At 47.1% G+C, this 60,948-nt stretch overlaps 3 protein-coding genes across 5 annotated transcripts; 1 reads left to right on the top strand and 2 right to left on the bottom strand.

The window, feature by feature from the left end:
• The first annotated feature begins 2,629 nt into the window (after nucleotides 1-2,629).
• On the top strand, nucleotides 2,630-9,050 carry VAMP1 (vesicle associated membrane protein 1). The gene is made up of 5 exons (XM_060024159.1): nucleotides 2,630-2,806; nucleotides 5,504-5,630; nucleotides 5,815-5,973; nucleotides 6,648-6,699; nucleotides 7,083-9,050. Coding segments are annotated over exons 1-5 (357 nt in total). The 5' UTR covers nucleotides 2,630-2,804; the 3' UTR covers nucleotides 7,100-9,050.
• A 155-nt stretch (nucleotides 9,051-9,205) lies between these two features.
• On the bottom strand, nucleotides 9,206-17,378 carry TAPBPL (TAP binding protein like). Of its 2 annotated transcripts, none has more exons than XM_060024157.1 (7): nucleotides 16,903-17,378; nucleotides 15,916-16,134; nucleotides 15,494-15,766; nucleotides 12,691-13,035; nucleotides 11,762-12,064; nucleotides 10,515-10,598; nucleotides 9,206-10,323 (listed from the first exon to the last, which is right to left on the bottom strand). In XM_060024157.1, the coding sequence occupies exons 1-7, from the start codon at nucleotides 16,961-16,963 to the stop codon at nucleotides 10,280-10,282; spliced, it is 1,329 nt and encodes a 442-aa protein (XP_059880140.1). In that variant the 5' UTR covers nucleotides 16,964-17,378; the 3' UTR covers nucleotides 9,206-10,279. The 2 variants fall into 2 exon arrangements, with proteins under 2 accessions (XP_059880140.1, XP_059880141.1); XM_060024158.1 differs by having other exon boundaries at nucleotides 15,916-16,131.
• A 278-nt stretch (nucleotides 17,379-17,656) lies between these two features.
• CD27 (CD27 molecule) lies at nucleotides 17,657-22,026 on the bottom strand. Of its 2 annotated transcripts, none has more exons than XM_060024155.1 (6): nucleotides 21,891-22,026; nucleotides 21,571-21,702; nucleotides 18,947-19,099; nucleotides 18,653-18,742; nucleotides 18,264-18,383; nucleotides 17,657-18,041 (listed from the first exon to the last, which is right to left on the bottom strand). In XM_060024155.1, exons 1-6 carry the CDS (start codon nucleotides 22,024-22,026, stop codon nucleotides 17,917-17,919), a joined length of 756 nt encoding a protein of 251 aa, XP_059880138.1. In that variant the 3' UTR covers nucleotides 17,657-17,916. The 2 variants fall into 2 exon arrangements, with proteins under 2 accessions (XP_059880138.1, XP_059880139.1); XM_060024156.1 differs by having other exon boundaries at nucleotides 17,924-18,041; nucleotides 18,561-18,742.
• Between the last annotated feature and the right edge of the window lie 38,922 nt (nucleotides 22,027-60,948).

Raw genomic sequence — 60,948 nt, 5'->3', positions numbered from 1 at the left:
TCTTTCACCAAAGAGGATATATAGATGGCAAATAAACACATTAAAATATGTTCAACATCATTAGCCATCAGGGAAAAACAAAAATTAAATCCACGATGATATATCACTAAATAACTATCAGGATGATTAAAATTTTTTTTAAAAAAGTGACAACAACAAATGCTGGTGAGGATGTGGAAAAACTGGATTCCTCATGTGTTGCTGGTGGGAATCTAAAATGGTGCCGTCATTCTGGAAAAGAGTTCTGCAATTTCTTATAAAACTAAATATGCAAAATTACCTTATTACCCGGTAATTGAACTCTTGGGCATTTATTCTAGAGAAGTGAAAATTTATGTTCATGCAGAACTGTACATAAATGTTCATAGCAGCTTTAATTTGTAATAAGCCCAAACTGGAATCAGCCCAAATGTCTTTTAAGCAGGTAAATGGTTAAACAAATTGTGGTATATCTGTACCACGGAAATACTACTCAGCAATGAAAATTATTTATACACACAACTTGAGTGGATCTCGAGGATATTTTAAAAAAAAAGCCAATCTTAGAAGGTTATAGACTGTCTGAGTCCATTTATATAACAGTCTTGGAATAAAGGTATAGAGATGGAGAACAAATTAGCAGTTGCCCAGGGTGCGGGATCGGGGTGGGTGTGGCTATACAGGGATAGCACAAGGGAGCCTGGTAGTAATATAATAGTTCTGTAACCTGATTGTGGTGGTGGTTACAGGAATCTACACACACATTGCATAAAACTACACACACACACACACACACACACACATGCACACACACAAATGCATGTAAAAGAGGCAACATCTGAATAAGCTCTGTGGATTGTACCAATGTCAATTTCCTGGTTTTAATATTGTACTGTAGCTAAACAAGATGTTACCATTGGGGGAAACTGGGTGAAGGGGTACAGGGGAACCGCTCTGTACTTTTTTTTTTTTTGCCACCTCATGTGAATCTGGTGGCCACTTAGCCATTCATGCTGCCTGAAACAATTCCTTCCATTCTGTTTGTCTTTGAGGGTTTATAATTTGTTTTCAGTATTTACCAATTTTCATTTTGACGTAGTTTCAGAAGGGGCATGCGATAAACACATATGATCAATACATTGTGTTTCTAATTGTTTAAAGGTTTTAAGCAGGGTTGTAACATTTGGGTAGACCACCCTGGTGGTTTCTTAGAGGATGGTTATAAATGAGGGCAAGATGAAACAGAAAGATATTATATTTCATTAATTTTAAGAGGCACTTGGCACTTTTTTTTTTTCATTTTAACATCTAAATTGGGATGTTTGACTATAACTATTAGCCAGAACAGTCATACTGTATTTGTCATACTGGCTCATAAGAATCAAACTTTGCCAAATGGGTGTCTGAGGCTTGGAAGAAAATTCCAGAGACAGAAAAGGAGCATTCCTTTAAGAAATGCTGCATCACCAAAGCCCCTGATGGCATGCACAGAGGACTACATGTGTGGAAATAATGCACATGAGTAAAAAAAATGAATCATAAGAGTCAGTGTCTGAATGTGAAGTTTTATGAACACTGTTACCATGTTACTCTTTTCTGTTTTCCTTTTTATGTATTTTCACGAGAGTGAAGTATGATAAAAATCTACATTTATAGACACCTGCACTTTAAATAAATATAAAATAAAAATTCGAAGTGATAAGAAAGCATTATGTCACAGTTGATTTGCTACCTTTTAACTTATCGGGACATAAAATAATAGTTTTACAACCGAGGGCGTCCAGGTAAGGGATAATAATCTGAAGCAGGACAGTGAGACGAGGGGAGAATCCTTGAAATGCTAAGAAGGAAAAGTTGAACTATTAGAGGACAGGTAAAGATGAACGGGGAGGAAATCTACAATAGTTTCCAGGTTTCTGGTTTGGGCAACTGAATCGATGTAGTAAGCTACCTGGGAGGGTTAGGAGGAGCAGGTTTGGGGAGGGGGAGTTAAAATTAGGATACACTGCGTGAGGGGCTGGTTGGCTGTGTAGAACGGATGAACGGAGCTCTCGTATTTACTTTGGCCACGGGAGCCTGCGGCTCTGCCTTGATGGATTCAGCCTCCTCAGAGCTGTCAAAGGCGGGGAGGTGGGGGTGGAGGCCGGCCAGGTCCGAGCGCCAGCGCAGTGCCTAGACTACCGAACCTCCGCCGCTCCCCGGGCTCCAGAGTCCAGGCCATAGCGAGCCGGAGCCCGCCCCCGCCCCCGCCCCCGCCCACCGCTGTCAGCGGAAGCGGCGTGATTGGCTGGAGACGCCGGCGCCGGCGGCCGCGAGCGGGCCCGGACTTAAGGAACTGCTTAGCGATTGGCTGGGAGGCACCAAAAAGGCCTAATTCAAATTGTTGGAGCCGCCCTTCCAGGGAGCGGGCGCCTAGTTCCACCCCGCCCCGTCGCTTAGTTAGACAGGTACGCAAACCAGAGCTGTATTGATCAGATCCTTCCGGCACCGCTCCTTACCCGAGTCAGGATGAGAAGAGAGCTGTGACTGGCAGATTTTCAGGGGCGGGCACTCTAGGCCTTATCCGGGCTTCGCTTCGGGACTGGCACCTGTCCTGGGCGTGGATTGGGCCGCAGCGTTGTCAGCGTGATCTGGGGGCGCGGCCAGCGCTAATAAAGACGAGCCGGGGTTGCAGGTGCAGTCAGTTCCACCGCAGCTAGAGCTCCGAGTGGCGGTCTGGAAGCGGAGCTCGGCGGTGCGGTCGGCTTCACCGCAGTGTTCCCCGGCCGGGTGTCTCGCCGCAGCCTCGGGAGAGGAGACGGACCTCTCCTCCTTCTGTCAGAGACATGTGAGTTGACCCTGGTGTGGGGGGCGCGACACCTTGCCAACTCTCACCCCTTGCCAACTCTCACCCCAGCGCCGGACTCTGCGGGACCGAAAATGGCGCATTGCAGCAGCTGCGGCGACGCGGGGAACCACCGCCGCGCGCCGTCCGCAGGCCGAGCCACCCCCGGGGAGGGGAGGCAGCACCCCATTCCTGCACCAGCCGCAGCCGGCACCCCATGGGCGGGGCAGGGGCGCGGGGGTCCCACATTCATTGCCCCCTCTCCTCTCACCTGCGGGGCTCCTCAGTCGAGTCTCGGGTGAAGGTGGGGCGCGGAGACACCCGGGAGGGGGCTCCAGGCCCTTTCTTGTCGTTGATTGAAGCTGTGCTTGGGGCCTCTGGAAGAACAGTCATGGGTGCACCTGCCAGTTAGTAACTTGGGTTGCTCTGCAGTCTCTAGCTTTGTGTACGCCCCTCACCCCGACCGTGACGAGTAGCCCCCGCTCTAGGTAGTGAGCAAAGCTCCAGAAACTTATCTGCCAGTTCTTCGGCGCCAGGTGAGCAGCTCACAAAGACTCAAGGGGCAGTGGCGTGTGATTCCAAGCGTCCATTCATCCCAAGGCCACCCGTATAGGAGTTTTCCTGTCATTGAGTCTTAGCCAAGTACTTGGAAGAGAAATAGAGCTAAGGATCCCCCCCCTCCCCTCCCCGCCACCTTCCCTCAGTACATTCAATTTAGTCTCTAATCATCAATTTAGTCATCTGACCGTGGTCACCCCATCCCAAGATCCTGAGGGAGAACTATAGCTAGACAAATGAAGAACTTCCCTTTCTTTCTTGGAGTCCTGGCCTGGTCCTAGATGTATTTGTGTTGCTTCTCTTGGTGACTAAAAGGGAAAAGATTTACTTACGTTACATAAGGGTTATAACTATCCCCGGATATGTTACTCCTGCGTGTTCCCAACTCCCAAGAAGTAATAAGTGAAATGGTCCCTTCACATGCTTTATAACGATTTCCCTTTTTCTCTATTTGATTTCTACAGTTTTAACTGTATATGATATTCTATGCGTTTTGGCCAAGCCCTAGGATTCCTTGTGTTTTCATTTTGGGGAGGGGGAGCCTCTTCAGTTGACTGGTTCCCAGTAGCATCTATGTGGGATGAAAGGAAGGAGAAGGGGAAACCGTGGTGACTAGAAGGGCATCATGAGGTCTCTGACCTTAATCTTGTCATTGGTGCCACCAGCCTGGACTGCTTCCAAGACCAAACACTGGCTACTTCCTACTCCTTGAATTTTCCACTTTCACCAGAGAACTAGATTGTGTGGCACAGTAGTAGCATAGGAGTCTGGTGGCCGCCATAGTGTTGTATCTTTCCTTTGCCTCCTTTGTGCCTTAAAGGGCAATGGGAAAGCAGTTCTTTTAGCCAAGATGAGTCAGGTGTAATCTGCTAGTATAACCTCTCTGAAGGGTTATTCTCTTTTGAGACTGAAATTTACTTACTTAGAGAGGAGGAACTTCTGGGTATTAGTTCTATTGTGAGTAGTCAAGGCTTTTCCTTTTTGGTGACTTTGTGATGGTTTCATCCGTAGTGCATTTACTCTTGGACTGCTCCTATGAGGTAGGCTTTGTGAGATTCTGCTTCTGTTTGAGGAGTTCTTATTGTAATTTCTTTTCTCTATCAAATTGCAGAGATCTCTCTCCTACCTGTGACTTCTTCCTTGGCAGGGAAAATCTCATGCCTTAGGTTAGACTTCAGGGAATTCTTGAGAAGGTGAATTTAGCTTCCATGTGTTGGGACGTGGAGAGGAGTTTATTTTGAGAATCCCACACTGGATTATTCTCCCCTAAGGCTAAGGGAAAGGGAGTACGGTCTCTGTGCCTAGCAGTGTAAACCAAGATTTCTAGTTGGGACATCAGGAGCTAGGAGAGTCTCCTGAGACTGGATGCCAAATCTAAAAAAGGAAGGGACAGGCTGTCTCTGGTGCATGTACACTGAGGACCATTTCCAATATTTTTGCTCCCTGTCTATGCTCTTGGAACACTTTCACAATTGACACAATTGCTTTGGGCCCCAGTTCTATCTAAGTGAAACCCCAGTCTTCTCTGCCAGAAAACAAAGCAAGCAAACAGTCCTGACTCACTGCAACTACAGAGGCCTTTGGTGATTCTCCAAGTCGTCCTTACAGTGGCCACGATATACTAATCATTGCATGAAACAACCAATAACTGGCTCCCCTTCAGCGGAGTCTGTCAGCTTGGCCTTTCTTTTTATATTCAGACTTTGCAAAAAAAGAGTTGTTCAGTCTGTAAGCTTGTCCTGAGTGTTGAGTTTTTTTTGTAGGTAATTCTCCTGGATTGGAGTTTTCCAGTTTGACTTCATGTGAAAAAGGCTTCCGGGAGGCAGAGAAATGCCATTTAAGCCAAGACTGGCCCACTTGTCCCTGTGGCCATTGTGCCAGAGGATGTGTTTGAGTTTGGGTCAGAGGATAGCCCAAACGAGAGCTCTTGATGCCACCCTGGATGTCGCTGAGCCCCATCTGTTACAGGATCTTTCATCTTTTGCTTTGGACCTCTGTGCTGCATCTCCCCACTTGGTATTGCCAAGGAGCTGGAATCCCTTCTACTTGCATATAGCCGTATCACCCTTGCTTTGGTGATAGGGTTGAGAACGTATGTGATTCCTTTCTTGTCTTGGTCACTCTGTGCACTTCTCTCCGCAGGTCTGCGGCAGCTCAGCCACCCACCGAAGGGGCAGAAGGGGCTGCCCCAGGTGGGGGTCCCCCTGGCCCTCCTCCTAATTTGACCAGTAACAGACGACTACAGCAGACCCAGGCACAAGTGGAGGAGGTACGTGGATAGCTTTTTCTCTAAGGGTTTCCAAGTCATGGAAGTTGGGAAGCTTCTCTTTATCTAGAGGGGCAGCTAAAGGCTCCGGGAGACAGGGCACCCCTTAGAGTTAGGCAGGGCAGACTTGCTGTTCTCTCCCCGGCTCTGGGGGAGCTTAGCCGCTTTGCTCCTGCGCCCTGCTCAGGTGGTGGACATCATGCGTGTAAATGTGGACAAGGTCCTGGAGAGGGACCAGAAGCTGTCAGAGCTGGATGACAGAGCCGACGCTTTGCAGGCGGGCGCATCACAATTTGAGAGCAGCGCTGCCAAGCTAAAGAGGAAGTATTGGTGGAAGAACTGCAAGGTGAATGTTCTTGTCCTTTCCCCCTTATTTTCCTGGGTCTCAACACATAGGAGGCGGGAAAACCCTCAGGTTCCACAATCCTTCCCTCTCACGATCTGTGCCCTGCAGGACTCTTGGGAGGCAATCTGGGAAGCCTCCTTCTTGAGCTGCATTACCCGAATTGGCCACCAGGGCACGCTAAAGTGCTCAGAACCACTAACTGAGGGCCAGGGGAGACCCTGAGGAGTTTGGAGGGGTTAGTCAAGCTGCCTTTTCTCAAAGGACCCTGGGAAAAATTCTTACCTGACCCTTCCTGAGATACACCGACATCGACACAATGGCTGGGGTAGCTATATATTTAAATACCTGCAGCTTTTGGGAATGAGCTGAACACTTTTTGATGAAAAACGAACCCGTTGACTAAAGATCCGAAGTCTGTACCTGCTCTGGCGTTCCTTTAAAAGCCTCCGGGCAACAGGAACTAGGAGACAAGGAGCAAGCTGCAGACTCTCTCGTGTTTCTGAGAAGCTCCAGCTGTGGTGCAGGGGTTACTGTCTGATGGGGAGCACGAGGGCTTGGGAGGCCTTCAGCTGTCCTGGGGGGCGTGTGGCTTCTTCCGCCGTCCGAGTCCCCGGTCCTGGCTCCTGCCTCCTTCCCCAAATCCAAGGGCTTGTTTTTTGTCAATGTCTCCTCAGATGATGATCATGCTGGGAGCCATCTGTGCCATCATCGTGGTAGTTATTGTAAGTAAGTATCGCTGAGGTTGCTGGTTGGGGTGAAGAGGTGGGAAGGTCCCGGCGTCGCCTGCCTGCCTGGGGAGTGGGGCTGCTCTGACTGAGGTATGGAGGTCGTGGCCAGGGAAGCACCATCTGGGGCGGGAGGGCGGGAGGGCAGAGGTGAGGGACCTCCTCGGTGGACAAGCCTTCACTCTGCAGGACTGTGGGGGAAGGTCGTGGCTCCTGTTCTGAGCAAGTGGGCTGTGCTTCTTCTCACTGGCTTGGGTCAGAGGGAGACCGTGGGGATGGGACACCTACAACTACACCTGAATGTCCAGTAACCTGATGTAATTTGCCCTCTTGTTTTCTCCTCTTTCTCTTTTCCATCTGGGACTTCCTGACTCCTGTGTCCAGTCTACTTTTTTGCTTGAGAATGTGCCGCCCCTTCCCTGTTCTCCATTGCCATCCAAACTCATGTCCCTGTCCTGCTGTTTCTCCCCAGAACTTCCCCATCTGCCTTCCTCCATCCCAGCCCTGCTTCTCCATCGCCCACTCCTCCCCTTGTGTTGCTTTCATTTGCGCTCTGTCCTGCGACACTGGAAATGCTGCTTGTGGTGAAGTCTTGAATTAACTACCCGAAGAACAACAGCTGGGATCTCCTTCCTACCCTCTCATGTTCTCTCAGGTTCCCCCAAAGACAAAAGGAGTTGGAGGCCAAGGGATGGGGAAAGGGGTGTAGCTGAGGTGACATGCTCAAGAAGGGGCCAAGACTGGGACGAGGAGAAGAGTGTTGTGCCCATGGTGTTGCCAGAAAAGGCCAGGCTGCTGGCCGGAGGAGGCTGGGAGCAGCTGGGAGGATGCCCCCTCACCTCTCCTGTGCCAGGCCTGCAGAGGAGCCTGAGCCAGGCCCAAAGTCCAGCTTGGTCCTGGTGCAGGACTCTTTTAGAAAGTCAAACCTGTTTTTCACAGTTATTTCCCATCTGTTAGTCCAAGATCTATGTCTTCAGGGATCTTACAACCTTTTACTTTGTCCTCCAGAGACCTGGAGAACACGTATTAATAGCAAAAATATCAGGACTCTCGTTCCCATCCTAGAAACAGTCCCACAAGCTCATACCTGGAAGGGGCTCTTGTCCACGTTTTCTACAGCATTCTGTATTGCTCGTGAAGGCATCAAATAATTTCATTTAGCCAAAGTTTGAGCCTCTCAATTTTAGTTACTGGCATAGATAATGAGAGAATGCCCGTTAGTTACAGAGAAACAGCGAGTCAAGGGCCTAATCTGAAAATACCAAGCTTGGAGGAAGCCACTTCTCACCCTCTTGTTACAAGCGTCCTGTACCTCCCTTGCTGTTGGTGGAGGAGGATGAGATGTCGGAGGGTAGGAGCCCTGGACCCTCTGGGAGCCCTTCCCCCGACACCACCCCCGTGTACTTGCCAAGGGCAGGGCTGAGGAGAGAGGCCCTTCCTGAGGCCCGGCGGCTCCTGAGCGGTGGGAGTCCGGTGCCCCCGCCAGCCTTGGGGCGGAGGTGGAGCCGTCAGCAGACGGGCCTGCTTGTTGACTGCTGTGCCACCACGGCGCCTTCTCGTCTGGAGCGGCCCCTCTGTTCTTCCAGCAGTACGTTCCCCTTCCAAAGCACCCCTGAATTCCCTTTGCCTTCCTCCTCTTTGCATGGTTTGTGGCACAGACAGTGGGACCTGGGGATGGAGCTGCTCAGCCTGTCTCGGGGGCCAGTGCTGGGTTTCAGGAAAGGGCACTCAGTGGGACAGACCCCGGTGAGAGGGGAGGAGGGCCGGCTGGGAACAGAACGGAGACCGCCCCACGTTCCTTCGTTCCTTCCGTCCACCAGTCCACCAGCAGGAGGCGGCTGGGCCAGGCTCGCTTTCCACGCAGCAGCATTTCGTTCCGCAAAACCATCCTTCCTCTCCCTTCGCCCTGTTCCCACATTCCCTTCGTCCTGCCCCAGGGCGGGACGGAAGAGCCGGACGAAGGCAGTCTCTGTACCCTCCTAACGGCCAGAGGCCCCTCGAAGGCCTCCACCCTCCTCTGGGCTCCCCTTGCCTAATGCAGGGGGTCACCGCTGGAGAAGAACCACCACTGTCCTCGATGTGTCCCAAGCCTGGAGCAGATCCGCCCTCTTGGCCCGCCCCGTCACAGGAATCACTTCTGCGTTTCTGTGCCATCTGTCCCAGGTGTAGTTGGCTTTGCTCTTCTGGGGACGGTAGCCCTTCTACTCTCTTTCTCACCCTGCCCTGTACCCCCCTCTTCTGTGTCTTTGCCGCCCCCCTTCCCTCCCGCCACCCATGTGCATGAGCAAATATGCAACTATGCCTGGGGCTTGGCAGTCACGCGAGGCCGGGTCTCCTCGGCCCCTCTTGGGTTCGCCGTGGGACGATGTGGCGTCCCCACTGTGTCTGTCATCCCCTCTCTGTCTTTTCTTCTAACCCCAATCTCCTACTTGTACAGAAATAACAGCTGTACTTCCACCAAAGGCATGTGGCGTATTTACCAATTTCCTGTATTCTGAACAAAGGCAAAACAACAATACAACTTCCTACCACTAAACCGACTCGGCTGTTGTTTGGGTTGGGGTGAGTGCAGCAGGGCGGAGGCGTCTTGTTTCTCTCTGGTTCCTTTCTGATGGTGCCCTGCGCCGGAAGGGTGGCTTACGGGTGCTGTCGGTCTTCTCGAGATTCCACAGCTGGGTGCTGGCAGAGGAAGTGGTCTCCGCGCTCAGCCTCCATGCCCGAAGCAGCCCAGCTCTTCAGGTGTGGGTGACAGGAAGCCACGGCAGGAAGCTGAGCGGGCATCTCACGGACAGACACCCGCAGATCTTCTTAGACATCTGCCGCCTCCTCCCTCCAGGTCCTGGGCCAGGCCCTGAGGAGGCCCCCAGGGGACACGCTCTGCTCCCCACCGTCCCCATGCATAGCCATCTTCTGCCAAGTCCCACTGTGCTGACCAGGCCCGTTTGAAAATGACTGAAAGGGGAGCTCTGTCCCCTGCGGCCAAGGCAGGGGTGTGTGCAGGTGTCCTGAAATGCCCAGCAGCTGTCCAAAGGTACAGGAGCTTAACGGCAGCTCAAGGTTACCCTGAGCGACTGGGGGGGGGGGGGCCCAGGGCCGCCTCTGAGGGTCTTCGTTTCACACCTCAAGCACTTTGCCAGCCAAGCGGCGGGGCGGGCCCCAGTGTGAGGAAAGACAGGAAAGTGGAAAAGCTTTGCTTCTGAGGACATGAGGGCTTTTACTGGGACAGAGTTCAACGATTGTGCGTGGCCCTCCAACCCCCATCCTGTTCCACTGTCCCTCATCCGCTCCTTTCTTAATTTTTTTCTGCTATATTGTTCCTACCACCGCGCCTCAAACCTGGCTCATGTTTTAACCTCCACCCAGACCTCCTGCCTTCCTGCCACCCTCTCACCTCTTCACGCTTTCTCCCTTGGGTGTATCAGCCCAGGGCATGCAGTGAAGGAAGGCAGAGGCCTGCAGAAATCCAGCGCCACAGTCAGTGATCTGTGCCTTCTTCGTATCTTTCTCGGGGCCTCTTTGAGCTCTGGGACTCAGCTTCTGGGAGAATGTGACTCTCTCTTATATCTAAGGCAGGAGAGTGGCTACCCGGAGTGCCTTGGGGTCCTGGCAGGCCTTGGTGAGGTAGCTAGGAGATAACGGGAGGGAAGGAAGTTGGTGTCAGGGGGGGTAAGCCCAGGAGCTGGGGGCTGGGGGGCCAGCTGGAGCTCTGGATGCTTGCGTTTCATCCCTGGTCTGGGTGTGGCGGCACTTAGAGCAGCTGGTCTCCAAGTGAGTTCGGTCAGGGCCAGAGCCAAGGGTGCGCAGGCTCACTCTTACCTTGGCGTCTCTGCAGTCCCAGGAACAGCAGTGCCAGGAGGAAGAGGCTGCTGGCAAAAAGGACTCCAAAGGCCGTCCTCTGCTCTGTAGGGGACAGAGGTGTGGACGGGGATCAGTGGCGGGAACCATACCGAGCCCTCATGTGCAGCGTCTGCCCCGGCAGAAAGGACAGGGCGCGCGCGCCTGCGTTCACGCGTCCCTGGCCGAGGAGCTCCCATCAGCTGTTTTCCTGCTCTCACCCAGGAACCAGCACACGGTGGCGCTGGGGCCTGCTCGGTGGACGTCCGTGTGTCACTCCACACAGAATCCTCTACCTCTTCCCACCTCAGGACAACTTTTTTTCAAACGGCTTTGCACGGGAGATTTAGTTTAGATTAGCTGGTGATAGTTAAACTGGAATTGTGTAAACCACTGGGAATGATGTAAGCTGAGGCAAAACCCCAGTTTCGGGGAAGCTTACAGCCTCATGAGACACCAAGCAAGGCATTTCGAGGTGCCGACTCTTTATGGTGTAGGACCTTTCGAAGACATTCTGTGGCCTCGGGATGAAGTTCCCGCTTGAAGGCCTGCTGTTATCTGCCCATCAGTAGCAGGAGCGGGGTTGAGGCTGTAGGGGAATCGCCTATTTTCCACATTTTCTGTTTGACCATTTCCTAGGCAGGTGACCTTGGGCAAATTACTGAACCTCTGCAAGTAGCAGTTACTCATCTCTAAGATGGGAGGAGTGAGGACCTGTGGAGGCCCACATCTGAGGGCTCAGTGCCCTGCTGGCTTGACGCAGACGCTCAGCGAACACCATCACCTCTCAAGCTTCACGGCCACAGCCCCCTTTCCCCACGCACCCTTGCCTCTAGCCGTGCAGGCCCCCCAGTTCTTTCTAGCCTGTTTGATAATAAGGCCTTCACACATGACGTCCCTTCGGTCCTGGTGTTCCCTGCCCCTGACCCAGCTCAGCCGGCTTGCAGGCCTCCCCGGGTCATCTTCCCTGACTGCCTAGTCTGTCCCTCCCACTGGGCTAAGCTCCTCGAGGGCAGGATGAGGAATTGTTCAGCCTTGGTCTCCAGCTCTCAGCAGTGCCTGGTACCCCAGAACTCGGGGGGTAATAAAGTCTTGGAGGATGGGGTGGGACCTCTGGAGGCTGTCACCTTGGGAAAGAAGCAGCCGACACTGTGGGAAGCAGAACAAGGCCAGAGGGCAGGAGCCGTGAGCCCAGGTGTGGTGGTGGGGAAAGGAGGGCACTCCCATACCTGGTGGGGCAACCCAGGTGTTGGCCCCCAGGGGCTCCTGCAGGGAGACGTGGGTGACTTGGCAGGTGTAAGTGGCACCCACAGAGCCAGGCTCTGCCATCAGGGAGGAGGAGATGCTGTAGGTGCCTGCCATGCTCTGCCGGAGGTTGGAGAAGGAGGCACCAGAGACTGGGGCCGGGGCTCCACCCAGCTCCTCCCGGATCCACGTCACAGTCACATCCAGAGGGTAATAGCCAGTGACACTGCAGAGGAGGGTGGGCGGCAGAGCTTCGCTCGCCAAGCTCAGTCGTACTTTGGGGGCAGCTGGAAGAGAGGAGGAGAAGTAAAATCCCACAGGCATCACCGGGGCAGCAGAGGAGCCTAGAGCCTTCTCCTGCTGCACATAAGAGCAGGCTGTGGAGGTGGAAGTCCCCTCCTCAGTGAGGTGGCAGGCGGCGGGGGGACAGTGGTGGTGAGGGGCCTGCCTGGATGCACGACATAAGGGGGTAGGATTCCCACAGGTAACTGAAAAACAACAGCAAAACCAACTAAAGGTTGGCTTGCTTCTTAGCATCACCACAAGCCAGTGATGTTAGAGGCTGTCCTGTTGAGACAGGCCTCCCGGTCGGGCCGCTCCCACGCCTCTCCTCGCTTTGCTACTGCTCCTCCTTTGGACGTGGCCCAAAAGGACGGGGGTGACTGGAGGCAGCCGGCCAGTGCGGGGCAGCAGGATCCTGGGCTGGGAAACTTCTCAATGGAATTATCTAGAGCCCGACGGGAAACTCCACCTGATGCCATCTGCGCTTCTAGGATGCAGACGGCATTCAGGCTGTGGGAATGCAGTCTGCCTCTCAGGAAAGCGCCCTTGTGTTTGATCCCATTCTGGAAGACACTCTCAATAGGTACATCCCTTTCCCCCTCTTCCCGGCATAACTGAGTCCTGGCCTCACCTTGGACGTTGAGCTGGATGATCTGTTGAGCTCGGTACAGGGAGGTTGTGATCTCGCAGATGTAGGTCCCCTCATCCTTCAGAGTGAGGCTGGGTAGGGTGAGGGAGGCGTCCCCAGCCATGAGCAGCTGCTGAGGCTCCAGGGTGGCGCCCTCCCGCTTGGCCTGCCCCTGCCCCTGCCCCGTGGCCCAGCGGTACACCAGGTGGCCACTGCCCTTATGCTGCCGGTGCCACTCCACGCTGGTGATGCCCAAGCCTGGTGCCATGGAGAAGCCACAGTGCAGGGAGGTTGAGGACCCCAGCAGGAGATTCAGGGACGGGGTCTGTGTCGTCACCTGGAACTCCACTGTGGGAGAAAGAGGGTGATTGTGGGCCGCTCTCTCCTTGAGGCCACCTGATCTCTGAGCTGTGGCAGGCTCGGGGTGTGTTGAGAGGCAGCATGCATGCGTGGTACTCTTAACCATTTTGGAGTCACTTACCCCTTGCACAATCTGATGAAAGTTACAGACCAGGCAAATACATATGCAAAATTATGGCTTACTGGGACTTCCCTGGTGGTCCAGTGGTAAAGAATCCACCTTCCAATGCAGGGGACGCAGGTTCGATCCCTGGTCGGGGAACTAAGATCCCACATACTGTAGGGCAACTAAGCCCACGTGCCACAACTACAGAGCTCGCGTGCCTCAATGAGAGAGCCTGAGTGCTGCAAACTACAGAGCCCACGCGCCCTGGAGCCCACGTGCCACAACTAGAGACGGAAAACCTGCATGCCGCAACTTGAGAGAAGCCCACGCACCACAACGAAGATCCCGCATGCCTCAACGAAGACCCCGCATCCTGCAACTAAGACCCAATGCAGCCAAAAAAATAAAAGAAAAAATTTTATATAAATTTATAAAAAATTTTGGGTTACTGTTGACCCTCAGGTTAAGAACTACTGGAGTGGCTTCCCTGGTGGCTCAGTGGTTAAGAATCCGCCTGCCAATGCAGGGAACATGGGTTCGAGCCCTGGTCTGGGAAGATCCCTCATGATGCGGAGCAACTAAGCCCATGCGCCACAACTATTGAGCCTGCACCCTAGAGCCCGCGAGCCACAACTACTGAGCCTGCACGCCTAGAGCCCGTGCTCCGCAACAAAAGAAGCCACCGCAATGAGAAGCCCCCGCTTGCCGCAACTAAAAGAAAGCCCGCGCGTAGCAACGAAGACCCAACGCAGCCAAAAATAAATTAAAAAAAAAAAGAGCTACTGGAGTTGCAGTCAGCTTTCAGAAGCCCGGCTCTTCCTTTTAACTCCCTCTTTGGCCTGGGCAAGCCCCTCAGTGTTGCCGACCTCATCTGCTTAGAGCAAGGCTGCTGAGGAGACTAAAGGAGACAGAGCTTAAATACACAGTGGTGGTGTGTGAGCCAAACGGGCTGAACCCCAGACTAATGAGGAAACAATCGGACAGGTCCCAATGCTGGGACATCTACAGGGCAGTGGCCCGGCCTCAAAATAGTTCAGGCTCTGAAGACTGTTCTGGAGTAAAGGAGGCTGAAGGGACGGGACAACTAAATACAACGCGCAATCCTTGTCTGAATCCTGGACTTCAAAAACCAAACCAAACCCCCCAAGGCTATAAAGAACACTACGAGGGCGATTGGAGGAGTTTGAATTTGGACTTCATATTTGATAGTAGTATTGTATCAATTTTAAAATGCCTTAAGTATGACAATCAGGGGCGGACCCAGCCATGGTGGGGGAGGTGAGGATGGTCCGCCCTGGCAGGCAGGCAGGAGTGTTTGATCACTGACATGGTTCATAACTGCCAGTGTAGGCTGACGGTGAGGATACGTTCGTCCATTATCTGCACGCTGCACCCCCCTTACTGCCTGCACCCCGGGTAGACCACTCCCCACCTTGGGTTGCTGCCGAGGCGATGGTGTTATGATTATGGAGAACATTCATGTCTTTGGTTATAAACTAACACATGCTATGCATGGAAGCATTTGGGATGAAGTGTAGAGATGTCTGCAGTTTACTTTCAATTAGTTAAGCGGAGGGGAAGTGGAGAGAAGATGAGGGAGGGGGAAAGGATGTGCAACATGTTAACAACTGGTGAATCCAGGTGCACGGTATACAGGTGTTTATTATTCTTTCACCTTTTTCTGTAGGTTTGAAATATCCCAAAATAAATGGGGGCAATGCCTAGCTATGCTAGGACTACGGTTGACACTGGACAGACATGAGGACCCCTTTTTTGATGTAGCAGGATAAATTTAGGTTGGACCACAAAATAATCTGAGTGTTCTGAAGCTTTCTAAGGATACAAGCGTAGGCCCCTAATCTTCTCTGGATGTGGTTGTCTTTCTTGGAGGCAAAATATTGGATTCCATGAACTTTGGAGAAACCTATCATCATGTTCTCAATTTTCTGTGCCCTCTGAGATGTGCAAGGTTGGAGAGAGCAAGGACCAGGTTCTACTGATAGGAGATAATGAACAAATTCTGCGGGCCTGTGCTCTCCTCTCTCATCTTGACCAGGCTAGCTGTTCCCTGGGAAAAGCTGGCACTCTGCTCACTGAGACAGCTGTGGACAGCATATGCAGGTAGAGCATCACATGCCTTATTTCCTCAAGTCACCTGGCCAGGTGAAAATTATCCCCATTTGGGGTCTTTAGGAAGAAAGGACTGAGGCCTAGGGGACACCCTGAGATGACCAATGTGCACGGAGGTGGACTTGTCCCCTTCCTTCTCCTACTATTCCCCCATTTCTGACCCCTTTAAAAAAATTAAAACTTTCTTTCTGCTACTTTTCATTTTCTCACCTTCAGTCCGCACAGTCCCCTGGGGGCTCAGGGGCAGTTTCAGCATGGGATGCAAGACAGCCCCATTCTCAGCATCCCCAAGGGTCTTCATCACCATGGAGATACTAGGTCCCTCTCCAGGCACTAGCACGTTAGTGATGAACCAGGCTGCCGTCTCCACCGTGGCCTTGGGCCTGGCCTGGAGAAAATAGCGGGAGATCTCACAGGTCACCTCTTTGCCGCTGCAGTCAGCATGGAGCAAGGCCTCGGCCTGGGGAATCCGTATCAGGTTCACTGGGGGAGAAGAGGGCAGCACAGAGATGGAGCTGGATAGAGAACACCTGGGCTGATGGGAAGCAGGTGTGGGTGGGTGTCCTTGGGAACTGGGCTCAGGAACTGGAAGGAGCCCAGAAGGACTGGGACACAGGGTGGAGGGCTCTTACCTGAGGCCTCGAAGGTAATGAGTGGGTCGTCCTCAGCCAGTGTGCCCCCTTGGAAATCCGTGAGGCCTTCCAGCGAGCCGTCGTCCGGCACTGGCACCTGCTTCAGCACCAACAAGGCCTTCACCATGTTCTCACTGCTGGCGAAAGCTCCACGGTGCCCACCTTCCCCCATCAGGAAGCAGTCCAAGATCACGTCCACTGCCCGCCACTGCCTTTCTACTGCAGGGAACAGGCTGGGATGAGCACCCTCTTGCCCAGAAAGTTACTTCTATACTTGTCGAGTCATCAAGGGGTAATCTTCCCCGTTCCTAGCTGCCTCTGCGTCCAGCTCTGATCCTGTTTTACCCAGAACCAGCTTTCTGCGAAACACCTGCTTCTCCAGGTACATACTTCTTGGTGTGAATTATTTAAAGTCCTGATTTCCCTTGCTCAGAGGGATTTAAGAAGCTTATTTCCACCTATCAATGGAAAGCTATCTCTTCAAAGGAATTCTCAGCAAAAGCATATAAATGAACAAAACTGCATTGGGAGAGGAGACGGGCTTGGATGCTAGGGCGTTGGCAGCCGTCTCAACTTCCCAGTCAGCCCCCAGGGTCTGCTCGCTCCGTGCTTTTTACAGGTGGCCTTCCCCTCCCCCACCTCTGGGGAGCACCTACCCCCCTCCGTGATCTCCTAGCTAGGGGCCCCCCTTCCTCTCCTGAAGGTGTCCGCTCCCAGGCCAGCTCCCTCTCCTGTAGGCCAGGGGGCCCACCACATCCACCGAGGCGGCCCCTCATTCCTTCGTTTGGCCCTTTCCCCAGAGTTCTCAGTCTCTCTCCCCGGCACAACTGGTTCCTTCCGTTACCAGCCGCCCAGTCTTCCGCCTCCTGGGCTTAGAAGGCGATTGGAAGCCATTCCCGGCCCCTTTCCCCTTCTGCGACCTCGGGGAGGGTGGCTACCTGATGCTTCTTTAACCCGACACGCCCCACCAGCCAGCCCCCGACTCACCGGCGTCTGCTGCCCCGGAGAGAGCCAAGCAGACCAGCAAGCACCACCCCTCGGAGCCCATGGGGGCTGCTCTCAGGCCCTCCTCCCCCGCCGCCCCTCCTCGTGCCCCGCGCCCGCCAGGTCCGGGCTGGAGAAGGGGCTCCAAACACGCCTGCCTGGCCGACCGCCTGGCCCCGTCAGTCCTCTCCGCCTACTTGGCTTTCGCTTTCACTTTGAGGAAGTGTCACCGAGGCTGCCTTGGCCTCCGGCTGAAGCCATTGGTGCTGGAGCCAGAGTCTGCTCACTGTTCTTTCCTTCCACCTTCTCCTCCGCAAAAAAAAAATCCCCCGGTGATTTCAGGACCTGACTTCACCGCGTGCGCCCTTTTGCTCCCGACCAGCCCCAAGAAAGTCGAGATAAGGGACGGGAGGCAGGGTGGAGGAAGGGAGGGACTGACAACAGACTCAGCTCCCAGGTAGCCGTGACCTTTCCCCACTTTCAGTAGGCGCCTTACCTGCCCGCCCCCGCCCCTGCCCTCGCCCCTGCCCTCGCCCCCGCCCCAACCCGCGTGGGCCCCAGCGCGCCTGCGCGGGAGAAAGCTCCGCCCTCAGATCGCGGGTCAGCGAGGAGGGTGGGTGTGGCCTGCGTGGGGAGACTGAAATCTCAGAGCTGGAAAGCTGCAGGCGCCTCTTTATTTTGTCGAGTTTCTAGGTCAGCGGTACACCACGTGGGCCTACCGTAGGCGGAAGTATGTCTTCCACCTGGAGCCCTAGCCCTCTTGCAGCACAGGGGTGCAGCTGACACACTCGGGCTCCCGCTTCCCGCCCCCCACCTCGTTCCCCTGGGTCCTCGCCACTGCCAGTCTCGAAAAGGCACACAGGACAGTTTCCCAAGTCGGCACACACGAAAGGGTCCCGATGAGAGGGTAGTGCTGAAATTGGAGGTGCCGGCTCTCGATCCCCCTGGATGGCGGGTGGGTTGAGATGGAGGCTAGGACTTGACTGCAGTGACGGCCCCCCTCCGCCGAGCGCTGGCTCAGGGGTAGGAAGCGGGCTCTGGTTTTCGGTAATCCTCCTGAATGGGGATGGCACTGCCCTCCTCCTCCCTGGGGCAGCTGTAAGGACAAGGCTCTGCAGGCGCCACTGGACCTTCTCTCGTGTCTGAAGAGGGAAAATCAGATGAGTGTTGATCGGCGGTGGAGGATGGGTGAAGGGAGAAGAGGTGAGCAAAGGCGGGCTGTCAGGAGGGCCCCAGCTTACAGGAGGGGAAGAGAGGCCACAGGGTGCTAAAGATGGAGCTGGAGAGATTCAGTGAGGTTCCAGATAGGGAGGCAAAGCCGAGATGGTGGGGTGGGGTGCAGAAACCTGAATTTTGTCTCTTACTTAATCTATATTTTCTTTGTTGATGGAGGAACAGGGCTCCGACTATGGTGAAAGCAAGAAACATTCCAGAGAGGAGCACAAAGATGCGGATGCAATCCGTGCTGCACAGGGACCTTTGGGCTGTGATGGGATGGGCAGGGGTCACAAGGGGGTTTGGGGGAGGGCCTAGCCCTTGACTCCCCTCAGCCCAGCCCTCTGTCACCCCTGCCTCTCCCCTTTCCCCACCTTCCTCCCCTGCCCCCACCATTGGACCACGTCCTTTCCTAATCCCTGGACTCTGCTTCTCCCTCTTCTTACCCCTGTTCCTAGGAGCTTTCTGGCTGGCTTCCCTCCTGGACCCTCCTGTGTGCATTCTCTCTCTTGGGGTGGGGAGTGGGGAGAAAACTCACGTGACCAGTGGGTAGAGAGAGTTGGGGCAGGCAGCCACCTGGAATCAGCCAGAGTCCGCATATGCTGGCCTGTCCTGGCCTCTGGTACCGCTGGAAAAACAGAGACAAGATGGGCAGCCGCAGGGGGCCCCAGAGGGCACAAGGCTAGGCTGAAGGCCTAAGCGAGCCTGGGGGTGCGAAGGCCGAGACAGGCGGACGAGGCAACGTATGTGGGGCTGGGCATGGGAGAGGCGGTGCTGGTTGGGGTGTGACCCTTACCCCCAGTGACCAGACAGAGGGTTGCCTAGAACTTACCTTTAGCATAAGGTGAGTGGGAGGGTTGTGGGTGTGGGCCTGGGGCCTGGGCTGGACCAACACACTCTGTACACTCCTTGTCCCTGCACTGCCAGCCCTCAGGGCAGGCACACTCCGAGTTGGCGGTGAGGGAGCAGTTTCGAATGAGAAGACCTGGCGACAGAGGAGAGGGAGGGAACACACAGGGTCCACTGGCTTAATCCCCTCCCTCGCCTCCCAGGCCTGCCCCTCCCCCACTGTCATCCAGTGCCTTTGCCACTTGTGTTATTGTTATTCAAGAAAAACTCGGACCTTTTAGAAAATTCACGGTTCAGAAGTGGAAACAGCTTACATGATTTTTCCTCTCACTCACTGATGCATTTAGAACTGCTTATTGAAGTATACTTATAGAGAGGTATGCATGTCACAAGTGTAAAGCTTGAGAACTGGGACGAATTGGACTCACAGGTGTAACCAGCACCAGATTAAGAAACAAGATGACCAGTCGTGTTCCTTTTTAGTCACTAACACCGTCCCCACCAAGAATAGCTACTGACTTCCTAACACCACAAGTTGGTTTTGCCAGTTTTTGACCTATATGCATGAATCAAGCGCGTGTGCTCATTCGTGCCTGGTTGCTTTTACTCAGCTCTTTGTGAGATTAATCCAGTGTTGAGTGTGATTGCAAATCGTTCATTCTCACTGCCATCTAGTGTTCCCCTGTGTGAATACAACACCATTTATTCATCCGTTCTACTGTTGGTGTGTGTTTGGGTAGTTTCCAGTTTTTAGCAATTGGAAATGGTGCTGCTGTGGTCCCCAATAGGTTTTTAACTTTACTGATATCCTTTGCCTCTAAAATATAATTTGTATTCAAGTGTAGAGGTCAGGTGCTGGGTGGCTGCCAATCGGTGATACTGGGGGAGGTAGGTAGGAAGGGCGCCGCATGGGTTTGGGTTCATGGGTGTTTGGGGGTGAGAAGAGAAGTGTGACTCTGGGGAAGGTGGCACCCGGATGTGGGCCAGGCCTGAGTGGGAGCCTGGTGGGGCAGGGTGCACTCATGAGAACCCAGGGAGAGGAGCCCTGACAGGTGGGAGAGGGGTGCAGAAAGGGACGTCTGAGGATACCAAAGACTACCATCAACCCTCCCAATTTCTTTAATGTGCGCCTTTTGTCAGGAAAGGGTGTAAATTCCTTCTCATCTTTATGCCCCTGTGGCATCTCCTTTCTGAATTCTGACTCATGGTTGCTACTAGAACTTGGTTTCCTTGTGGCTCACCAGGAATTGTGAGCCAGCCTGGATAAGGATCTGCACAGGAAGAGCAGTGATGGAGGAGGGAACGGTGATGGTGGAGATGGAAATAGGTAGGGAAGGTGAAGAAGATCAGGGAGGGTATCTGCCCAAAGGGATGGGAAGGGTTAAAGAAGGGGCTGGGATTGGTTAAAAAATGAGTGAAGTACCATTGTTTTCAGTGGAGTCTACAGAAACCTGGGAGTTCTCTTCGCCATGTACAACCTGTGCACAGAATTCCATGCTGATTGCAGGCACTTGTCCATCTTACAGATGGGAATACTGAGGTCCAAGAGGACCAAGCCCATTCAGCCTCTTTCCAGTGCCCTGGAGTCCTGCAGCCAGGTGCTGCCTGAGTGCTTCAGGGATCTGTGGGCTGAATCTCACAGAGGAGGATCGTGGGCTGGGCTGGGCTGGAGCAGAGTGGAGGGAGCTCCGACTGGCTCAATATTAGGAAAAGGCCTTCTACTGGGGCCTGCAGAGTGAGTTGGGGAGGCTTTGACTAAAAAAAAAAAAATCCCCATCTTGCCCAGATTGTTGCCAAGAAGAGAGAAGCACCCATGAACAGTCATATCTGTAAGTTAAGTAGACTGAGGAATGCCTCTGGTGTATTTCTTATGTTGCCGTTTGACTGATTTGCAGCAACAAACCCTTGTATTTATTTTCAAGAATACAGTATTAAAAGGCCTAGTCAGTCATTTACAGGCCAGTAATGTGGTTCAGCTAAATCGTCCTCAAAAGTGTCCTGCTGGAGAATATTTGTTCAAAGGGGCCACTTTAGATCTGCTGATCTATGTACACTTGCACATACATAGTTTCTAAAATTCTAGCTAAAACAGAGAAATGATGAAAGTGTTCATAACCCAGCTGCTGATATTTCATTTCTTAGTTTTAAAAAAGATGAAATTACAAAATACATAAAGACACAAGCCACATACACATTCATTCTCCTGAACTGGCTTTTGGACAAAAAGAGGGTGTTATCCACTGACTGGGATCGTTATGTCCTTAGAAAGGTGTATTCCAATTTCCAGACCAATATGCACTCTGAGAATACGGCCCGTTCATCAGTGGGGAGAGGCTTGTCTAAGATCTCGGCTCCTACAGCAACTTCCTACTTTGTATTGTCTTGATCCTAGCCATAGACCCCTTCTCAGCAGACCCTCAAACTCTGCTTGCCCCTTCCCTGAATCACTTCACAGCTCTCCCTACCACATCAACACACACCGCCCAGGGCGCCCCGTTTCCCACCACGGGCTCCACTTGCCGTAGCCTTGAAGCAACTGAAGCTCCTACTTGCCCCCTCTTTGCTTCTCCATACCCACTTTGCTCCCCAAATGCTTGCCCATCTCACCAGAGTTACAGTGCCGGCAGCTCTCACAGTGGGGCCGGGTATGGTGGTCTGGTGAGAAGGAGACCCCCGGTGTACACGGATCGCATTGAGTAGCCTTTTCATGCTGGTCACATTCCTTCACCAGGAACGTTCCTGTGAGCAGAGGTCCAGGGTCAAAGCCCAAGGAAGGCCGCTCCCTCACCCTCTTCAAGGTGCTGCCTCCTGGCCTCTGCAGGATTCTGCTCCTTGCTTGAGCTCAGACTCCCTCCCTGCGTCCCTCCACCCCAAGCCTGGTCCTCTCTCTCCATACTCAGCTAGACCCTGGCAAGGCCTCCTCTTACCTGGCTCGCACATCTGGCAGCACCGTTCTCCCTGAGCCAGGTAATGCTTTTCCGGACACCTCTTGGAGGCTGGGGTCGCTGAGAGCACTGCCAGGGGCCCCAGAACCCACAGCCAGCAGGGAGGTGGCCGGGCCATGGCTACTGCCCGGGGAGCTCTTCCCGCCCTGGCTGCCGACTTCGGGCCTTGGGGGAGCTGGTACCTGCCCAGCCAGGCGCTGGTGCCTCTTCTTTGCACCTCCCGGGCCTGTTTTCTTGGAGTGGTCCCCGAGTTGGGTGGCAGGCTGACCTTTGATGCAGTTGAAGTTCTACTGTAGCTGTTTCTCGCTCAGGCAGCTACCGCCACCCCTCCCCCTTTCCCATGCGCTGGGTGCTGGGAGAGCATTAAAGGGGAAACTGTCAGAAGACCTGCTCTCTTCAAAGACGCCCCCAACACGCCAGCCGCTCCGTGGCCTCTGTCTCTCTTCCGCTCGTGAAGAATTTAACTCTGCCTGCAGCTTTTATAAAACGTTGGATGCACAGGGACACGCACGCTCCTATTCAAGCACCTGCACACGAAGATGCCCACGTTGCCCCCTGTTCACAGCTGCGTGTCCCCACGCCTCTTCCCACACCACTTCTTACACCAAGGTCAGCGGTTTAGGGAAGGAAGGGAAACCAGAACTGAGTGCGGGTCCGCACACTCTTATCTGAAACTCTTGGGGATGGGATACATTCAGAATTTTTCAGATTTGGGAAGAAACCAGCATCACACGACACCCTCACGGGGCTGGAGCAGCGCTCACCACCAAGCACAGCGTTTCTGCAGCAAAACTGTTGACTCTTTCAGTGGGGTGGATAACAGCTATAGCCAGCCTCGCATCAACTGACGTCTGGTTTCACGGCCAAAAGAGTTTGCTATGGGATTGATTGTTCAGAATTGCAAACAAGGGACTTAAACCTGTGTCTCCTCTCTGTCGGGCTGTCTGCTAGGAGCTCACACATGATCGTTTAACCTTCCTGCCAGCCTGTGGTACGGGTGCCACCCATTCCCAGCTGGCCTCCCTCACCCTACTATCATTTTTTTTTTTTTTTTTTTTGCGGTACGCGGGCCTCTCACTGCTGCGGCCTCCCCCGTTGCGGAGCACAGGCTCCGGACGCGCAGGCTCAGCGGCCATGGCTTACGGGCCCAGCCGCTCCGTGGCATGTGCGATCTTCCCGGACCGGAGCACGAACCCGCGTCCCCTGCATCGGCAGGCGGATTCTCAACCACTGCGCCACCAGGGAAGCCCACCTTACTATCATCTTTGTCCTCCCCTTCCCACCTCTGGCTGTGTTCGCCATTGGTCCTGGAGCACCTGGGCGTCTTCTCGCCCAGCCTTGGGCACTTGGGATTAAATGTTGATCCTGTGGGTCATTGTTTCCCTATTTCTGTGGTTCTCCTGGGAAGACTGACTTGGGGATATTGGAAATAGCTGGACTTTCCCCTCTTTGAGTCCCAGGTACACCTGGGTCATACAGCCCACCCACCGCCCCCCCCCCCCTTTCCCCAGAGACTGGCTTGTTTCTCCAGGCCATTTTTTCGTTCAGGGGCTTTGCCATTGTTTCCACACTGCTCATAAAATCTCACACCCCTGGGGCTCCTCTGTTAGATCTGTTCTCTGTCTCATTCTTCGGTTTCCTTTGTCTTCATTTTTTCCATCCTCCTGTCTTTCCCCAACTTCCTCTACTCTTCAGGACGGTCCTCTCAAGTGGGAAGCCACACAGGGGTGTGATTTGAAGAGTTACTTGTGCAAAACCATCCTTTTGGCGGTATCTGGCCGGGTGCCTGAATTCCCTCCTCAGAGGGCGTTACCCTTGGGACCTGAGGATTTTGCTGTCACCAACAGTCCTGCCCGCATTCCCAGATTATGGTCTATATCTTCACTGTTAGTCTTTTTTTTCGCCACACGGCTTGTGGGATCTTAGTTCCCCGATGAGGGACTGAACCCAGGTCCTTGGCAGTTAGAGCTCGGAGTCCCAACCACTGGACTGCCAGGGAATTCCCTTCACTGTTAGTCTTAAACTTCAAGGCGGGCATGGAGAGACATGTGGGGATGCAGGAGACCCTGGAAGGATGATAAGGTGTTGGGGACCTTTAGGGAGAAACTTGCCAAAGGGGGAATTGAGGATGCGGATAGCTAACAGCCTCTACTAGACCCTGGGCTCCCCCATGGGGGGTCTCCGTTCTCTGGGTCAAGGCCCATTCCCTCCTCTACTCATCACTTCTCTGGGCAGCTGGGGGGAGGGTAGGAGCAGGGTCTGCCTGGCTCTCCTGGAGAACCGCTGGCCAGGAGGAGGAAAGCCAGTTTTCTGGCCCTCTTTTCTGGATGAGTGGAACGACTTCATCTGCCTTCTGTGCTTTTTGCACCAACTTCTGGTGGGCCTTGGCCTGTCCTGGGCTGGCCCCCTGGACCGGACAGCCTTAACTCTTCTCTACAGACCCTGCAGGTGCAGCCTGCTAACCTCTCCCCACCAAGTCCTCCACCATCACTTTCTCTTTGGGGTTCAGCTTCTCCCACTCCCGGCTGGGCCGAGATACATGGCCTCTTCCCAGCAACTCCCTCCCTTTCTTGCATCTATGGAGACAGGCCCACAGAAGCCCTTCACCTCTGACAAGTTTCATTAGTTTTGAGAAGGTAATCTGGAGCAGGGGAGGTAGCCTGGATGTCAGCTGGGGTCCCCTTTCTCCTTATCCCTAGATAAGACACCCCGCGTCTTCCGGCCAGGGCAGGTCCCGGGCAGAGTGGGAAGAGGCAGTGCTGTGGACTTGCACGGATTCCAGTGGGTCCGGTGTGATGGTCGCTTCTGCTTCCTCTTTCAGCTGAAGCCTTGTGCCTGCCTCTTTGCTCCTGAGAATTCCCGTACCTCTGCCCCGCCACAGGCCCCAGGTTGGGGACACAGGGCTCTCTTGAATTTTCCTCGGAACCAACTATAAGCAGAAATCTGTTAGGTGTGGCAGAATTTTGCTGAAGCTTTAGATCTCATAAGGATACAAGTTAAATTGCATTTTGGATATTCTGGTTCTTAATGGTCCTTCCCACGAAGCAGTAGGTGCACCGAGCATCCTGGCTGTCCTCTCTCCTCCTTTTGCCACAGACCGCCTTTCAGAAACCTGTCAGGCAGCACCCCTCCACTCTCTTCAGTCCCTCATCCCCACATCAGTCTTGGCCCTTTATAAATCTGTAAGCAAGTCCTCAGCGGAACTAAACTCTCCCTTAGCAGGAAGTTCTGTTCTATTTCATAGGCATCAGAAATCGTATTCCCCAGTCTCATCAACCAAACCCTTAGTTTTTCTAGTCGTCTTTGTCTTCCACTCCATTCCTTCTTCTCCCGACCCCCCAGGCCCCCAACACCTTAGATACTCCTTCCCAGCAAGGCTTTGAGAAACAAACTAGGCAGGACAGTGGGGTGGGCTGCTTAAGGGTCTGGGTGCTCACATCCCAGCTCTGTAGTTTGCACCCCTGGGACTCCTCAGTCTGGGTGACACAGGGGACTGACCAACTCTGGGCAGTTCTTCCAACCTCTGACCACTTTTCAGTATCTCAATCCCAGCTCCTAGTGTCTCCCAGCATGTAAGGCACCTACTACACATGAGATGGTCCAGCCTCAGCTTTGTTCCCTGGCAGTTCTATCCACAATTATAACATCGAAGTTTTGGAGGGCCCAAGGCCACACTGACCTTGTAAATTCCACTCCTGGTCCATTTGACAGGTATTTGTTGCATGTCCATTGTGTGTCAGGTCCCATCTAAGTAATGGGACACAATGATGAAAAAAAATAAACAACTGGTTTCTGCCCTTGTGGAGCTGACACAACAGTAAGAGGCAGACATTGATCAGGTAATCTCTAAGACACATATGAAGTTCTTAGCGGTGGCCATTATGGCCACACCGTGAAGGGGAAGTCAGGGTGCAGGGATGGGAGGGCTGGTGGGTGTTTCAGCCAGGAAGTAAGGTTTAGCTGAGGTATGTGGGCTCTGAGCTCTCACCTACTTGAGAATTGTTTCTTCCTTTGGTTTGGGTTTCCAGACACCACCCTATTCTTCCTTTGACCACTTCTCTTCTTTTGATCAGTGGTAGTTTTTCTTTTCTTAAATACAGATTATATAAAATAGGGGTGATCTGTCCCTTGAAGGCTTGGTAGAATTGTGTGTGTGTGTGTGTGTGTGTGTGTGTGTGTGTGTGTGTGTGTGTGTTTATTTTGAGCATAGGTTTTTCACTACTGATTTCAGATTTTCAGTTTCTTCTGGAGTCAGTTTTGGTAGGCTATATTTTTCTGGGAGATTATGTATTTAATCTGTTTTAGATGTATGGCCATAAATGTTTAAAATCACCACTAGATCTGTAGTTATTTTCTCTCCCAATATTTGTTTATAATTTCTCATTTTTTCTTGATACACTTTGCCAGAAATAAGTCTAATTTATTTATTCCTTCAAAGAACCACCTTTTGATTTCATTATTTCCCTATTATTATTATTATTTTTTGCAGTACGCGGGCCTCTCACTGTTGTGGCCTCTCCCGTTGCGGAGCACAGGCTCCGGACGCGCAGGCTCAGCGGCCATGGCTCACGGACACAGCCGCTCCGCGGCATGTGGGATCTTCCCGGACCGGGGCACGAACCCGTGTCCCCTGCATCGGCAGGCGGACTCCCAACCACTGCGCCACCAGGGAAGCCCCTATGTCATCCTTTTTTTATGTAAAAAATTAGAAGTGAAAATGGAAAAAAATGTTGAACGATTATTGATAAGACTCAAATTCCCTCTGCTCGATCTCCTCCCCTCAGCCCTGGTCCTGGTCCTCTCCCTGCTCCCTCAGGGGTAATCACTGTTTCAGGTTAGTGGGCGTTCTTGCAGAACTTTTTCTAAACAAACAAATTATATGTGTGTGTTTTATTATTTAGGAACGTTCATGGCCCCAAATGAGGGAAGACCCCTTTCCCTTGTTAGGCTGTTGTTAATAAACAGGTTCTTTTTTTATAGCGGGGAATGAAAGTTCAGACCCCCCAGAGACAGAAATCTATCAGCAAAAAAAACAGATGGATTTTTCCAGTGAAGTCCATTTTATTTCCTACTTAAAATATTATTAAGCAAAAATGAAATATTTCTCACTTTCTTTTCACACCCTCTCCTACTGAGGACCCTCTGTTTGAATTTCTCAAAGCAGGGAAGACCTCTGGTCTCCGGGGAGGTGGGCGAAGAACCTCTTGCACAGCCCGTGGTCACTACTTCTCCCCGGTGAGGGGCTTACCCCCGCCTTTTATAACTGAGATGGTTGTTGGCAAGGACACCTAATTTTCGCTTTCTCTTTCTTATTTGGGAATGGGAAGGCACCTCTGTTCTCTAAAGGAAATACTATACAAGCCGGCAGTAATTCTCCTAACACAGAGCCAGAAAGAAAGCCTATGGAACGAGTCATGCGTTGGTTCTCTGTACTCGTTAAAAATGATCTCTTGGAAATGAAACAGCCCAAGCCTGGCAGTTCCATGTTCTTCCTGTGTTGCTTTTAAAAGTCCATCTTTTTCCAGATAAAGAAAGGATTGTTAATTGGCCTGGTACCCCAGCCTGCCGGGAAGAATTCTCCAAGGGCCCAGCACACTTGCGTTTTGGGTTGTGCTTTGTTTTTTCATAAATGTTACATAGTACACATCCTTCTAAAATTTGCTTTGTAAACCCAGTAATACGTCTTGGAGATCATTTCACCTTATACATGTAGAACTACTACTCATTTCGATAGAGAATGGATGTATGTAGGCTTTTTAGCCATTCTCCTGTTTATGAATACTTAGCTTTTCCCCCAGCATTTCACTATTACAAGTGCTGTCGCATAGCATCTGCTACTTCTCTGTGCTTGTGAGAGTGTCGCTTTAGAATAAATTCTGGGCACTGGAATCGCTGAGTCATAGGATATGCACATTTTTCACTTTAATAGGTGCTGGCGAGTTGCTCTCCAAAGTGGTTCTACCAATTCACACATCCAACAGCCTTGAGAAGAGAGCACGTCTGCTCACATCCTGCCAGCCTTTCATATTAGCAAACCATTTCAGACAGTCGACTGGGAGGAAAACGCTGCCTCACTGTTGTTCAGTGTACATCCTTCTGATTACCAGCGAGCCCCAGCATCTTTCCATGATCATTGGCCGTTTGTATTTCCTCTTTGTGACAGATGTCTTTTCTCCCTGGGTCACCACCAGTGTCCTCAAGTCCACTCTCGGCTCTTGCCTACAAAAATCCTGTTTCGGGGGCTTCCCTGGTGGCGCAGTGGTTGGGAGTCCGCCTGCCGATGCAGGGGACATGGGTTCGTGCCCCGGTCCGGGAAGATCCCACATGCCGCGGAGCGGCTGGGCCCGTGAGCCATGGCCGCTGAGCCTGCGCGTCCGGAGCCTGTGCTCCGCAACGGGAGAGGCCACAACAGTGAGAGGCCCGCGTACCGCAAAAAAAAAAAAAAAAAAAAAATCCTCTGTTTTGGGACCCAACCTGCAGGGCCTCTGCCAGTTCCGTGGATCCCTTTGGATGTTTGCCATCCGCTCTAGGGGCTGAGACAAGCCTCCCTGGGGTGGGCGAGATCACTCCTATCCTCGCTACAAACCTCCAGAGACTTCAGATCTGCGCGGAGTTGGTATCCCTTACCTCATTTGCAAGATGCCAGTGGGACTCAGGGAACCCCCAGACCCTTCTGCTTCAGCACCAGACGTCTTCCTAAGACTACACTTTCTTCTGGCCCAGACTGAAGGGCAACCTGGTGCATGTTGACTCTAAAAATTGAGATAAAATTCAACATTTTAAGCGTTTTATAATGTACAATTCAGTGGATTTTAGGATTTTTCCCAACGTCGTGCAAATAGCCCCACTATCTAATTCCAGAACATTCCCATCTCCCCTAAAAGAAACCTCAGACCCACTAGCAGTCAGTCCTACTCTTCCCGTCCCCCATCTCCAGGCAATCATTAATCTATTTTTTAAATACATTTATTGTATTATTTATTTGGCTGCGTTGGGTTTTTGTTGCTGCGCACGGGCTTTCTCTAGTTGTGGTGAGCAGGGGCTACTCTTCATCGCGGTGTGCGGGCTTCTCATTGCGGTGGCTTCTCTTGTTGCAGAGCACGGGCTCTAGGCACGCGGGCTTCAGTAGTTGTGGCATGCGGGCTCAGTAGCTGTGGCTCACGGGCTTAGTTGCTCCGTGGCATGTGAGATCTTCCCAGACCAGGGCTTGAACCCATGTCCCCTGCATTGGCAGGCGGATTCTTAACCACTGCGCCACCAGGGAAGTCCCTATTAATCTATTTTTGATCTGTATGGCTTTGCCTATTCTCACCATTTCATATAAATGGAGTCATACATGGTCATCTGACTGGCTTCTTTCACTTTAACATAATATCTTCAAGGTTTATCCGTGTTGTGGCATGATTCAGCTACTTCATGATTTTTATGGCTGAATAATATTCCATTGTACGGATATCCCACATTTTGTTTATCCATTTATCAGTTGATGAACGTTTGGGTTGTCTCCACTTTTTGGCTGTTATGAAGGATGCTGCTATCAACATTCATGTACAAGTTTTGTTTGAACATATGTTTTGAATTCTCATATTCCTATGATTGGAATGGCTGGGTCATATGTTGATTCTGTGTTTAGCTTCTTAAGGGACTGACAAACTTTTCCACAGTTTGAACCATTTGAACCATTTGACAATCCCACCAGGGGTACATGTAGTTTCTCTACTTGTTTACCAACACGTGTCAATTTCCGTTAAAAAAAATTATAGCCACCCTAGTTGGTATGAAGTAGTACCTCACGGTGGTTTTGATTCACATTTCCCTAAGACTAACGAGGCTGAGCCTCTTTTCATGTACTTATTGGACATTTGTGTATCTTCTTTGAGAAATGTCTATTCAAACGCTTTGGCCATGTTTAAATTGGATCATTTGTCTTTTTTGTTGAGTTATAAGAGTTCTTTATATATTCTCGATGCTAGACTCATCAAATAGGTGACTTGCAAATATTTCCTCCGTTCTATGGGTTGTTTTTCATTTTCTTGGTAGTGTCCTTTGTTACACTAACATGTTTAACTTTGATAAAGTCCAGTTTATCTATTTTTCTTTTGTTGCTTGTGATTTTGGCATCATATTTAAGAAGTCATTGCCTAATCCAAGGTCACACGGATTTACACCTGTGTCTGACAGTTTTATAGTTTTATTTCTTTGATCTATTTTGAGTTAAGTGTTGTATATAATTTGAGGTAAGGGTTCAACTTCATTCTTTTGCCTGTGGATATGCATTGTCCCAGCACCAGTTGTTAAAAAGACTATTCTTTTCACATTGAGTGGTCTTGGCACCCTTGTCAAAATCAACTGGCCAGAGATGTATGGCTTGATTTCTGGACTCTTGAGTTTATGATCTGTATGCCTGTCTTTATGCCAGTACCACACTGTTTCGATTACTGAAGCTTTGTAGTAAGTTTTGCAATTGGGAAGTGTGAATCCTCCAACTTTGTTCTTCTTTTTCAGGATAACTTTGGCTATTCTTTATCTCTTTCATTTCCATATGAATTTTAGTATTAGTTCATCTATTTCTGCAAAACAAGGCAGTTAGAATGACAGGGGTTGCATTGGATTTGTAGGTGAATTTGGGGAGTATTGTCATCTTAAAAATACGAAGTCCCGGGACTCCCTGGCGGTCCAGTGGTTAAGACTCCGCACTTCCACCGCAGAGGGCACAGTTTCTATCCCTGGTCGGAGAACTAAGATCCCGCATGCCATGTGGTGTGGCAAAAACAAACAAACAAGCAAACAACCCCCCCAAAACAAACCGAAGTCCTCCAATCTATAAGAACATAGGATATTTTCCCATTTATTTAGATCTTCCTTGATGTCTTTCATCATTGTTTTGTAGTTTTCAGTGTACAAGTCTTGCACTTTCTTCATTAAATTTATCCCTAAGTATTTTATTCTTTTTGATACTATTGTAAATGGAATTGTTTTCTTAGTTTCATTTCTAATTGTTCATTTTTCATGTAACACTTTGACTTTAGAAGGAGGCAACTGTTTTCTCCACAGAGTTGGAACATGATGCTTTGGGGGGTAGGTGTGTTACAGTTACATCCTGCGGGCCATTGCTTGGGGTTGCCTGTGACTTATCTGAGGTCACAGATGGAGAATTTGATTCTGTGATGCAAAGGGAAACTTATCTGACTCATCTTCCCCACACTTCCTTTTCTTCTAATGTCTCCCTCTACTGGGAGGGGAAGAGAGTGGTTTGGTGACAGGGGCCTCCCCATCTCTCACAGCTGCTTCCCCTGACCTTGGGTGCCTCTGATGGAGTTCCTGAAGGTCGAGGGCTGTGGCAGCCTTCCCCCTTACGTGTGAGTTAGTCCACAATCCTTCCTCCGTTGATGGGCATCTTGCCCATAGAGGAATGCTGAGGGTGACAGGCAAGGTCCTGGAGGCTGGTAGGGTCAGAGGAGTCTGGGGAGGGAGTATAGCGATCAACCAGATGGTGAAACTCTGAGATGTGGAGGGCCATTCAAGGTAAATCTGCTGCTTGGACCACGTCCAAGGCCATCTCTCTGCTTGGTCACTTGCTAGCAGGTCAGTTGCTCAAGCTGTGAGTCTGTTTCCACTGTAACATGGGATGCTGATGCTTACCTCACAGGGTGGATGTGATCTGTTCAGTGTGATAACATGGGGGCACACCCTACACAGGGCTTGATGCAGAAGGTCCCAGTAAATGTTCCTTGGAGTATGGTTTGATTATTAAGCTCTTTTCCTTCTTGGGGCTGGGGCAGTGTGAGAGCTTGGGATTCCTGAAGTGGTACAGAGCTCATAGTGGAAGGGAGAAATCCAGCAGGAGGAGGTATATGGGACAAATCTCACCTTTACTAGAGCTCAAAATTAGCAATGGGAGCTTTAGGTTGGGCAATGGGGAGGCTTCTGCGGTTGAGGAGACTCCATCACATTTTCACACTGATGGAATGGGATAGGCTGGCTGGGTACAGCTGCAAGAAGAAGGATATTGCAAACGTGTGTCTCTTGATACTTGAGGGCACAGAGTAAAAGTCTATGCATAGTTATTGGAATTAAAAAATAGTTTATTAAAGTAACCAAATTCAAAATCTAGTTTCCCTTATGCTCTTTAAGTTCAGAACACCTTTTCTGGCGTATTATTTTTTTTTAAACATCTTTATTGGAGTATAACTGCTTTACAGTGGTGTGTTAGTTTCTGCTTTATAACAAAGTGAATCAGTTATACATATACATATAACCCCATGTCTCCTCCCTCTTGCGTCTCCCCCCCACCTTCCCTATCCCACCCCTCTAGGTGGTCACAAAGCACCGAGCTGATCTCTCTCTGCTATGCAGCTGCTTCCCACTAGCTATCTATTTTACATTTGGTAGTATATATAAGTCCATGCCACTCTCTCACTTCGTCCCAACTTACCCTTGCCCCTCCCCGTGTCCTCAAGTCCATTCTCTACATCTGAGTCTTTATTCCTGTCCTGCCCCTAGGTTCTTCATAACCACTTTTTTTTTTTTTTAGATTCCATATATATGTGTTAGCATACGGTATTTGTTTTTCTCTTTCCAACTTTCTTCACTCTGTATAACAGAGTCTAGGTCCATCCACCTCACTACAAATAACTCAATTTCGTTTCTTTTTAGAGCTGAGTAATAGTCCATTGTATATACGTGCCACATCTTCTTTATCCATTCATCTGTTGATGGACACTTAGGTTGCTTCCATGACCTGGCTATTGTAAATAGTGCTGCAATGAACATTGTGGTACATGACTCTTTTTGAATTATGGGTTTCTCAGGGTATATGCCCAGTAGTGGGATTGCTGGGTCATATGGTAATTCTATTTTTAGTTTTTTAAGGAACCTCCATACTGTTCTCCATAGTGACTGTATCAATTTACATTCCCACCAACAGTGCAAGAGGGTTCCCTTTTCTCTACACCCTCTGCACCGTTTATTGTTTGTAGATTTTTTGGTGATGGCCATTCTGACTGGTGTGAGGTGATACCTTATTGTAGTTTCGTTTTGCATTTCTCAAATGAGTAATGATGTTGAGCATCTTTTCATGTGCTTATTGGCCATTTGTCTGTCTTCTTTGGAGAAATGTCTATTCAAGTTCTTTGCACATGTTTGAGGGTTTTTTTGTTGTAGTTGTTTTATTTTGTTATTGAGTTATCAGAGTTCTCTCTATAATCTGGATATTAATCCCTTATCAGATACAGGGTTTGCAAATATATTCTCCTATTCTGTGGGTTGCCCTTTTACTCTGTTGATAGTGTCCTTTGATACACAAATTTTGAAAATTTCCATGAAGTCCTATATATATATATATATATATATATATATATATATATATATATATATATACATTACAAGATACTGAATATAGTTCCCTGTGCTATACAGTAGGTCCTTGTTGTTTATCTATTTTATGTATAGTAGTTTGTATCTGTTAATCCCACACTCCTAATTTACCCCTCCCCTCCTTTTCTCCTTTGGTAACTATAAGTTTGTTTTCTATGTCTATGAGTCTGTTTCTGTTTTGTATATAGATTCATTTGTATTATTTTTTAGATTTCCACATATAAGTGATATCATATAATATTTGTCTTTGTCTGACTTACATCACTAAGTATAATATTCTCTAGGTCCATCCATTTTGCTGCAAATGGCAATATTTCATTATTCTATCGTATATATACACCACATCTTCTTAAGCCAATTGTCTGTTGATGGGCACTTAGGTTGTTTCCATGTCTTGGCTATTGTAAACAGTGCTACTTGCCGAGAGATTTTTGATTACTGATTTAATCTCCTTGCTAGTTACAGGTCTATTCAAATTTTCTATTTCTTTGTGATTTAGTCTTGGTAAGTTTTGTGTTTCTAGGAACTTATTCATTTCATCTAGGCTATCAAGTTTTTTGGTGTACAGTTGTTCATAGTACTCCCTTATAATCCTTTTCATTTCTGTAGAATAGGTAGTAATGTCCCCATTTCATTTCTGACTTTATTTTGTTATTATTTTAGTTGGCCGCCCCTCGCAGCTTGCAGGACCTTAGTTCCCCAAACAGGGATCAAACCCGTGCCCCCTGTAGTGGAAGCACAGAGCCCTAACCATTGGACCACCAGGGAATTCCCTCATTTCTGATTTTAGTAATTTGAGTCTTCTCTCTTTTTTTCTTCGTTCATCTAACTAAAGGTTTGCCAATTTTGTTGATCTTTTCAAAGAACCAACTTTGGGTTTCAATGATTTTCTCTATAGTTTTCCTGTTCTCTATTTTGTTTTTCTTTGCCCTAACTTTTTTACTTCCTTCTGCTAGCTTTGGGTTTAGTGGCTTCTTCTTTTTCTAGTTCCTTAAGTTGTAAAGTTAAGGAACTAGAAAAATTGATTGATTTGAAATCTTGTTTTTTTAATGTATAGACAATTCACTATAAATTTACCCCTTAGTACTACATTCACTGCACCCCCGAAGTTTTGGTATGTTGGGTTCTCATTTGCATTTGCCTCTAAGTATTTTATAATTTCCCTTGTGATTTCTTCTTTGATCCGTTGGTTGTTTAAAAATGTGTTGTTTGGGCTTCCCTGGTGGCGCAGTTGTTGAGAGTCCGCCTGCCGATGCAGGGGACACGGGTTCGTGCCCTGGTCCGGGAAGATCCCACATGCCGCGGAGCGGCTGGGCCCGTGAGCCATGGCCGCTGAGCCTGCGTGTCCGGAGCCTGTGCTCCGTAACGGGAGAGGCCACAACAGTGAGAGGCCCGCGTACAGCAAAAAAAAAAAAAAAACAAAAAAAACAAAAAAAACCCCTCATACGTAGAAAATGGACTTGAAGACATGGGGAGGGGGAAGGGTAAGCTGGGACGAAGTGAGAGAGTGGCATGGACTTATATATACTACCAAATGTAAAATAGATAGCTAGTGGGAAGCAGCCGCATAGCACAGGGAGATCAGCTCGGTGCTTTGTGACCACCTAGAGGGGTGGGATAGGGAAGGTGGGTGGGAGACGCAAGAGGGAGGAGATATGGGGATATATGTATATGTATAGCTGATTCACTTTGTTATAAAGCAGACGCTAACACACCATTGTAAAGCAATTATACTCCTATAAAGATGTTTAAAAAAAAAAAGAATTGGGAGTTGGGGTTAGCAAATGCAAACCATTATATAGAGAATGGATAAGCAACAAGGACGTACTGTATAGCACAGGGAACTATATTCAATATCCTATGACAAACCGTAATGGCAAAGAATATGAAAAAGAAGGTATGTATATGTATAACTGAATCACTTTGCTGTACAGCAGAAATTAACACAACATCGTAAATCAACTATACTTCAATTTAAAAAAAACCCTACTATTTCCTTACTCATCTTTTTTCTGCTTGTTCTATCATTATCATGAGTGGGGTATTGACATCTCCAGCTATTATTGTAGAACTGTTTATTTCTCCCTTCAATTCTGTCAGGTTTTGTTTTATAAATTTTAAAGGTCTGTCATTGGGTGAGTGTATGTTTATAATTATTATATCTTCTTGCTATATTGAACCTTTTATTTTATTTAATGAATGAATTGTATACTTTATTTATTTTTTAATTAATTAATTAATTAATTTTTGGCTACATTGGGTCTTCGTTGGTGTGCACGGGCTTTCTCTAGTTGAGGCGAGCGGGGGCTACTCTCCCTTGCAGTGCACCGGCTTCTCATTGTGGTGACTTCTCTTGTTGCAGAGCACGGGTTCTAGGGCTTCAGTAGTTGTGACACATGGACTCAGTAGTTGTGGCTCATGGGCTCTAGAGTGCAGGCTCAGTAGTTGTGATGCAAGGGCTTAGTTGCTGCGTACCATGTGGGATCTTCCTGGACCAGGGCTCGAACCCATGTACCCTGCATTGGCAGGCGGATTCTTAACCGCTGAGCCACCAGGGAAGCCCTGAACCTTTCATTAATATATAATGACCTTTGTCTCTTGTAACCTTTTCTGATTTAAAGTCTATTTTTTTCTGATATTAGTGCAGCCACTCCTGCTTCCTTTTGGTTACTCTTTGCATGGAATATCTTTTTCCATCCTTTCACTTTCAGCCTGTTTATGTCTTTGGATCTCAAGTAAGTCTCTTGCAGATAGCAAAAGTTGGGTCATGTGTTTTTTTGTTTTGGGGGGTTTTTTTTTGGTCATGTGCTTTTATCCATTCTGCCAGTCTTTGTCTTTTGACTGGAGAGCTTAATCCATTTACATTTAAAGTAATTACTGGTAAGGAGAGACTTCTGCCATTGTGCTACTTGTCTTCTATATGCCTTATAGCTTTCCCCCTCCCCATTTCCGCATTCCTGTCTTTTTTTGTGTTTAGTTGATTTTTTGGTAGTGAAATTTTTATATTCCTTTCTCATTTTGTTTTGTGTATATTCTATAGCTATTTTCTTTGTGGTTACCGCGGGGATTACATTTAACATTCTAAAGTCATAACACTACAGTTTGAATTTATACCAGCTTCATTTAAATAACACACAAAAACTGTGCTCCTTTACAGCTCCATTTCCACATCCTTTTAGTTGTTGATGTCACAGAATTACATTTTATATTGTGTACCCCAAAACATAAACTAATAATTCTTTTGAACACATTAGTCTCTTAAATTATGTAGAAAACAAGACTGGGAGTCACATATCAAAGTTTCAGTAACACTAACTTTTACAGTAATAATTTTTTTCTTTAAATGTATTAGTCTCTTAAATCTTATAGGAAACAAAAAGTGCAGTTACAAACCACTCTTACAATAATACCAGCTTTTATAATTGCCCATATATTTACCGTTATTGAGATCTTTATTTCTTCATATGGCTTTAAGTTACTGTCTAGTGTCCTTTCATTTCACCCTGCAGGACCTCCCTGAGCATTTCTTGCAGGGCAGGTCTAATGGTCATGATCTCCCATCGCTTTTGTTTGTATCAGAATGTCTTAATTTTACCCTCACTTTTGAAGGACAGTTTTGCTAGCTGTAGTGTTCTTGGTTAATATCTTTTCTTTTAGCACTTTGAATGTACTGGCCCACTGGCTTCTGGCCTCCGAAGCTTCTGATGATCTTATTGAGCATCCCCTGTGTGTGAGGATCTGCTTTTCTCCTGCTGCTTTCTTTCTTTTTCTTTTTTTTTTCTCTTTTGGCCACACCCCGCAGCTTGCTGGATCTTAGTTCCCTGACCAGGGATTGAACCCACGCCCTTGGCAGTGAAAGTGCTGAGCCCTAACCACTGGACCACCAGGGAATTCCCTGCTTTTCTCCTGCTGCTCTCAAGACTCTCTCTTTGTCTTTGCCTTTTGAAAATTTGATTATAATGTGTCTCAGGGTGGGTCTCTTTGAGTTCATCTTACTTGGAATTCACTGAGCTTTCAGCCATTATTTCTTCAGTTATTCTCTCTGCCTCTTTCTTCCTCTCTTGGCCTTCAGTTAACATTAGATTAACTGAAGTTGAAAAATCTAAATTCCATTATCTACTCCATTTACAACTATAGTCCACCAAATTCCTTTAAATAGTTTACATTGAGTATCTAAATTTCACATATATGATTTCTTTTTAAGTATTTAGATGTATGACTGGATGGGCTTATGACCCTAACAAGAAAATATTTCCTAAATACTTAAATACTTTTTGTAAGTCTAATGAATGTTTAGCTATAGAGAATCATAAGTTCCCTCAAACTTTATAATTGTGTCAACACTTTTTACTCCCTTCAACTTAGAATCATTCATTGAAAAAAATTATACAGGACTTCCCTGGTGGCACAGTGGTTAAGAACCTGCCTGTCAATGCAGGGGACATGGGTTGGAGCCCTGGTCCAGGAAGATCCCACATGCCACGGAGCAACTAAGCCCGTGCGCCACAACTACTGAGCCTGCGTTCTAGAGCCCACGAGCCACAACTACTGAGCGCACGTGCCATAGCTGTTGAAGCCCACGCACCTAGAGCCCGTGCTCTAAAAGAGAAGCCACCGCGATGAGAAGCCCGCGCACTGCAACGAAGAGTAGCCCCTGCTCGCCACAACTAGAGAAAGCCCGCGCACAGCAACAAAGACCCAATGCAGCCAAAAATAAAAAATAAATAAATAAAAATTAAAAAAAAATTTAATTAAAAAAAAGAAAATCAATTGTACATTTTAATAGAATAATGAGGCTAATTTTATAGCTCTCCCATGCTAAACTCTTTTAAGTATTACAAAAACTTTAAGCAGTAAATATACACAGATTGTCCTAATGATGAAAATGTGTATGAAGCTTAGCATGAGTTTGATTTGCTTCATCACTTTTGGTTGATATCAGTTAACGTTTGACCGGAGAAGCAAAACTGCTGTGAGTGACATGGAATAAGGAACTGGTGAATGGGGTCTGTGGATGTCTGTTTCCTCTGTTTCTGTCTGTGGTAGGCCTGAGATCACCACAGGTCATCTGGGAAGACGTTCTGGCTGTGAGTGGGGGAGAGCTTGGAGGGACCAAGTGGAACCTGCGTCTGTCCCTCACCACCTCCAGGTTGGATGATTTGGGTTGTCTGCAGAAGGACCTGGTACCCTCTGCCAGGGAGAGGCACACATGCCTGGCCGAGGAGTCGGTGCAGCTGAAGGAGGAGACCTGACGGGAGCTGGAGGCCCTGCAGGATTGGCTGCTACCTGGGCTGAAAAAAGTGAACCAGCAGAACAGCTGTGATGGGTAGGGGCTGGGGCGGCCTAGCGCCCACGCTGACCTTCAGAGCAGCGGCTGCTGCTTCACGTCTGCCTTTCCACCTTTCAAACCTCACACACATTTCTCTCCTGGCCAGCCTTAACCTGGAACCACACAGGGAGGGAATTCCAAGAAATGTGGTTTCATCTTAGCTAAGCTGACACAGTGCAATGCCACCACGTCAATTCCAAACCTTCCTGGAGTTAAAAGGACACCTGTCCACTAAGGGAGTAGTTTTACTATCTCAAGCGGACAATGTATGACCATGATGTGTGATTGCCATCTCAAGAAGGCTTAAGTTCTCTATTTGCCGGAGATTTGAGGCTGGGTTGCTAGACCTGGGGCCAACGTACATCTAGGTGAGTCTTCTCTATTGGGTACGCTAAGTTCCCGGAAATGTTTTAACCTCCATTTACAAATTTAATATTTTTGATTTTTTAAAGATATAGATATTGCATTAAAAAAATAAAATACAATAAATAAAATAAAATCACATAGAGGCATAGAGGCTGATAGAAAATCTAGAATTATTCCTTCATCTCTTCAATCTCATTCCGATTTTCCTTCAAAGCCTTAGTTATGATTTAACCTCCAGATACGCTTAGAGATTGCATAAATATAATACAATCTCTGAATACCTATCAACATACTATAAAAATTGATATAATCTATTATAGGATATGAAAATAAAATAAGTATATTCTTCAAAGAATTATTTGTCATTCTATAATGAGCAAATTTCTGAATATTTCTTTAGTGTTATTGTGCTCTACTTAAATTATTTTTAAAAAAGAAGTTCAAAAAACTATTTTTGATTTTGTCTAAGTCCACACCCTTCTGATGGGTTTAGATTTTCATCCCGCCTTCTGGGGCTGAAATTGCACCCTCACTAGAGTACACGGCAGCCTGGGATCCCGACACAAGCTTCCCTTAGGGCTCAGTGAATACTGGATGTTTTCCTTATCCTGTCTGAACAGGTCACAGTTATCTAGAGGTGTTTTAATGATGTCCATGGGCATCCGCACACCTCTGCAGGGCTCTGTTCACAACCCTGAAATCGCGCTAAAGACTGAGCCTTGGGTGAGGGCCCTGCAGGCCCAGGAGTAACCTGGGGAGTGGAAAGCAGAAGTGTGTGCTATGATCACCTCGGACCAGGATCTTCGCAATTCAAATGACATGTTCCAGGCCGACCCCAGGGAGGTCCGTGGGGTCCAGGGTCACCTCTAGGGAAAGGGCTGAGGCTAGCAAGAACATACGCAAAGTTTACATCAAAAGGAGCAATGAGGCTTCCTGGGGGACACTGGGTGTGGGTAGAAGGGCTTTGTAGGCCGGTTGTATAACCAGGAGCTCCAAGCTTTGGCTCAGGGCAGGAGAAGCTTCTCTGAGCAGAGGCAAGAGGCTCGTTGTCCCATCTGTCTGGGCATGGGGTGCCCCCTTGTGGCGGAATAATGATTCTGTCTTCAGAGGGTCCCATGATTCTCAGGAACCTCTGGCCCCAAGGCCATTGCTGTTAAAACATAAGGGCAGGGATGCCAGACATCTGCCATCCCCCCAAAACGTCCCTGTGTCTGCAGAGCAGGCTGGTTTCAGCAAGTCCCAGGGATTTGGGGAAGCCCCTGAGGGAGGGCCCCTGGAATGGCCAGATGGACTCAGTTCCAAGGACTCCAGTCTATGGCTGTTGAGGAAGCTGTCTTTGGTATGACCCCAAAGAGTATTATCTGATCTTAAAAGCCCTTGTACTCCCCAGCCTATTTTATCCCAGACTCTAGACCAGTGGTTCTTTCTCAGCTTTTCTGGGTCAAGGGGCTCCTTTGAGAGTCTGAAGAAAGATACCGATCTCTCTTTGGAAAACGCACACACACACAATATTGTGAATAGAGTTTCAGGGAATTAGTGGACGCTTTCGGGATCCAGGAGATAGTCTGTAAAAGCCCCTGCTCTAGACCTCTGCTTCTGTTAGCTTCTCAGACGCTTGATGCGCTCGAACAGATTTGCTGCCTTTCTGGGGAAACTGACAATGTCCGCTTAAGGAAAATATCTCTGATCAGGGAGGAAGAACTCAGGGTAAAATTTCCTCTCATGAGAGAAGTAACTTTAGCTTCAAAGAGGCTAAAGAGCTTCCTAGTGGAGAGAAACAGTTGTTCCTTTTGTGAAAATATCTGAGAAAGGTACATACAGAAATAGTTAATGTACATAATGAGATGGAAGACAATCTACTCTCTGGAAGGGTTTCCTACAGCAGTTCCTCTTAAACTCTGCTTCAGATGGTCTGAAATGTCTCTGAAAGGTCTCAGAGGCAAGACAAAATATTTAAGAGGTTCAAAAAACTCCCAGTAGCCTGCTTCTAGAATAGAACTTAAACAAATTGATCCATGTTCCTTTAAGGTGCGCCTTTAAAGGGATTTTCTTTTGGTTGGATTCTATTCATCTGCTCACCAGCCATTTACTTAATGCATATTGGAAAAGAGAATTCTAGAGTTGGTAAGAACTTCAGGCATCTCTTATTCTGATTCCTTTATTCTCAAAAAAGCATCATGAGGACCAGAGAGGTAAAATGTCACTCATTTATTCATTCATTCAAGTTTACAGATCACTTCCTATGTGTTAGGAACTGGAATTTGTATGAAGAATAAAAGAGGAAAAAGCACTGAGAATAATCTAATGGGGGTAGGGAGGTCTGTAGACAAACAACCATAATTCAATAAAGATAATCGCTTTAATGGAAGCTATTCCAAAAGCAGAGGGACGTAACCCCCTCCTACATCTGCTAGAGGAAGGTCACAGCGGAGGTAGGGGTTGAGCTGAGACTTGGTGGATGAGTAGGGGGTTGTCAGGTGGGCTAATTGTGTTTGTTCCAGGCTTTGGAAATGGTGTGCAGGTTGGTCCGTGTAATATGGTGCCAGACCAAGGGATGAGAGGGGCCTGAAACCCAGCCTGCACTCCGCTGGTAAGAGGAGGTCCCTTTTCCTAATTTTCACAAAGGCACGGTATAGACTACCGGTCCTGAGATGTGGGCAGAAGCACAGAAATGTACAAGAGCAAGGTATGCTCTGAGAACTATTAGTTCTCAGAACCATAGCTCAGAATTGCTGGTATAAAAGCAGACGGAGAGGTGATGAGTCTAGCCAGGTAAGTCTGGACAGGGGTCTGGGCAGGTGAGTGAGGCCACTCTTCCAATCAAGTTATGGAATAGTTCCATTATGCAATGATGTTCCCTGGTACCGGTTTCTACTCTACCTCCCTCAACCCCCTCATCTAAAATTAGGTGATACAACCATCATTCTAGTTTTAATCACCATAGATTAGTTTTGCCTGTTTCTTCTCAGGCTCTATCCACCACCCCACCCTGACCACGCACCTCATGAAAACCTGTTTTTAGAAGCCAGTTAAATGTGGATCTCACCCGTGTTTTCCCTTCTTTTAAGCATTAAATCTCTTCCACTTTTTGTCCTTTGGGGCACTCTCCAATGTATTCAAGCAGCTATTTTTAATATTTAAAAATATCTATCTATAGATAAAATAAATATCTATCTATCATCTATCTATTATCTATCCATCTACCTATAGATAAATATAAATATTTATCTATCATCTATCTATTATCTATCTACCTATAGATAAATATAAATATTTATCTATCATCTATTATCTATCTACCTATAGATAAATATAAATATCTATCATCTATTATCTATCTATCTATCTAACCAAAACAAGCTATTCTGCCATTATCAGAACACGGTTTGATCTTTTAACAATGTTGTCAAACTTCAGCTAATCTGTATACAAGAATATTGAAGAACTAGTTGGCTGTTTTCTGGACTAGAAAATTCAGACAGTCCTGGCAGAGTCTAAATCTTAAAGGGAAACCAGCTCGTGCGTCCATCCTTCTAACACACTTAGATTCACTAAGCACTTATTGGCATCAGGCAATTTTGCTGGAAGCAGGAATGTCTGAGGCACAATTCCCACCTTCAAGAACCTGACAGTCTAGTGAAAAACCAACCCACAAACCAACACTGGTATGGTGTCTAGCAGTTTACGAAGCACATGCGCCGTCACATTTAATTTTCATTGTTCACTTCTGTTGTTTCCCCCACTTTACAGATGTGGAAACTCTGACCATAACCCCCGATTTCTTGCTCAGCTGCTCCCTCTGTGCCTGTTCTTTACTCAGGGCTGCCAGTCTACGGCCTCATCTGCCTGGTTTCCAGCCATCAACTCCCTCCATTTTCACTTCCCTTTCTGTCCATCTTAGATCCTACACTATTTCTGTCTCTCTCTTGTCAACACTATAAAACCCTTACCTCTTTGTTTTTTTTTTTGGCCACATGGCATGTGGGATCTTAGTTCCCCGACCAGGGACTGAACTCGTGCCCCCTGCATTGGAATCGTGGAGTCTTAACCACTGGACTGCCAGGGAAGTCTCTCCCTTGCCTCTCTGACCTTTAATCAAACCTTTGTAGAAACACCCCAAACCTGGATGAATGGAACTATTTCCATCTCCATGTGTGCAACTGGGTTTCTGAGCACCACGGGGCAGTCCACAAGTCAGCATAGGTCAGTACTTCAGTTTATCACCAGCTGAGTCCCCAATTCTGCCTGGTGACCCTGCTACGTCCTTCTGGTCAACCTGCTCTTTCCCTCCCTGCAATGACCATTCACGCTTCCTCTATTCAAACTTCCTAGCACTATCTCATTTTTTCACTCTCAACAGATAACTTGGCATCCATCTTTGTCAAAAATCCAAACACTACCAAATTAACAAATACACGTGCATTTGCACACATCCTCACCCTCCTCTCCCCTTACAACAGACAAAGGTCCCTCCTCTGGTCTAAGGCCAGCTCCTCCACATGTACTCTGAACTCCATTTCTTGCGGTCTGCTTAGGAACCTTCTGCTATTGATTATTCCCTCCCTTCGGAGGCTCCAACCATTTCTTCTCTACTGGCTCCTTCCCCCAAACTTTAAAATATGCTCAAGCTTCTCCTCATCTTAAAAAAAAAATTTTGGGGGTTTCCCTGGTGGTGCAGTGGTTGAGAGTCCGCCTGCCATTGCAGGGGACACGGGTTCGTGCCCTGGTCCGGGAGGATCCCACATGCCGCGGAGCGGCTAGGCCTGTGAGCCACGGTCGCTGAGCCTGTGTGTCCGGAGCCTGTGCTCCGCAATGGGAGAGGCCACAACAGTGAGAGGCCCACGTACCGCAAAAACAAAAAAACAAAAAAAAACTTCCGCTCAATATTGTTAAGATTTCAGTTCTTCCCAACTTGATCTGTAGATTCAATGCAATCGCAATCAAAATCCCAGCAAATTATTTTGTGTATATTGACAAACTGACTTTAAAGTTTATATGAGAGGCAAAACGACCCAGAATAGCCAATGCAATATCAAAGAACAAAGTCACAGTACTGAAACTTCAAGACTTACTATAAAGCTATAGTAATCAAGATACCATGGGATGAGCAAAAGAAGTAACAAATAGATCAATGGAACAGAATAGAGAGGCCAGAAATAGACCCACACAAATACAGTCAACTGATCTTTGGCAAAGGAGCAAAGGCAATTCAATGGAGAAAGGAGAGTCTTTGCAACAAATGGCGCTGGAACAACTGGATATCCACGTGCAAAAAAATAAGTTTAGGACACACCTTACACTTTTCACAAAAATTAACTCAAAATGGATCATAGACCTAAGTGTAAAATTCAAAACTACAAAACTGCTAGAAGATAATATAGGAGAAAATCTAGGTGATCTTGGGTTTGGCAATGACTTTTTTTACTTTTGGCCACTCCGAGAAGCTTGTGGGATCTTAGTTCCATGACCAGGAATTGAACCCAGGCTCCTGGCAGTGAGAACCCCAAGTCCTAACCACTGGATGGCCAGGGAATTCCCTTGGCAATGACTTTTTAAATGCAACAGCAAAAGTACTGTCCATGAAAAAAATTTTGATAGATGAGACTCCATTCAAATGAAAAGCTGCTCTGTGAAAGACAGTGGTAAGAGAATGAAAAAACAAGCCACAGACTGTGAGAAAATATTGGCAAAACACAAATCTAGTAAAGGACTTGTATTAAAAATATACAAAGAATTCTTAAAACTCAACAATAAGTAAACAAACAAGCCAATTAAAAAATGAGCCAAAAAGGGAATTCCCTGGCCGTCCAGTGGTTAGAACTCCGTGCTCTCACTGCCGAGGGCCTGGGTTCAATCCCTGGCTGGGGAACTAAAATTCCACAAGCCATGTGGTGTGGCCAAAAAAAAAAAAAAAAAAAAAAGCAGAAAGATCTTAGCAGACACCTCACCAAAGAAGATATAGAGATAGCAAATAAGCATATGAAATGATGCTCCACATCATACGTCATGAGGGAAATGCAGATGAAAACAACAAGCTAGTATCGTACTACATACCTGTTAGAGTGGCTAAAATCCAAAACATCGACAATACCAGTCACTGGGGAATATGTGGAGCAGCAGGAACTCTCATTCATTGCTTGTGGGAGGGCAAAACGGTACAGCTACTTCGGAAGACAGTTCAGCAATTTCTTACAAAGCCAAACATAGCTTTACCGTATGATCCAGCAACTGCAATCCTTGGCATTTCCTCAAAGGAGGTGAAAACCTATGTCCACACAAAAACCTGCACATGTATGTTTTAGCAGCCTTATTCATAATTGCCAAAACTTGGAAGTAACCAAGATATCTTCTATAAGTGAATGGATAGATAAACTGTGGTACATCCACACAATGAAAAATTATTCTGCAATAGAAATGAGCTACTGAGCCACAAAAAAACATGGAGGAAACTTAAAGCCATGCTGCTAACTGAAAGAAGCCAGTTTGATAAGGCTACATACTGTATGATTCCAACTATATGATATTCTGTAAAAAGCAAAACTATAGTGACAGTAAAAAGATCAGGGGTTGCCAGGGGCTTGGAGAGAGGGAGGGATGAATAGGTGAATCACAGGGAATGTTAAGGGCAGGGAAGGTACTCTGTGTGATGGTGTAATGATGGATACGTGACATTATACATTTGTCAAAACCCATAGAACTGTACAACACAAAGAGTGAACTCTAATGTAAACTATGGACTTTAGTTAGTAATAATGTATCGATATTGCTTCATTAATTGTAACAAATGTACCACTAATGCAAGATGTTAATAGTAGGGGAAACTTTGTGTGTGGAGGGGGAGAAAGCATAACTGGAAATTCTCTGTACTTTCCATGCAATCTTTCTGTAAACCTAAACTTTAAGAAATAAAGTCTACTAATTCTAACAAAACAAAACAAAAACCACCTTTCTTTAATTCTATGCCCCCTTCCAGCTATTGTCATTTCTCTTCTCCCATCATAGCCAAACTTCTTGAAAGGATTTGTCTAAGTTAATACAGAAAATAATAATTCACATTTGTTAAATTCTTACCATGTGCTAAACACTTTATGTAGACCGTTGTCTTTACTCCTCACAACAGTCCTGTGGCATTGGTACTATTTCTATAGATTTAGATCTTGAAGTGCAAGAAGTTGGAGTTACTTGGCCAACTTCACATCGTTAGTAAGTGGTGGAACCAGTATTTGAGGACAGGCTGCTGGACCTTAGAGGTCGTGCTCTTCAATCACTCCGCTCAGGGGCTCCATTTCTCTCCAGGGTCTCGGCATAGCATGGCCCTATGGACACCATTAAACTGTAGTCTGTGTACATGGTGCCTCCTGGGGTATAATCTGAACGGTGCTTCTGCAGCTGGGCCATGTGGTGGCCCTGCTTACCTCCCACCCAGCCTTCATCTCACTCCATCCCCATATCTTCATTGGACCTACTCTTGCCGAGGTCAGTGACTACATAAATCCAATGCACACTTTCCAATCTTCATCTTATTTGACCTCCCAGGAGCATCTGACATAGTTGACCACTCCTTTCTGTTTAAAACACTTTTTTTTTTCCCCAGACAGCATATTTCCTTGGTTTCTTCCTTCTTTCACTATTCCTCTTCTACCTGACCATTAAATGTGGGGGCTCCACAGGGTCTTGCCCTAAGTCCCCTTTTCTTGTCACCTTCCTACATGCTGTAGGTGATCTTCTCTTATGCTTCAGTTATCATCTGTGTATGCAGGACTCCCACGTGTACATCTCCAATCTATTCAGCACCAACATTTGATTGTCTCACAGGCACCTTATACTAAAATGGTCAAAACTGAATCCTTTGCCATGCTTCACCCAAACCTGTTCCCTTTCATCGTACTGTGTGAAATACAGTAGAAAATGTAGAAAATGGCATAAGCATGTATGTATAGTTTATGAATAACTATAATGTGAGATGACTATGTAATTACCACCTAAATCCAGAGATGGAGCATTACCGGAAGCTCAGAAGTCATCCATCCTCTTCGATCATAATCAACTTCTTCCTTCCTAGAACAATGACTACAGTCTTTGGTGGTGATCATTTCTTGCTTCTTGTTATATTAACTTCACCGCTTATGTATGTATGCCTAAACAAGGTAGTTTCATTTTGTAAACTCTATGAACGGAATCACACTGTATGTTTTCTCTTTTGTCTTGCTTTTTTCTCAACAAAATGTTCATGAGATTTATGCCTACTGCCATGTTTCACGACAGTTCATGCATTTTCAGCACTATATAGCACTCCATTGTGTGTCTACACCATTATTTATGATGGTGAACATTGGGTTCACTTCCTGCTTCTATCGACCCCGGTGTATGTGTATACTGGTAACCGTATGCGTGGGTCTCTCTGGGTATATACCCAGGAGTGGACTTGCTGGGTCAGAAGGTGTTGTCAGCTTTACTAGACAATGCTAAACTGATTTCCAAAGGGACTGAAGCAATCAACATTTCCTGGACTTTACGTGGGAGTCGCAGTTGCTCCACACACTTGGCAACATTGAGCACCATGTATTGTCAGAGTTTTGAATTTTTGCCAGTCTGGTGCATGTAGTTTTATTTGTGCCTCTCTGATGTCTAACAAGGCTGAGCACATTTTTAAGTGTTTATTTGCCATTTAGACTTCTTTTTCGGTGAGGCAAGGATTTAAGCTTTTGCCATTTATATGTCCGCATTCTCACTGTCTCTTAGATTGTTTTTCTGGGTAATTCCCTATTACCTTGTCATTTCTCTGGTACTTTTTCCATGATTAAAAAAAATGTCCATTATTTTTAGTTTCTTCCAGCCAGAGGTTTGTACTGGAAGACTTAGTCTGTTATTACTAAAAACTGGACTTCTGTTTTCTTTTAAAAAGTACTTTTAGGGCTTCCCTGGTGGCGCAGTGGTTGAGAGTCCGCCTGCCGATGCAGGGGACACGGGTTCGTGCCCCGGTCCGGGAAGATCCCACATGCCGCGGAGCGGCTGGGCCCATGAGCCATGGCCGCTGAGCCTGCGCGTCCGGAGCCTGTGCTCCGCAACGGGAGAGACCACAACAGTGAGAGGTCCATGTACCGGAAAAAAAAAAAAAAGTACTTTTAAAGAAATATTTATGGCATATAAAAAAGTGTAGATAATAATATAACTAATCACACATGTAGCCATGACTCAGCTAAAAAATGAAACATTGCTTGTAAAATTGCGGCCCATTTGTATATCCCTTTCCCCTTTCTCCCCAAGATAATATCCTGAATTTGGTTTCATCATTTCCATGCATATTTTAATAATTTTCTACAAATATCTTATAATATATATATATTTTGCATGTTGCTTAACTTCATATAAATGGTATTAAACTATGTGTATCTTTTTAACAACTGGCCTTTTTTTTTTTTTGTCTCTGCTGCTTATCAACATGGTAAATTTCAAACACAGATGTATATATGTTATATATATGTATCTGTATATATATAAATACAACATAATAGTAAAAATGAAAGAACTAAAGTTACATGTATCAACATTTTTTTACTATTTACTATATTACTACATTTTACTACTGTATTTTGGCTGCCTTGGGTCATCGTTGCTGTGTGCAGGCTTTCTCTAGTTGTGGCAAGTGGTGGCTTCTCTTGTTGCAGAGCATGGGCTCTAGGCACACGGGCTTCAGTAGTTGTGGCACACGGGCTCAGTAGTTGTGGCTCATGGGCTCTAGAGCACAGGCTCAGTAGTTGTGGCTCACGGGCTTAGTTGCTCCGCAACATGTGGAATCTTCCTAAACCAGGGCTCAAACCCATGTCCCCTGCATTGGCAGGCGGATTCTTAACCACTGCGCCACCAGAGAAGCCCTGTCTTTTTCTTACTGATCTTTTTAAAGCATTCTGGTTACTAATGCTTTGTCAATTATATGAGTTGTAAATATCTTCTGCTAGTCTGTCCTTTATAGTGTCTTTCAAAGGACAGAAGTTTTACATTTCAATATAATCAAATGTATTAACCCTTCACAGTGTTCTAGTTCAGTAAATGACATCATCACCCATTCAGTGCTCAGGCCACAAATCTGGGAGTCATCCCTGGCTCCCTGCTTCTCCCTTACTTTCCACAGCCAATCAGTTAGCAAGTTCTATTTACTCTACTCCCCAAGTATCTCTAGAGTCCATCTTCTTCTTATCCCCACTGGTACAAGCCTTGTCCAGGTGACCATCACCTCCTTCACGTATGACAGCAATGGGCTCCTCCTGACATCTCCACACCCTTCCTCTCTTGCTACCAACAAATCCATTCTCCCCACTGTAGTCAGAGTAGTATTTGAAGTTGCAATCTGGTGGTGATCATTTTGAAATATATAGAAATATCGGATCACTATGTTGGGCACCAGGAACTAACATAGTGTTGTGGGTCAACCGTACTTCAGAAACAAACCAACTCATAGAAAAAGAGATCAGATTTGTGGTTACCAGAGGAGGGGGAATTGGATGAAGGTAGCCAAAAGGTACAAACTTCCAGTTATAAGGTAAACACTAAGGATGTAATGTACAACATGATAAATGTAATTAGCACTGCTTATGTTATATATGAAAATTGTTAAGAAAGTCAATCCTAAGAGCTCCCATGACAAGGAAAAAAAATTTTTTTCTATTTCTTTTACTTTGTATCTGAGATGATGGATGTTCACTAAGCTTATTGTGGTCATAATTTCACGATGCATGTAAGTCACGTCACTATGCTGTACACCTTAAACTTATACAGTGCTGGATGTCAATTATATCTCAATAAAACTGGAAGGGAAATAAATAAAGTTACATAGCTGATCATTTTATTCTTCTGCTTAACACCCTTTAGTGGACTTCTGATCCACACTGAAATGCTGGCAGGAGTATTGCTCCCATCTGCACAAGAAAATAGCTAGAAAAACTGCACACGACTTTTCTTGATCTCATTAGAGAACTGAGGTCATAGGACAAATAATTAACCCGGAATCTAGAGGGTGACAGGCACCTGCATGGAGAAATAGGAACTGTGATTTGCTTACTTGAGAAAGAGGATTAAACTAGACTTTTAAACAATTTAATTAATTAATTAGGCTGTGTTGGGTCTTCGTTGCTGTGCGCGGGCTTTCTCTAGTTGTGGTGAGCGGGGGTTACTCTTCGTTGCAGTGTGCGGGCTTCTCATTGCGGTGGCTTCAGTAGTGTGGCATGCGGGCTCAGTAGTTGGGGCTCGCGGGCTCCAGAGTGCAGGCTCAGTAGTTGTGGCGCACGGGCTTAGTTGCTTCGTGGCATGGTGGATCTTCCCGGACCAGGGTTCGAACCCGTGTCCCCTGCATTGGCAGGCGGATTCTTAACCACTGCGCCATCAGGGAAGTCCCTAGAATTTTTTTAAACAAATTAGTAAAGGCCTAGGATTGACTATTGAGAGAGTGTGAACCCCCTGGGAGCTATAGACACAGAGGGGTTTACATTCCCTTTCAGGCTTTTCCTTCAGGAGCCCCACCAGTCACCCACAGGAAGACAGTGGAAATGGGGGAGGGTTCTGAGAACCACCCTCCTCCCTGCTGCTGGCTATCACTGTTAAAATTCCACTCCTCTCAGACTTCATCTGCAGGAGAAAGGTCATCAAAACCTGTAGGCTGAGAGCACTGATGGAAATCCACTGAAATCGGGGAAGGGGATCAGGGAACAAAAGAAGCTCTTCCTTTCAGGGAGAACAGGAACACATGCTGGTCGCAGCAGTGCATCTGGGGAAGAAGGGGGAACACTCGTGAGGGTCACTGCCCCCAAGACCCAGGTTCATAGTGCCTAAGACTGCCTGCCTAAGACTCTGGTGATAACACAAGAGAGCACGAATCCTCCTCTACTTCCCACCACCGCATGAACAAGCGTCCAGTCAAATTCACAGAAATACACCTGGGAGAGCTTGCAAGAGACAGACTCTCTGGGAAACAGCACAAAAGGAAGATGCAAAGCCAAGTGGGGAGACACAAACAAGGTACCATGAAAGGAACTTGAAGACCCCAGTGCACTGCAAGTAACCGTAGCAAAGGAAACTTCAAGCCCAGTCCAACTCCTGACTAGGTGAATGGAAATGAAACCTCACAACTTGGATTGGGACTTGAGCCTGTGGGCTGGGACTCAAACCCAGCCAAAACCCAGACTGGGACTTGAACCCACTGTCTTTTAGCTAAAATCACACAGCTGGTCTCAGGACTTAATGAAACTCAGGCGAGAGAGGCCCTGCAATATGGGGGTGGTTAGTTTTCACAGGCTGGGTAATTTCATAGGCTGATGACTGGGAGGATTATTTCAATTATCTGGGGGAAGGGGTGGGGATTTCCAGGAACTGGGCCACCACCCACTTTTTGGCCTTTCATGGTTGGCCTTGGGGCCTGTGTGTGTTTCATTTAACACGTGCTAATGTATTACAGTGAGCATATAATGGGGCTCAAGTTCCCTGGAAGTTGAATCTTCCACCATCTTGGACCTAGTCGGTTCTAACCAGTTTATGTCATATTCTCAATGACTATGTCATTCTTTTAGGGTTGTCCTGCCCCCTTCCCTCCTGTTTCAGAAACCCTGACACTTAAAGGACTGGCAGAAGGAAAAGAAATGCTCATCTTCAAGCATAAAAAATACGTACATCAGTATCTATGGTGTTATGCAGCATGTCCAGATGTCAACAAAAAGTCACAAGGCACACAGGAAGGACGGATAAGACACAATCTGAAGAGACAAAGAATCATCAGAACAAGACTCAGATATGATATCAGATGTGGAATTTAAAATAACTGTGATTAATATGTTAAAGGCTTTAATGGAAAAGGTAGACAACGTGCCAAGATCAGATGGATGATTTCAGCAGAGGAAACCATAAGAATCAAATGGGGATACTTAAAATAAAAACATAGTGACAGAAATGAAGAAAGCCTTTGACAGGCTCATCAGTAGACTCCTACAGCCAAGAAAAGGACTAGTGAACCTGAATATAAGTCTATAGAAATTACCCAAAGGAATACCAGGTACCGCTTTATGGTCATAAATTTGATAACTTAGATGAAATGGACTGATTCTTTGAAAGACAAAGACCAAAACTCACTCAAGGGGAAACAGATAACCTGAAAGAAATCGAGTTGATAGTTAAAAACCTTCCAGTAAATAGAACTCCAGGCTGAGATTATTTCACTGATAAATTATACCAACACTTAAGAAAGAAATAATACCAATTCTACACAGTCTCTTCCAGAGAATAGAAGAGGGAATACTTCCTCACCAATTTTACAAAATTAGCTTTACTATAATATCAAAAGCAGACAAAGAAATTACAAGAAAAAAAGTTACAGACACCAGTATTCCTCATAAACACTGGTGCAGAATTCTTCAACAAAATATCAACCATCAAATCAAGTAATATGTAAAAAGGATAATATATTGGGTTAAACGTTCATAAATCAATCAATGTCATACTTCACATCAATGGACCAAATAGGAAAAACCATATAATCATCTCAGTAGATGCTGAAAAAGTATTTGGCAAAATTTAAAATTCATTCATGATAAAATCTTCCAGCAAACTAGGACCAGAGGGGAACTTCCTTAACCTAATAGAGAATATCTATGAGCAACCCACAGGTAACATCAAACCTAATGGTGACAGAATGAATAAAGTTCAGGAGCAGGACAGGATATCCTCTCTCACTCCAGTGACATAATAAGACATATGTGTTCGGTCTCTGCCCCCAGATCCTGACACAGAGCTCCTAAAACCCTTTGTAATTTCCTGAGTGCTAGGGCTGCTAGGAGCATCTTTTGTTCCATATTTGGTCTTCGGTTCCTGGCAGGACTCCTAAAACCCTTGGGATTTCCTAGGTAATAGGAGTGTCATTTGTTCTAACGAGGTGACTCTGGGTGGGCTCCTGGGTGACTTCAGGATGGGAACTGTTCACCAGAAAGACTAAGCCATGATTAGCAGCTTGGAACTTTCAGCCCTACCCCCGCATCCCCCCAGGAAGGGGAGAGGGGCTGGGGATTGAGTTAGTCATTGATTATGCTTACATGATGAGAACTCCATAAAAATCCCTAAACCATGGGGTTCAGAGAGCTTCCACGTTGGTGAACACATCCACGAGCTGGGAGGATGGTGCTCCCCAAGCTCTGTGGGGACGGCACCGCCTGTATTCTGGACACTTCCAGACTTCGTTCTATGTACTTCTTTATCTGGCTTCTCATTTTTATCTTTTATAATATCCTTTATAATAAACCTATACTAGTAAACAAAGTGTTTCCCTGAGTTCTGTAAGTTGTTACAGCAAATGATGGAACCTGACGAGGGGGTCTTGGGGACCCCTGATTTGTTGCCACGTTGGACAGAAGTGTGGGTAACCTGCTAACTCTGGGTGCTTAGTGTCAACACTGAGCTAAATTGTAGCACACCCAGCAGGTGTGAAAACGGAAGGGTATCTTGCTGTGGAAAACCCACACATTTGGTGTCAGAAGTGTGAATAGAAGCAGATCCTATTAACCTCTGTCAGAGAAGTGGGATTTGCTAAAACAGCCTTGGCTCATGGAAACTTGTGGTTTGGGAAAGAGAAGCATGAAAGGGTGCAGGATGAGGAAGCTTTGATCCCGGATGGCTACCTAGTCACGCATAGTCTGAAACTGCCGCTGTGCTGTGATCAGTTACCAGTGGGATTTAGCAATGGTGGTAGACTCAGTTCCCAAGGAGTTGGCTTGCTGGATACATAAGAAATGAAAAACAATCAGAAGCATGCTAAATACACAGCCCCTTAGTTCTTGTTAGCTGACGTAGTGAAAGTGAAAGTGAAAGCGAGCGCTGCAGACTAGATGTTGGACCAAACTCAGACTGAGGTCAGTCTGAGCTTTGGCCACCGGCCTCAAAGCTGCTCCCAAGGGAAAAGTTATGCCAGGACAACAGAAAGCACCATAAGTCCTCTGCTTATGGAGAAGGTAGTCAACCTCGGGGGGAGGACAAAACGAACAAGCTACTGAAACCAGGGCGTAGAGTGAGAAGGAATTGTCTCGTTTTGTAGACTGGTATCATCAACTTCCTAAAGAACCTTTACTGAGATGGATTGTGGGAGTATTTAATTTGGGGGCTGTGTCTTTGGTTTTGATGCTGCAGAGTGGAAGAGTGTGTTGGGTTGGCACCGGACCACTGTTGAACAATAATCACAGATGGCTGGATGAAAGCCACTGTAAAGTGTGTTGATCCTGAGAGGAGGGACTACCCAGCTCCCCCTATAAATGCCAAGTGGAACACCCCAGATGAAGCAGCTTATATGCGTCATGTACAAGCCCTGCAGGACCGGCTTTGTGATGCCCAGGATATTCACCTGCTGATCATACTTGTTACCCAGGTCATAGGAAATGCTGGGATTAAAGGGACCCCTTTAGTAGGCACACCTCATATATCCTTCCTGCTGCAAAATTGGACGACAATCCCAGAAGCCCTATCAGACTCGCGGTCTCAACTTCCTTGTGTGATTCTTACTGATATCAAGACCATTAAAGTAATTAACAAGAAAATGGGGTGAGACAGAGGGGAACGTCCAGGGCAGTCCCATCGGGGTGGAAGTCTTGAGATGGTTATTGAGAAATGAGGTGAATGATGGTGGACTTTTAATGGTGTTGAAACAAAGCTGTTGATAAATTCTACTGAAGGTTGGGTGGACCAATGGAATCCCCTGCTGGTCCCCCAACATTAAAAGGCCCTAAATTAGTTTGTTCCATTTACCCGATTTTGTAGGAGTTTTGAAAATCGGAAGGCAAAGATTACGAAGAGAAATGTGTGGGGCAGTGCTTAGCTTAATCGAGGTAAAGATTGGTGGAGAGGCCAGGGTCTTCTTGTTCCATCCCCCAACTGGGGACTCAAGACCATATGCATGTGAGTGGATAAAATGGCTGGGATAGGGGGAGGAGGCTCTTCTGGGCTTGACAGGAGAGCCCTATGCACCTGTTGGTGAAGTCATAACAGGGCTAAGATTAGATTAGGAGGATATGCAGATGCCATGGTTGATGGAATGAAGGTGAAAGTTTGGATGAAAATTGATGCTGATGGTAGTTCCAAAACAAAGGGAGTATCCTGTTGGAAAGCCGCAGTAAGACTGTTGGATAGAAAGACTGATGGTAGAGGGCCGTCTCTCATTGCGCTGAATTTCATGCTGTTTTCTAGCAGTGATGAAAGAATTGAACAATGGTAAACAGCCCTTACGTCTGGCTTTTTACAGACTCATGGGCAGTAGCCAATGGCTTGGCCATATGGTCAAGGTAAATGGGCAACGGAAGACAGGACCGATACGGGGGTGCCTGTATGGGGCACGGCCAGGTGGAAATCACTCTGGGAATGCCCATCAGAAGAACCCCTTTCCAGATTCAGAAGGTGATTGGAACGGGCAAGCAGACCTTCTGCTGCACTCCCTTGAGGGGGCCACCTGGGTGTATGAAGTGAGCAGACATGTGGGTGGTGCAGCAATGCAGGATGGGCTGAATCTAGACAGAGTCCTCTTCACATTCTGAGGCACAGAATGCCAGCAGGAACTATCCTCTCTGTCAACAAGAGAGACAGACTGCAGAACCCAGAGACGGCGCTGGGGAGGATTCCCCAGGGAAGGCCCCACGCAGAGCTGGCAAGTGGATTGCATTGGACTAATGCAGGTAGACCTGGGGGGCTATAAATGGGCCTTAAAAGGAATAGACACTCTGGACTAGGCTTTGCACACTCAGTGGTAGACATAAACGTCCAAAATACCGTGAAAGAATTGGTACAGAAGATAACGTATTCATCTGGGCCGCTGAGCTCCATTTCTTCAGACCAAGGGATGTACTTTACAGTCCATCAGGTGCAACGGTGGGTAAAGAGATATCACATCAAATGGACAAACCGTGTTGCGTTTCATCCTCAGAGTAACGGTCTAATAGCAAATTGGAACAAGTAGATGAAACATTTGCTATCTAGAACGCGGGCGATAACGGCATGAGGGGCTGGCTTACGTGCCTCCCTGAGTGTGCACTCACACTCAACATGAGGGGGGCCAAGGGGGAGTCCCCTTGGATAGATTCCTCCAATTTCCTGGGGGATCTGGGAAAGGGGATGGGGGAGAATGCTGGTGACACTATACAGCTCTTCTCCATATCACCACTACTTGCTTTTATCCTGTCTGCTCCAGTGGTCCCAGGGCCAGGGATACAACGGTGGGTGCTGGAAATGGCGATTACCCCTAAGCAAGAAACTGTAACTATACCTTTAAACTTTTATGCCAGAATTCCTAAGGGCCTGATAGGTAACAGTGAATGCTGCTATGTTGCCTAGTGGTGGGAGCAGCCCACTAGTTCTGTACCTGTGTCACCTTCCCCTTTACGAATAATGGGAGTGATTTGCTTTGTCTGGGGGATGGCAAATTATGCTCGGAGACAGAGATTGTTTTTGCCAACAGTTTAGCACAGGTTCACTGCAGGAATCATAATTTCACAAGGCAAGAGCATACAGTATAATGTCTCTTAATAAGCCAATAAACTTACATACTCCAAACAGATGATAGATTGATTACACTATTTTTTTCCAGGGCAGGGGGAGATGAAAGGAATAAAGTCCAAATTTAATTTCAAGGTTTATTTTTATACAGGTTGGTACACCAGGGAGACACTTGACCAACCAAGAGCTGACTTGCAGCTGCCAGCGCAAAAAATGAAAGTCCCTAATGCTAAAGCCTGTTGCTAGGGAACAAAGGCACCGGTGTCGGGGGCAGGTTGGGCTGCTCAGAGGGTTATCACTCCAGGGGCGGAGGGTTATCACTCACTCCAGGGACCGGGGCTCCGCTTGCGACACTGCCTACGAGGAGTGCCTCATCAATACAGGAAGAGATGTCCCCTCTCTTCCTGAGATTGCTGCTGTGTTAATACCACTGCCCACCAAGGGCAGCCTGGCCACGGCAGGTGCAAGTGTCTCAAAATTGTCACAGAGCTGGATCAGCAAAGGGTCGCTTTTCCCCAGACCGAACTCTGGATAATCCTCACACACTCTCAGTATTTACGGTCTAGATGTCCTCCTGCCATAGTTGCTTCTCCACGTGTTCTTACTGATAAGCCCCCAGCCGGGCCCCTCAGCAATGGAGCTGAGTGGTTATCAAAGACAATAGATGAGAGATTGACATCCTGACACAATGTACTTCATTCTTACATCAAAACAACTTTACTTCTTTTTTAATTAATTAACTTTTAGCTGCTTTGGATCTTCGTTGCTGCGCGCGGGCTTTCTCTAGTTGTGGCGAGCGGGGGCTACTCTTCGTTGCGGTGCGCAGGCTTCTCATTGCGGTGGCTTCTCTTGTTGCAGAACACGGGCTCTAGGCGCGTGGACTCAGTCGTTGTGGCTCGCAGGCCCAAGAGCGCAGGCTCAGTAGTTGTGGCGCACGGTCTTAGTTGCTCCATGGCATGTGGGATCTTCCTGGACCAGGGCTTGAACCCATGTCCCCTGCCTTGGCAGGCTTATTCTTATTCACTGCGCCACCAGGGAAGCCCTGGCCTGACTTCCTGACTCCATCTGGAACCACTTTCCCCTCCGTCCACGAGATTGTAGCCTAGACTTACAGGTGCCTAATTCCTCTAACGTCCCAAGGGCCAAGGGCCTTTGCACTGGCTGTTCCCTCTGTCTGGAACATCCTTCCTCTTGCTCTTCAGCTCAGATGTCACCTCCTCAAGAAGGACTTCCATGACCACTCAATCTCAAGTAGCTATAGGGCGACTGTCACTTTCCCTATTTCAGTTTGCAGTATGATACTTATTGTTCCTTATTTTTTAATTTATTTTCGTTATCTGCCTCATCTCATGAGAGAAGAACTCTTTTTTTCAGTTCAGAAGGAAAGGTTTATTCTTTGATCGAAGAATGGAGAGGTGTGAGCTCCTGCTCTAGAGGACACACTATCCCCCAGAACTTTCTCATCTTAGCTCTGTATCTTCGATACCTAGAAGAGTGCTTAGCACACAGTAGGTGCTCAGTGGGTAAATATTTGAGATTTAATGAATGAATGAATACCTCCATGCCTGAGCTCTTTCTACCATCACAATTGCCTTCCCAGCTGTTGGCAACCACAGGCTCCTTGAATCTGGTTTCTCCACAGACCACTTAGAGTCAGTCTGTTCAGAACAGTAGCCGCTAGCCACACATAGCTACTTAAATATGAAATTAAATTAAAGTAAAATTTCCGTTCCTCCGCACTAATCACATTTCAAGTGTTTGTCAGCCATGTGTGTCCAGAGGCTACCATATTGGACAACGCAGATAATACTTTTTATCGTAACAGAAAGATCTATTGGACAATGCTGATAGACCTCTATGAATAGGACTAACCCCAAAGGGAAGGTTTCGGCCTCAAGCATGATTGCCTTTTGGGGTCTTGTTGCTCTGAAACGGCTTCTGTATAAACCATCCTATTTGACTAATAAGCCATTTTATCAAGCAGGTGTTTTGAGGGTCATGATTTGAGGACCTCCGAGGTACGCTACTTGGAACGAGTAACTCTTTTCATGATAAGTACCTAAAAGTGAACAGATACCTGGAAGAAGATATCTTAACACAGAACCGTATGACTTTGTGCTAAGAAGTGTGATGCGGGATGAGTTAAGAATGGGTTGGGGAGGGTGAGTAGGCGGCAGTCCTAGATATTAAACTAAATTAACTCTAAAGTATAATTCCTTTAGGATGGATTGTTACATTAGAAATGCCTTCAGGATGGACCTGGAGACTGTCATACAGAGTGAAGTAGGTCAGAAAGAGAAAAACAAATATCGTATATTAATGCATATATGTGGAATCTAGAAAAGTGGTACAGATGAACCTATTTGCAAAGCAGAAATAGAGATAAAGACGTAGAGAACAAAACGTATGGACACCAAGGGGGGAAAGGGAGGGATGGGATGAATTGGGAGATTGGGATTGACATATATACACTACTATGTATGAAACAGATAACTAATGAGAACCTGCGGTATAGCACAGGGAACTCTACTCAGTGCTCTGTGGTGACCCAAATGGGAAGGAAATTCAAAAAAGAGGGGATATGTGTGTACATATAGCTAATTCACTTCACTGTACAGCAGAAACTAATACAACATTGTAAGGCAACTATACCCCAATATAAATAAATAAAACCAGAAAAAAGAGAAAAGAAATGCCTTCAGCTCGAGACCAATAATGTAGACCAAGCTCACTTATGAAAATATGAAATAAAATATTAGCAAACAGAACCCCAGAGCTACATTAAAAGAAGAATACTTCAAGATCAAGTGTGGTTTATTCCAGAAAGTAAAGATAGTTTAGTATTAGGAAACTTATTTATGTCATTCATCAGATTAATAGACTTAAGGGGAAAAGTAGTGAATTGTCCTTGTAGATGCTCAAAAGACATTTGTTTTCTTCTCATAAAAACTCAATATCCATTGTAATTTAAAAACTCAGTGAAATGGTAAGAGATGGATATTTCCTTGGCATAATAAAGTAAATATATCTATTTCAAGTCCTGCTTAATAGGGACATACTGAAAATATTTCCATTAAAATCAGGATCGGGCTTCCCTGGTGGCGCAGTGGTTGAGAGTCCGCCTGCCGATGCAGGGGACACGGGTTCGTGCCCCGGTCCAGGAAGATCCCACATGCCGCGGAGCGGCTGGGCCGGTGAGCCATGGCCACTGAGCCTGCGCGTCCGGAGCCTGTGCTCCGCAACGGGAGAGGCCACAACAGTGAGAGGCCCGCGTACCACAAAAAAAAAAAAAAAAAAAAAAAAAAAAAAATCAGGATCAAGACAGCAATGTCCATTAACTACTACTACTATTACTACTGAACATTCTTCTGGAGGTATTAGGCAATGCATTTAGACAAGATTAAAATATATCAGAAGCATAAAGTTAGACAGCAGAGATTAATTTCACATTTTTTATAGTTGATAATCTAAGAGAATCAACTGAAAACCTATTTTAGTTGATAAGAGAATTCAGTAGGTGACTGGGTAAAAATACAGAAATAAACTCCATTTCTAAGGCACTTACAAAGATGAAACATCTAGGAATGAATTTAAGAAATACTCAAGATCTATATTTTAAAAACATTAAACACTGAAATACTACTGAGAGGAATAAGAGGAATCAACAAATAGAAAGGCATATCATGTTCTCGAAAGGAAGGCTCGCACCAGAAAGACATGAGGGAGTTTTTTCTTTTCTTTTCTTTTCATTTCTTTTTTCTTTTCTTTTCTACTAGATAAACTGATGTTCATGTGGAAAAACAAATAAGAAAATATGGTTGGGAGAATTTTGAAAAAGGAGGTTAAAAGGAGCCCCATAGATATTAAGATATAAAGCTAAAATATATAATTGGAAGACTGTAGTGCTAGCAAACGAAAAAACCAGATCTAAGAAAGAGAATTGAAAATCCAGAAGTAAATTCAAATTCACACACAAATTGAGTTTATGATAATGGTAGTGTTTTAAATTAGTGAAGAAAAAAATCATTGTTCAATAGATGATTTGGGGGATAACAAGATAATATTTCATAATTATCCAGTAGAAAAATGGTAAGAGAAAGGAAGTTAGTGGAAAATAAGTTACAAATGACTCTTTAACATATGAAAGTGTTCAGTCACAATGAAATGAAAAACTTTACTCACAATAAGAAATGCAAATAAAAATGACATTGAGATACCATTTTTCACCTTTCAGATTGGCAAAGATTAAAATGTTCGCTAGCACAGCAAGGTTGGTATTTGTGTATGAAAATGGCACTTATAAACTGCTGATGTTTAATCTCTATGGAGGACAATTTGGCAATATTTATCAAAATAAAGTATATGTATCTTTTGACCCCCAATTTTATTTCTAGCAATTTTTTTTTTTTTTTTTTGTGGTACGCGGGCCTCTCAATGTTGTGGGCTCTCCCGTTGCAGAGC

Source organism: Delphinus delphis, chromosome 11, assembly GCF_949987515.2.
Source record: "Delphinus delphis chromosome 11, mDelDel1.2, whole genome shotgun sequence".
Classification (NCBI taxonomy): Eukaryota; Metazoa; Chordata; class Mammalia; order Artiodactyla; family Delphinidae; genus Delphinus; species Delphinus delphis.
Note: the sequence above shows the minus strand (reverse complement) of the source record. Positions and strands in the feature narration are given on the sequence as shown.

Excerpts from the sequence above, each read along its gene's own strand:
- VAMP1 (XM_060024159.1), top strand. Across the intron at positions 5,631-5,814 it reads CCCAGGCACAAGTGGAGGAG|GTGGTGGACATCATGCGTGT; the intron begins GTACGTGGATAG and ends CGCCCTGCTCAG. Across the intron at positions 5,974-6,647 it reads ATTGGTGGAAGAACTGCAAG|ATGATGATCATGCTGGGAGC; the intron begins GTGAATGTTCTT and ends ATGTCTCCTCAG.
- TAPBPL (XM_060024157.1), bottom strand. The coding sequence starts at position 16,963 with ATGGGCTCCGAGGGGTGGTGCTTGCTGGTCTGCTTGGCTCTCTCCGGG. Across the intron at positions 12,065-12,690 it reads CATCCAGCTCAACGTCCAAG|CTGCCCCCAAAGTACGACTG; the intron begins GTGAGGCCAGGA and ends CCTCTCTTCCAG. Across the intron at positions 10,599-11,761 it reads CACCTGGGTTGCCCCACCAG|AGCAGAGGACGGCCTTTGGA; the intron begins GTATGGGAGTGC and ends TGTCCCCTACAG.
- CD27 (XM_060024155.1), bottom strand. The coding sequence starts at position 22,026 with ATGGCCCGGCCACCTCCCTGCTGGCTGTGGGTTCTGGGGCCCCTGGCA. Across the intron at positions 18,384-18,652 it reads TCTCTCTACCCACTGGTCAC|CCCAAAGGTCCCTGTGCAGC; the intron begins GTGAGTTTTCTC and ends ATCCCATCACAG. Across the intron at positions 18,042-18,263 it reads ACAAAGAAAATATAGATTAA|ACACGAGAGAAGGTCCAGTG; the intron begins GTAAGAGACAAA and ends TTCCCTCTTCAG.